The sequence below is a fragment of the Myiozetetes cayanensis genome, unplaced genomic scaffold (assembly GCF_022539395.1).
Source record: "Myiozetetes cayanensis isolate MyiCay16 unplaced genomic scaffold, myiCay2020 scf2-11, whole genome shotgun sequence".
Classification (NCBI taxonomy): Eukaryota; Metazoa; Chordata; class Aves; order Passeriformes; family Tyrannidae; genus Myiozetetes; species Myiozetetes cayanensis.
In genome coordinates, this window is record NW_026087411.1 from 43,843,360 (window position 1) to 43,904,307 (window position 60,948).

A 60,948-nucleotide genomic window follows, 5' to 3' on the forward strand; every position below is an offset into this window, starting at 1 on the left:
CTGTGAGAAAGGGAGGTTGAGTCATGAAATGTGAAGGGTATTGTCATCTAAAAGAAGTTCCTTCCTGATTGTGTAGCCCCTAAGGACTATAAGGAAATGAAGAGGAGACTTAACTAGTACCCTGATATGGATTTGGGATTCCCAAACCAGTATTGGTAGTTCTCAAGGGACTCCAGTGTGTAGTCAAGGCCTTCTGTGCTGTTTATGTGCACAATATAAAGACAGTGATTGTCCCCTTGACCATTATCACATCCCACCTATCAGAATTTATTTTCATCTCCATTAAAAAGAGCCATCATCTCCACCCCCCTCAGCATTTGTGTTGTCTCCAAGACACTGAGTTCCAACAATGAAATTACTGAGTGTCCCCTGGACCACTCCTGCTACAAATGGAGAATGGTTGAGAAGGGCATCTGTTCTCTGGCTTATCTCAGGGCTAGGTAGCATTTCTATAGCCTTTCTGCTCCCTTGGGGTGCAGTTTAGAAAAAAAGAAGATGCAGGACAACATGGAGACTATGCAATGTGCGTGAAGAGGTTTGGCTTTTCCAGGTTGTCTTTGAAGGACAAAACAGACAGCAGGAAAAAATTACTTCAAAGTAGAGAACAAATTCCTAACATCATCTAAATGAAACGGGCTTCTCCTCATTTTTGCTGTGAGGATATGGCTTTTAAAACAGGTTAATCCAAGAAGTAACCAAGTGAAAAGAGAGTACTATCGCTGGTGATACTCTTTGTATCCTATTTTTGCCTCTCTGACTCCAAACAGCTTCCTGCCAGCTGGGGGAGATGTGTCAGCTGATGCTGGCCCATGACTCATGGGGACTCAGCTTGCAGTGGGCTGGGTAAGACCCTAGTGGCTTCACTAGGTTAAAATTCTTCCATTACAGGAGAAGAAAAGAGCTGGAACACATTCCTGACCAAGGCATAGCACCACCCTTCCCCTGCCTGAAATGCCACAGGAGACAAACCCAGGAGAAAGATAAACCCTGAGCATCCCTGGGCAGAGGATCCTCCTTGGGACCATTCATCATAGCGGATAGGTCTTTCTTGTGTGCAACATGAATAGCAAGCACTGGAAAAGGACTGACATGAGTATTGGGCAGATGGTGATGCTCAAGGCTCACAGAGATCCTTCCCAATCTCTGAGGAGCTCTTCCCAGGCCCACTCTCTTGTAGTGTCAGCATACCTCAACAAAATAGAGGGCTGTGGAGAGCATCACGCAGACTGGAAGCAGCCACCACAGATCAATCACTTGGAGTTTGTCATAACCAATTGCACCAGACACTACCCTAGGAAGTCTCTTGGAAAAGGCTCTCTATTTTAAAAACTCGATTTAGGCATAACAAAACCTCAGCAATTCTCTATCTTACACCAGACTGGGTTAATCCTTGGGGAAAAATATTTTGTATATGAACAATATATAAATATTTTATATATGTCTTATGTGAGTAGTTGCCTACTTACCCAATTTGTGATGCTGTCCAGTTAGAAGGCCACTTTTTCCCCAGCACTGAAGACCCATATAATACTGAAAGATATCTGGTTGGCCTCAGGCAATAGAGGTGTTCAAGCCCCTTTTTTCTGCCAGAGTCCCTCAGCCTTAGACAACAAAAGAATATTTTAAAATTTTTTTGAACTTAAAAAAAAGAAGCAGTGGACAGCTAAAGGAGCATTTGCACACATGTGAATGTGTCAGCTAGCTAGCTTTGCCTCATTTTTTCCCACTTTCAGAAATTAAACTTCTGGGAAACATTGGTAGCTTTTATACCACATTTGAGTTAACAGAAAAAAGCCAACACACCCAACAGGGAGTTTGATAGCAGAATGATTATTGTGTGACTCATCCCTATAAGTATAATAACTGAGAGTTTATAAAGTATGCACTTGGGCTCTGGGCTGCCCACCTACACTCGATTTCCTCGGACTGGAATGTCCTTTGGCAGCTTTGCAGCTAACCAATACCCCAGAGTCTGAGGAAAACAGTACAACCTTGTACGGTATTATTGGTCTAAAGTCTGTGGGCTCATATTCCAACCAGCCAGCACAAGGTTACTCATAAAACACAACCACACCTTGTGAGAGACAAGAATTCATAGGGCCATGATCGGAAAATATGTGCTCAGATAGTAGAGAGATGAATACATTTAAACTCCGAGATAGGTATCACAGCAAAAGGCATCTGCAATTTTTAACTTTCAACCACAACCTTCTGGCTCACAATCCAAGCAGTAGGCTAGCTAGAGAGGAGCCTGGCGGGCCACACTGTATGAGGTGACATAGAAGTGTTGATGGAAATACTGCTCCTTAATTCATCTACCCCTCTGCATTACTGGAGTGCAGTGCCCTAATGCACACCCACCACTCCTACATCATGCTCCCCAGTGGAGTTTTGACCACTCTTGCAGAAATCCCTTGGTGGGCAGTCAGCACATTTCTTGTGAGAGCAAGCGGAGGCTGCTGTAGCAGTATTGTCCTCCACTTCTGGCATCTTTCTTTAGCTGGATGTGTATAAGCCATCCTGGAGATTAGACTTGTGCTTAGCCTGCTTGTGGCCCTCCTGAGATCAGAGATAGCCCTCACAGTCATTCAAAATAAGCATACCTGTATGCAGTTCTCAGTCATCTTTGGTGTTCATTGAGATTCATCTCATACCTTTTAAGCAATGCAGTCCTCCTACATGCAACTTTTCCTGGAGTCTCTTCTAAGGGAACCGAGCCTGTCCTCTCTGAAGGCACAGGCTTCTCTTCTTGTTCTGCCAATCTGGTGTTGTCCTTAGCCTGTCCCAGTCACAATATAGCCATTAATCCTAAAAGCTTCCATTTGTTTTTTCACCTCTTACGTATTGAGAGGAAGGGGATATTCTGCTTGACTTGCTGCACAGCCAAGGTCTTTATCAAAAACAATTCCATACTTACTGTCCCTAACCCTAAGAAGTCATAGCAGTTTTCCCCAGTCATGACACCCATCCCGTGTTTTGTTAGAACAGTGGATCCAAAACAGAAATAGTCTTTACTTCAGTGGCAGTTGGACTGGCCTAAACTAAGTAGCAACTAGTAAAATCCCAAGTAATAGCATTTCAGAAAGGACACACCAAAAAATCAGCATGAAAAATGCCAAACTACAGACATTGTAAAGAGAGAAAAATCAATTTGTGGGAGAGCACTACAGCAGAGGACTTTAGTACTGGATAGTCTGGAGCAGCAGGCCTGTAACACCCAACTGGCACGCTCAGTGACTTATTTGATGTTAAGGAAAAACAAAGGTTCACTTCTAATTTTGGGCACACTGACTGATTCTACATTTAGATAGACATTGGGCCTCTCACTTGTCTCTTAGACATCAAAAACCCAAACTCTGTTATTTGTTTTGTTTTAAAAAAGAATTAATAAAATTCCAGCACTGTTTTTTTTCCCCAGGGTACTCAGAATTAAAAACGTCTGTCTGGAAAACTGCAAACAGGCAGTGTGATAGGAATCTGCAGGCTTGACCTTGCTGCTAACCTACTCTGCAAGCATCTCCTCTCTTCTTCTCCCCTTTCACCTCTGTAGATGGGCAGAGAAAAGAACGGCATTTCCCTGAGTTTGTAGAGCAGCTGAGCAGTTGTGTTTTTTTTTCCTGAACACTTGTGGTCTCTAGGCTAAAGATTAGCACAACTTCAACCCCACCCCAAACTAAGCAAAATCCTCTAACCCCTTCTAACCATCTTCTTGTCACAGAGCAGAGCCTTCTGCCAAAGCTGCAGGTGTCAGAAAGGAACCTGTACTGTTAAGAGAATAGGATTAAGACACATCTCTGCTCCCAGTGTGATAGCCTGCTCGGAAGCAGCCCTTGCTTAGCAGGATAGATCATTCCTTCCTGGTGTCCTATTTCCATAGCCATACCCTCTTCAAAACTCCTTTGATAGTGTAAACTCAACACGGATATGGGTAAATAAACACTGAGCTGCCGGGTCCACCCATTTACTTCAACACCTTAGGCTGCAGCTTCAGCCCATTAGGTGCCTTCTGAGCAGAGAAGAAGCTGATACTTTTGCCTTGCAGCATTCATTAAAGCAACAGGTAAAGGGCCAGACATATGTCAGCAACGCAAACAATTGGGTGGTCCTGATCCAAAATCCTCTGAAAGCAACGGAAAGACTCCTACTGACTTCAAAAAGGCCCTGCCTCAACAGCAAAGTGAAATGTTACAGAGAATGCTGTACATCTTAGTTTATTTCCTTTATCGAACTGAGTTCCGCCTTTTCTACAAATGCTGGCAAACCTTCCTGTGCAGCCAGCATTCTTTTTTTTTTTTTCCCCTTATCTCTTCCCTCCCAGCTTTGAAAAAAGGCTGATATCACCTGATTATTTTTCAGTGCTGCAGCTTAGTTGTGACTGCCATTTGCTCCCACAAAGCAAACCAGAGAGCACTGCACTCCTCGGGCACCCTCGATGACAGCTATGCAGTGGGAATGAGCAGGCCACAAGCTGCACAGTGAGGAAGGTGTGCTCCTGGCACTCCACACTCACCACTTCACCTGCTTCACCAGCATTGAAATTGTTTGTCCCCTGTGAGGCTGGAGGGCAGCCTTGCTCCTGGGAATGCAGCTCACTTGCTTCTCAACATCTGCACAAACTTTGTGTTACTTCGGTTTTGTATAAAAATCAGGCTTTCTGTTTAGGTTTTTAACAGTGCTTTGTATTTTGGGACTACAAAGCCCTATATCAGGGCTCTTCACACAATATTACTTGCTTTACTAAAGGAAAAATTCCAGAGCTCTCACATCTCAGCCTTATTTTTTTCCCTTTCCTAGATGACTGAAAACTTGACAAATTCAGGGACGTCCTTGACATCTGCACATGAGCCAAAGGAATGGAGCTTCAATGCTCAGGAGCAAAGACTGCTGCAGTGAGGAACTGAACAGATCACCCTCTCCCATTCCAAACTCTGTGAACAGTGAGCTTAGTCAGTCAATGGGCTGCCCATTATCTCCTGAGTTTCAGTCAATGCTAACATAATGCTAGTGCTTTAAAACACAGAAAGTAGCAATAATAGACTATCATATCAGTGTTCTGCTTCCCTGCAGCTAACCAGACATGTTCCACAACAAGCAGTATAATCTTTCATGGGGATTATATTACCCAAAGACATTAAAGGCTAGGGAAAAAATAATTAAAAAATACCCAATCCCCAAACCACAAACCAGTCCTTAAAAAAACCCTGCTTCTATTATATAGGAGTTGTTTTCCCAGTTCACATTAAAGAAGCCCCAACAAACCAACCAAACCAAAGAGAAAATAAGAAAACATTATCTTTTTCAAACAAAGAACAGCACCAAATTATTGTCATGTATGTGTGGCACATGGTTATATGCATATATCTACAAAAGCTGCATGTGTTCCAGCATCACAGGACAGCTAATTTAGTAACAGGACATAGGCTGCTGGGCAAACTACGGCAAATGCTGCAGCATGAAGGGCAGCCCATCTGACTGGCAGTGATGTAAAAGGCCAAACAGTTCCAGTTCTCAGAAACCTTTTCCCTGCTGGAAGGCTCTAAATAAAAGAGGAACTATCATCTTTGGTGAGAAGATTGTGTATTGTGATAAACAGATAATCTAAGTACAGAAGTATTATGTCTGATTTGTGCAAACTTGTGGTTGAGAAGTTATAAACTATATCAACATATTCAATTACTGGAAACACCACTTCCTGCAACCTTTGCAGTCTGTAAGGAGATCTCCCAATTTCAGTTGTACTTTTGTTAATCACTGCGCTAATTTTTCCACTTAAAAGGGAAGAATAGAATTTGTACAGAGCAGGAAGTTCAAAAAGTCTCTTAATCTGAGGTGTTAAAATATTTGGCCATCTTAGTGATCTTTAAACTGATAACAAATACAGAATGAAAACAGGCATCTTAAAAATAAAAAAAAACCTTGATAAGCACAACTAATAAGAACATTTCAAGTTTTCAGCCATTCTGTAAAAATGCTGATTAAGTCAAAGCCCAAGTATTTCATCAATATACATTGATTTTGATGAAGAATGTAACAGAAGGTCTTGAGGAGGACTCTAGCTATTTCTTCAGAAACAGCCTAAAGTGAAGACCTTATCTTTTCCATTGAAAAGCTGTGAACTTATTCCAAAGCAGAATGGAAGCAGAATTTGGCACTTCGAAAATCATTCCAAAGAATTCAGTTCTTCTTTGGAGGCTGTCTCCTAGTATCCAAGAACACCTTCAGGGTATATTATTACCAGGAACTCATTCAGGATACCTGCAGATACACTCATACGTATCACAAAGGGTAGGCCTAATGAAAGGACCCAAATGGACATCCCTCAAGACTACTTTATAAAGAACCCCATTATACATCTGGCCAACAATTGCAGTGCCATGGGTAAAATGTACCTAACAGTAGTGTAAAAGTAAGAACTGAATGGACTGCAAGCTGACACCTCAGTACAGTCAATTCTCCAAAAGATACTGCAGAACCAGGAAAATCAGCTATCATGGTGAGACTTTTTACAAGGCCAGCAGGGATATAATGGCAAATACTGTCCCTTGGCAGGGTGTCATCCAAAGCAACCTCAGGCACAAAAGCTTATGCTGGCTACTAAGCCACCTGGTGTGAGAAGGCACAATGTTCTCCAAGGAACCCAGACAGGAGAAACTAGAGGCACAGGACATAGAAATATCAACATCAAGGAGGATGAGAGTAGCTATGAAGCAGGGTACCTTGAAGCCTATTTTTATCTTGATCTCCTTGTACCTGAAAGTAACCCTGTCAAGCACCTTGGCCATCACTCCTGGGAGTTTGGCATTTCTGAGTGCTGATGTGACCATTTCTGCCATGAGTCTTCTGTACTGCATGAGCCTTTGATCCAGCTCCACCTCTCTCATCTCAGACTGTCAGGATCCTATCCTTCCTATCCCAGCACTTTACTAGCATTCACAGCACTCACACAAGTGAGACAGCAAAGGCAAAGGATGAGTGGTTATGACAAAGACTTTGTGATCAGGAAAGTCCTAGGCCTCTTTCCTCTCTCATATCATTTGCACCATCTGTAACTCCAGTAATTTAGGTCAAGTTACTCCGGCATGACAACCATGACTGGCAGTAGTAGAGACTTTTGGTTTAAATCCGAAGAGAAACACTAATTGCCCTTGTCTACTTTGAATTTATCTTCTTCAGACTTCTCACATTATAACTCCAGCACTGTCAAGAAGGAAGTGTAGTGTACATAGGACACTGACTGCATCTTTACAACCACGCACCGCTTCAAATAAGTGTATGGGCAGAGGTGGTTGGACAGCTAATAGTTGGTACTCTATTGCACTTCCACTATTGATGGCTTTAGAATAGAGGTTAGGATTTGTGCTTCAGATCACTAAGTCCTGGGGAAAAGAACAACACTGCCCATGGATGGTCACTGATAACTTCTGAAGGAAGGAAAAGTCAGAGGTGTGCAGTCAATTAGTACAGTGCAATGAGCTCCAGTGGTTAGACTCCTCATACTTTCATTGAAGAAGAACTGTCAGAATGCAGTCTAGGGAGATAGCTGGAGTTGCTAATCCATGCTTAGTAAGGGTGTTTGAAGTTTAAAAGCATTGGGTTGGTCTTAAAGGCCTGTACTGCAGTCACTGCTGTTATGCTGATCTTGAGACTTTCTGCAATAGTGACTAGGGATGGGCAAGCTATAGGGAAGTGAATTATGTAAAAAACCCCAACAGATTTCTCTCAGCCATGTCCAAGAAAAGACAAGTTAGCAGAAGGAGTCCTCTTGTTCCTGAGTCAACTCTGAATTTGAACATGCTTCTAAATGACACTGATGGCCCATGGTCAAGAGGGACTTTCCCTCTAGCAGGGACTCACTGGGTTGGATGCTTCCCACCCTCCCAATGTTTTGGACAAGAAACACTCAGCCAAGACATGTCATGCAGGAGCTCCACCTCTTTAGTGTCCAGGGCTGTTTCATTAGCCTTGCTGTGTCTGACACACTCGTACATGTTAAAGAAAAGTAGTGGAGATAAACTGGATCGTTTGTAAATAACACACCCTTTAGCATACAAAGAAAAATTTAAAATACTGCTAGAATGATTGTAAGAGCAGTAAAGCTATCTCTGGGCATTTATCAATGTAACTCCTTGCTGGGTACGAACCACAGCAGACAGACTTGGGTTCGAAGCATCTGTACCGTTTCTCCCCAACAACCAATGGCATTGGAGCAAGTGGCCATGCAAACTTCCCAGTACTTCTCCCTATGCAAGTAGTTTGGAATCCTCAATCTCTTATCTATTCATTCTTTAGTCCTTCCTTCCAGTACTCTACCATCTGCTGTTAGCACGGTGCTGCCCACTTGACATTGAGTCTGCTTGGGGCCCTCTAATGTTCACAGATAGCAAGATGCCATTTGAACACTGTTCAGGTAACTCTACCCATTTTTCAGTGATCATATTAGACCAGCTCGCCCCACACGCACAGCCAGAGTGCTGGAGTGCCATTCATCTAGAATTGCCTTCATGGCTCTCCTCATGGGGATATCTTTGAGACATGCGGAAAGAAGAAAGGGTTGTGCTTTCCCCAGAACTGCAAGAGGGCAAAGGTAGTCTTTGAGGAACAGATCATTTACTGGAATGAAATGTTTCATCCAACACATATTTGGGAAATAAAGCTATAACTAAATAGAGAAAAATCAACAATTAGTCAGTGTTTCTCATTCCATAACTGTTTTTCTCAATATTCTGAGATTTATCAGAATTTATCAGATCTTCTGACAAGTAAGCAAGTATAGAGAGATATTCTTGTATGGATAGCGAGTATCTCACTCTCTTCTGCTATCCTGTCCTTCTCACCCCAGACTGTCCCCCACCAAGCAAACCTCCAGGGAACCAGCCTGCCACAACGCAGCATCTGAGTGCTCACACTTTCCTGTCCTGTCATTCCTGTGCACTGCCTGTAGGTAATAAGAACAATTGATAATATTTTGGTTACTTCAGGTGAGGCAAGGCAGGACACTGGGAATGAGGAGATAACCAGGAAGCAGGATAGTTATGCACATTGCATCTTCCTAGGAGCACTTCACACCTATGCAGTGAAATCCCACAGAAGCAGATGCAAAGAGCAGATTCCTTCCAACCTATGACTCTTCACATGAGCAGCTACAGAGCCTGCCTTGTCCTGAAGCACAATTCAAATTATTTGCTAGAATAACTTGTTTGGTGCTGTGAAATCGTAACATGATCTTCTTCCAGTCATGACTGAGGGTCAGGATGACCCTTTTCAGGGGCTCCAGTCGACTGCAGTGTGCCATCACCGATCATTACGCAAATACTTTCTAATATGGATGAGTGCTTGATGGGCCTTTATGTAAGGTACTCTGATACACAGAAAGAGACAGTCGGAATTAGTCTGTCTTGTCAATGACTCCGTATGATAAGCCTGATTTTCACTCTGATACTCATAGAAAGGACTTCCATTATTGAACTCTTTACAGCCTTAAAATTTGGGGATGAAAAGGCAGAGACAATAGTAGCCCATTAAACTTTAGCCCTTAATGACCTCAGTAGTAGATTTCTTTATGAAGCAGACACTTGCTACAGATTTATTTAAAAAAAAAAAAAGCCAAGCAAAAAAAAAAGCCAAGCAAAGCCAGAGAAATGTTAGAAACAAAACCACAAGGCCTGATTTAGGAAACAGTTTGGGACACAAGACAAACTGAGAAGCTCCATTTTCAGTTGATCTCTGGGACAAAAAAGAAAGGCTTTAAAAATACATTACTGCAGTACTTCAAATGAGAGCCATAACATGGAACATGTCTGGAGCTATATGGTGGTTGTGAGCTAGCCCCATCAGGCAGCTAAGCGCAACCAAGATGCTCATTACATCACCCTGGGTCCAGTAGGAATAGGAAGAGAATGGGAAGAGTAAAAGCTAGAAAACTCATGGGCTGAGATAACAACAGTTTAAAAGGAAACAAAGAAAAGCAAAACCAAGAAAAAACAAGTGAAGCAAAAAAAACCCCCCATAACTACTTTTTAACAGCTGACAGATGCTGAGCCACTCCCTGAGCAAGAGCAGCCCTAGGAAAATTTCCCCCCAACTTTTATTGCTGGACGTGGCACCATATGGTACAGAATATCCCCTTCATCACTTAGGATCAGCTGTCCCAGTTGTGTCTTCTCCCAGCTTTTTGTGTACACCCAGTCCACTTGCTGGCAGAGCAGGAGAGAAACAGAAAAGGCCTTGATGTTAAGCACTGCTCAGCAGTAACTAAAACATCCCTGTGCTATCAACGTTGTTTTCATGACAAATCCAAAGCAACCTCATATGAGCTATGATTGATCTCTGAATCTGAAAAAAATTAACTTTATTTCAGCTAAAACCAGTGCAATGGCTTTGATGGGGTAATGCAGGGTTGGCAGCATCTTTTACACCTCATTAAAAACTAACCTTCCCTCACTTCAGAAAATGCTGGGCTAGGAGAGGAGGAAATGAATTGACTTTCTGGATGTTTATCTCTTTTGCTTCTGATATTTGTATTTGGAGCTGCTGGTGATATGCTTGAATGGCTGCTGAAAGGTATGACAGAGTGTCTCTGATTACAGGAACATTATCAGTTGAGACACTGCCATCAAACACTGCACAGTGATTGCCTGCATCCGGATGCCCTTCTAAGACTGTGTTTTCTCTCTCTCTCTCTCCCTCTTTCAGTCATTTACCTTTTGGGCTGATTTCAGCATCACTGTTCCTCCTTTCTCCTCCCTGAAAGGCTATTTTGGAATGTATGGCTGATCGCTGTCAGCTGTAATTCTTCAAAAATGTAAATGTGCTTCAGAGAAGAGGAAATATGGTATCTGTGACTCATCCATACTTCAGGCAAATTCTCTAGTTCAAGGGAAAATGAAAAGACGAGTCTTAAAAAAAAAAAAGGTAGGAGACCGGAATAAGTTAAACAGGAAGAGATATTGAATACAGTCAACAGGCTTCAGAAGCAGCAAACATCTGATATAAAAGAAGGCAACAATAGGCTGAGAAATTAATTATTCTAGATGTATTGTTTATCCTGCACACAAGTGGAACAGCAGACCTCAACTTACAGAAAAGTACAGCCTATTTTGGTTTGCATGAGGACAGGCACTCTTCTGACACTCACACAGGGAGAAGCACCTGGCCCCCACACAACTCCATTAGCGGCCGGTGGAGGCAGGGCTTTAGCACCTGGCACTCTACCAGAAACCCTCTCGCTTGGAAACAATTGTGTGATGCTGTGGTATTTCCTTTCTGCTTCTCTGGTGTCCCTTGTGTTGAGTCACCGACGTCAGACACGATAGCTTTAAAGGGCCACAAGTTGTGTGCGTGCAGAACAATTGTGACAAACCCTTGTTATCCTTCTGCTGCTTCCCATGAGCAAGGCTTGCAGTCCTACAAAATAGTGCCGCTGAGTCAACGCCCACCTTGCAGTGACAGCTCACACAGGTCACTCCCTATTCCTGGCCATCCTGAGGACAACAGCTCATGCAGCCCATTCATCCTGTGCTTCTGGGCATCTGCTGTTGGCATGGGGTTGGTTGCACTGCTGATTTATACAGTATTTAGTACTGTGTTTCATGAAAGACACCAATAATTGTTAAAGTCAGGGTTTGGGTGCACAATTCTATCTGCCAGAGTAGAAACAGAAGCTCAGGTAATACAGAAGAACTTGCACCAGGCTCTGTTGTCATGAACAAGAGTGAAGGCATTCTAATCCCAAAGCAATACAGTACTTCATGTTTCGTGTCCCAACACAAACACTTGCAAACCCCATTTTAACATCTCTGCAATGACCTAATGCACAGCAGTTGCTGGTGGACTGGAAGTGTTTCCATGGCAGACTGGCTTTGCAACAAAAAAGCATAACAGGTGGTTGCCTAGAGCAGCAAAATATTAGGAGCTGCACAATGTTAGTGCAGGGTGCGAACAGTCAGGTCCGGAAAGGCCGTGTGTTCTCCAGTCATGCTGCTGATCAGAGTTTTGGATGCTCCACTTGGACACACCTCTCCTCAGCCCAAAAGGTGCAGTGCCAGTGATGAGCTCTCACAGCAAGCATATAGTGAATAAATACACAGAAGGATGCATATCACTGAGCATTAACAGGTTTAAGGGGAAGCTATTGCTTTAATGCAAGTAATAGGTTTTCCAGGCAACTAAAAAGGGACTATCCCTAGGGTATCTTGCTACTGTCCCTTTCACTGAATGCTCAGGTAGAAGACTACTGTATTATTCAAATAAAACTGATATCCTGAAAACAAAAATTCAAGCCATGCTGTTCATATATGTATTTTCATGCAAATTTTCATGTTTTGATTAATGTTCATTTTGCTTATTTAAGGTACAGGATAGTCCGATCATCCAGTTCAAATCTTCTGAAATTAGTGCCCAGACCTGTTTTTTCAATATAAATGCATCACCAACTTAAAATTTATTTTTATTTTTCCCTGGGAGAAGCACAAACATAATCTCCCATTGCCACATATTATACAGACGAGCTTCCTAAGTTTGTAGCATTCAGAGGAGGGCTGACACACTGATAATGAGGGAGGAGGCTTCCCTAGGAAACCCCTGCTTGGTCACAGTGCCATTCATACCACTGCTTGTAACACACCAAGCAGCACCCTTCCTACTGAGTCACTGCTCTGATCTGGCATGGGGAGTTAGTTTCAGTGCCCAGGGTGCCCTCACTGACTCCCTGTGCAGCCTTGCCTCAGGGGCAGACTGGCAAAAATAATTTGCAACTTGGTCCAAAGCCAGGGAAGGCAGTTGTACGGCTGTCAGATGAAGGTGGATGTAGCTCCATTTATTCATGAGCTACTTCTTTTTTTCCTATTTTTAAATCTCTTCTCTGTGAGTACCTGGTGATGCCTGCAGGTCCTGTCAGCAGGGCTGCCAGGAAAGTGTGGCTGAGGGCTAGGGGTGCAAAGGAGGAGTGGGGTGCTGGGGCCAGAGCTGGCAGCCCTGGAGACCTCCCTGAAAATGTTCCCAAAGTATAACAAACAGGGAAGTAGCCTGCAAATGCTGTTTCCAGAGGAGAAGGTAACAGCTATCAAGGAAGGACATGCTAATCATGATGAGGAAAAAAGAGAACAAATCCAGACAGCTGCTGTCTCACAGGCATAGGCTTCACTGACCATGTCTGTTCCTGAGGGATAGATTTGCTGGCAGCTTTATGTAAGCACTGCACAGGGTGGTGTGCCTGGGCTAGGCAGAGAGCAAGGTGCAATGGCAGCAATTTTCAGAGGGTGCTGGGAAAAGTCATCCTTCTCTCAGCAATCACCAGAGTACCTCAGTCTCTAATTTTCACTGCCTATCTTTCCTCAAGAACCTTCTGTGGGAAAAGTGAAGGCAGTGTCATGGTTTAACCCCAGCTGGCAACAGGACAGGCAGCTGGAAGGAAAACTGGATGCTGCCCTTCAGTTTGCATAGTGATAGCTGCCTTTCCACCTACAGGCACTGCTGTTTCTCCCTTTTCTCCCATGTCTTCCTGAGCCCTTGCATGTAGCCCTTAATTGAACCAAGTATTTGGTGATAGAGGAAAGCCTGAAGAGGGGACCAGGGGAACTCAAAGAAAGTAAGGATAAAAGCTGTGCTACCCAGCCGTGATTTTTTCTTCTGTCCTAGTTTCACCTGGGATAGAGTTAATTTTAATCCTAGTAGCTGATGCAGTGCTGTGTTTTGGGTTCAGAATGAGAAAAATGTTGGTAAAACACTGATGTTTTAGTTGTTGCTGAGTACTGCTTATTCTAGGTCAAGGACTTTTCAGTTTCCCATGCTCTGCCAGCCAGCAGGTGCACAGAAAGCTAGGAGAGAGCATCACTCCGAACTGTCCACAGGGATATTCCATACCATAGAATGTCTTGCCCAATATATAAACTGGGGGGGAGTTGGCTGGGAGGGACCGATCACGGCTCAGGGACAGGCTGGGCATTGGTCTGCAGGTGGTGAGAAATTGTATTGTGCAGCACTTGTTTATCTTGGATTTTTATTTCTCCCTCTCTTTTTGTTGTCTCCCTTTTCATTGCAATTGTTATTCTTCTTTCTGTATTATTATTATTATTACATTTTATTTAAATTATTATGCTGTTCTTATCTTGAACAATGGGGTTTTGGGTTGGGTTTTTTTTTTTTTTTCTGATTCTCTTCCCCATCCCACCAGGGTGGAAGGCAGGGACTGAGTGGCTGTGTGTTACTTGGTTGCTGGCTGGAGTTAAACCATGCCACCTCAATGCATATTTTATAAACTCAGTGCTGGGTAAGCAGTAACAAAAGTAAATCAGGTATTACTAGGAAAAAAACAGAGAAGAAAACAGAAAAGAAGTCCCATCATTATGTTAACACAATTTTGGGGCCCAAAGTACCTTTTTGTACTTTTGGGGGGCCAAAAGACCCGAAGTATTGGAAGATGAGGTCAGCTAAGGGTTACTACATCAGACTTTGGAAATTAACCTGAAAAAAACTCAATATCAGAGGAGAGGAGCATTGAATGCTCTTGTTCCAACCTTATTCCTTCCCATGTAGCTGCCTGTGGCACAGTCAGAAAACAAATCATGGGGCAGAGGGACCCAGGGCCTGAACCAGGACAGCTCTTCCCCTGTCCTTACTGTGGTGCATCAGTCATAGGCAATGATATTTGGGCAATAACCTAATGACAGGCACTTGCCAGAGGTACACGGGGACAGGCATTTCTGTCAGTGTAAACTGGGATAAAACATCACATTCTTTTAATTCACACAGGCAGAAGTGGTGGAGCAGGTTATGCAGGATTCTGCTCTCACCCTTGGAAATGTGCTGACACTCATGAATTCCTCTGCTACGAAACCTGAAATGAGCCTGGAGGTGGAAGGCATCAGCAGATTATACCCAGAGGGTTTCTGAATTACTTGTTCTGTTTCATTCCTACTTTTTCCTGTTTGGTAAATTCATTCCAGTTCTAAAAGGTCAGAAAGCCATGCAATGTTATGTTTGACTAATTGACCACATAACTTTGTGTTCAGGCACCCCAATTGTTTGGACACGGTCAGGAGTGTCAGGCTGATTTTTGTTAACTGGAACGTGATGTCCAGAACTGGTGGGCTTCCAGCATTGATACTTTTAGCACTCCAAGTAGCTGGGGAGAGTCAGCGTAGCCAGGCTGCTCTGAAGTAGAAACATCTTTGTTTCTAGGTTGCACTGGTGGCAGTTGGGTCTGGTTTATTAAAAACAAGTATTTAGAGTCAAAGGTGGTTCCAAAAAACTTGGTTCCAAAAAGTTCTTCCTTATACTTCTTGCAGGGGCCAAGTTTTCCTCATTTAGCTACAGGATACTCCCTCCTCCGTCTGCCTGCTCAGGCAAAAACAGACCTGGATGCCTCCAGGAACGGAGATTGCATGTGGAGGCCTCTTGCCTTTATGCCCTTCCTGATCCCTGCTCCCACAACAAATCAGTACTCCTCTCACATTGCACCTCCATGTTCCTGCTTTTTCCTCCATACTCATTGATAGCAAGGATGGGTTCTAAAAATACTCATGTCACCAGAATACTTTCTGGAGAGGTTGGTTTGGTTTATGTGTTTATCTGGAAAAAGAAGTGGTATGCTGATAGAGGCTTTTTTTGACTCTTTCTCTGTCATGTTATTTGGTATTTTTATGAAGTCCCAGTTTCTAGAATTATGTGCAAGGATCTCAGCTCTCATTTTAAAAACACAGTGAGCTGTTATCCTCATAACTATAAAAAGTGAAGCTCACATCTCCAAAACCAAGTGGCAAATGACATCTTATACTTCTCATTCTTGAAATCTTACTGCCTTGAAGACAAAATGATGATATTAGCAGCTATAGCAAGGGTTCTGATTATAATTTTGTATATATAGAACCAGTATTGCCATCTTCGTGATTTCATGAACACAGAGAATGGAGGACACTGAAAAATCATTTCAGACAGCCTGGGGGCCAAAGCAGTACAGTCTTTCCTCCAGCTTATCAGCTGCTAGAATAGCATCTTCCTGCAAGAATGTGCATTCCTGAATGAATAACATACACTGAAACTAAATATTTTAGTTTGCATTTTGAACAACAATCAGAATGCATGTTTTGTCCTTAGGAGAAAGTAAACCTCCTAGAAAATTAACAAGAAAAACACTTTTACTGAAAAGCTGACACAGGACTAAGCAGGACATCTTGGGTTACTGAATTCAGTCTGACAGGTGCCATTTGTCACTTTGGTAAATTGATACTGTTATTTTTTAAATTACCTGGGTTTCTCCCTAGTCGCTTTCTCTGAAAAACACCCCAGAATGTTTTTCCTCTAATGATTTGACAGCTTGCTTATATGCAACCTCTATTTAACTGTGGCTACTTCATAGTTATTTGATCTTGCACCACCTTTGTCCTTTAACCTACATAAATCTTTTTCTGCAGTGTGTTTATTTGTAGATAGCAAACACATGACTTCTCAGCCCTTTTTTCCCCCTTGTGTTTGTCTCTTCCTATCTAACCCTCTCTTCCCTCCCCTCATTCCTTCCCTCTCCCCTCCCCCCATCTTGCCTTTTTAATTCAGTGTGGTTGACTGGTATTGCATGAGATGTCTCCAAAGGAGAGGTTTGGATTTTCGCCTGTGTTGACATCAGCTGAATTCAGGACATTGAAACTGTGGAGGTTTTAGAAAGGAAAAAAAAATTAATCCCAGTTCACAACAGTCAGATATTTGATAGCTCAGCAAAGCAGTCAAGCAAGGTAAAAGAGAAGATATCATTTAAGATTTCAAATCTTCCATCCGTAAAAGGATGCCAGGAATCTTTAAAAACCTGAGCCCCACCCAACAGTCAATGAAGTTATGGATTATCGACCATAGTCTTTGCAAACCGGGCTAGCACCTGATTTTACACAGTACCTTTCAAAGCTACAGAGTCTTTAAGTACTTTAAATAGTATCACTTCCCAGATGGCTGCATTTAGTAGATTACACCTATAATTAGCAATAAGAGGCTAGGGAATACTTCCCGTAGGGCCTATCTCCTCAAAAGGACTTTACCCAAGTATGCTGAGATGTGCCTAATATACCTCTGTGGAACTGTCTGTGAGAAACAGACTCAATTAACCCTTCTTTCTGCAGAGACTCAGGCTTGTTTCACTCACCTCCTGCGAGAAGGGTGCTCAGCCTGCTAGTTTATGAGCTATATGATCTATCTCTGCCATGCATCAGACTGGGGAAATGTGACTGGTTTTGTAAACCAGTGATGCAGAGATTAACTCTGTGGGGGAAAAGGTAGACTGGATACTGGATCCTGTGTTTTATCCTATGTACTGGTTGATATGAAATAGCAAAACATGGAACAGGGACCAGCTCTAGGTCTCCTCTCCTAAGCACTGTAAGAGCAATACCAGGGGTGCAAACTTGCAAAGCTGTGATCTTCTGTGAATCTGCTTCTAATTACCCAGAAGTTAAAAAGGGTTCATAATATGCTGTTTCTCCTGTCCTATGTTTTCCTGTCAAATATAAGAGGAGAGGACTGTTTACTCTTAGAATCATTTTGGACAGACTAGCAAAAAGTACTCCTACACAATCACCAGAATACAGGCAATTTGTACAATCTCATTAATGTGCTTTGGCTTTCAATGGATGCCAGATCAGGCAGAAAAAAACCCAGACCCCGCAGATTAGTTACATACAGGCAATAATGCTCAGCTATAGTAAATCAGCCTAGACTCACTGACCTTAGTGAAAGTACACTGGTTCACATTGGTACAGATGTGACCTTTGAGACTGACCCAAACCTAGATTATTCTCCTCTTATTACAAACTTACTGAAATCTCCTAGATTTCTCTCTGAAAACAGTGCTTCTGCATGGACAATAACAGCTCGTCAGCCAGCAGCTTTTAAGAGGAACAGAGAGGAGGCATCACATATAACTCTGTGTGTTTGGTGGTATACAACCCACTTAATTCAAACTCACTGGATTTACTGAGTTGAATAGCACAAATACCCAAAATGTGTGTGCAGGTCTGTGCAAAATGATGTTCTGGGCTATCAGTAAACACTGACATTGGGGAGAATCTGAGTAAGCATATGAGAAAGATTACAGACTGTAATTCCCAGAAGGATTTAATATGTTATAATATGTGGGATGAAGAAATCATTTGTATTTTATTTGCTTATAAATCAACTTTAAATGTCTGCTTGAATAGGAAATTTAGGTAAAGTAAACCTTGACTGCTGATGAACACAATTATTTGTAGAGCCTTCACCAGTCTTTTGTGGGTAACCAAGGATGAGTAGAAGCCATACAACAATTCTTACCTGTAGCACTGGGGGTTAAACACTCCTTTGACAGTTGAAGTTCTCCATTTGGAGAAAAACAACAAATTTGTTTACCTTGTTCTAGTGATGACTTTCTTGTGAATCAGTAAAGGTCCAAGGTGCGCAGGACTGCCCAATGCAATGGATACATAGATATGTGCCTGTTCTTACAGAGCAGAAGTTTGTGTGAGGATGTATTTGAGATGGCATTGATGGTGCTATGCTGAGCCATTGCTGCCCAGCTTCAAGGCTCAGACCCTGTCAGATTCCCTTTGGTCCAAAGTGCCCTTCTCCCCAGAGGTAAGCTGGGTCCTCAGTGCCTGGAAATGATCAGTGCAGAACAGGGCACTATTGTAGTTCCTTTCATGCCACTGAATCTTGGGAATTCCTTCTCACCAGCTCCCTGCAACTCTCCTGGAGAGTGGCTGTGTGGTGCAAATACATGACAACACATGAAAGAATATGTGGTGAAGTGAACAAGAAAAGAAATGGAAAACTTTGATTTGCCAAGGAAGAAAAGATTTGCTGTTAGAAAAAACACATCCATCTTCTGAAGGTTGTATTGCAAGACTGCTTTTCAAAGATTCATCTCAACTTAGACAGACTAAACTGCATGTTCTTAAACAGACCTGGTGTTTTCTGAAATTTGGTAGTAAAATTTGTTACAAAATATTTGTTGAAGGGAAAATGGAAATGAGTAGCAGCCACCATGAATTTGTTAAGAAAAAAATATTATGTCACACCAATAGAATTTCCTTCCTATTATCTGTGACAGGAATAGCTAGAGGAGAATCAGTAGGAGTCACTTATTTTTATTTTGTTATATTCCCATCCCTGGTTCACATGACATTTTCATAAGCCAGCTAGAGTGTTGATGAAACTAGTGCAAGTTGTGTGCAAGCTCACAGAGAACTACCCACAGTGACTGCTTACCCTGATTCACAGCTGGAGTGGAAAGACATACTGAGTGAGGTTTTGTTGGTATCTGTTCTGGATCTACTCTTACTTACTGATTTTACTCATGATCTGGAGGCCTGAATAGAGAAGGAACTGACTACACTGCAGAAGGCATGACACTGGAAGAGACCACAAGTAAGACATAATTAGAACTCAAGATGATTTTACATGCATCATTCAAAATTTTATAGACAGGGGTGTCATCTGCAGCTCATACCTTGCTGTTCTGTCTGTTATTTGTGAGGCTTCAATAATTGGTTCCCACAGAAGGAAGAATGACTCAAGTTATATATATTCAAAGAAGTTTATGATAGGTAAGGTCTGACATAGACTGCCAAGGAAGGTCCATGCTAAGTCTTGAACATTTTCAAGGAGAGATTAGAAGAATGATGAACTAGAGGAGCTCTTTAAGTTGCATGCCGCATTTCTTTTTCAACTTTTCCCCTTGGTACCCACATTCTCTCTCCTGGGAAATAACAGAATCGAAAAATGTTATTTGATTGCCTCATTTCTAAATAAAGTGTAGTTTTAGTAGCCACACACAAACGAAGCGGCATTTCATGTTACCAAATTGCCAAATATCTGCCTTGGTTTTTAAACTCTATAGATCATCTATATTATATAAAAATTAGGTCTGGCCCCAGTTTACAAAGGGTTTTCTGTATTACTTGTCAAAAAGCTAGTAAGTGCATATAAACACAAAATGTCATGACACACCCTACACATTACTTACTCCCAAACCGCCAGCCATTTAAAGCTGCACTGGTCCTTATGGATCTTCACGCCAGCTTTGCAGCTTTTAACATGATGTCTGGCTTCTTCACAAATTAACTGCCAATGCACTTCTAAGGGAGACTTTGAGCCTTTGGAAGGCAGTGGAAGGCAGCTTTTTATTTCTTCCCCCTCTCTCCCCTCATTTTATATGCTTTGTGATACTAAATAGGTCTTCACAGAAACTTCTTAGGGAAAGCAGAAGGTCAGAGGCAGAACTCCCTTTGGTAATTTGCCATGCCTGGTTTTTGCTAAACATGGTCAGATGCTGAAGAAGCAGGTTTCCAGGTTCAAGTTGACAGATTAACTATATCTGCTACATTCAGCTTCTCTCTTTATCAACTTGTGGCTCAGAAACTGGAGAGGGAAAGATGATATGATAAGCAGGGTAAAAGAAAGATCAGTCGTGACAAAGGTGAGACCAGCAACCTCTGAATAGATAGGAAAGAATCCCTGAGGAGAATTAGTATGCTGAGCAAGTCCAGGGAAGTTACCAAGGCAAGGTGTCAAACAAGTTTAATACCTGAGATTTGATCTGATGGAAGGAGTTCAACCAGACAGAAAGAGCACACCTGATAGCAAGTCAAACAGTGCCTCTGAATTCCTAAAGGAAATTTATAAAATCCTGTAGCATTTAGAGCATCAGAATGCTCCACTCAAGAAAAAAGGGTTCTGGAGGCAACTCTATAAGAATAGTATATAAACCCCACAAAAACTAACAATAGGATTTCTAGCTCTGTATCTGGACAAGAATCCTCAGTCCTCTAAAGAGCATGCTTTTTTAACACAGTGATTTGCACTAGGCCATTACTTGTAAAATGATTGAAGATATGAACCCAAAAAGGAAGACTCAGGCACAAATACATGACTATAACCCTAATTTTGCACTACAGTTATCCTAACAAGGTGAGGCCAATTTGTGATACTTACTGTGTAAGGCTACATAGGGTACTTAAGCAGTCTGTGGAACAACAGGCTCTCTTCATAAGCATCTAGTGTGTGAACGTGATGATCACTTGTGGGTCTGGCAAATATCTCAGCAGAGGGGCTTCCTGCCTGAATAGGATTCATCAGCAGAACTATCCACAGGAAACTCCCACTGTCCTGTATTATTTCATTGGAGAGAAGTGTTGCAGTAGTTCTTGGTAAGGAACACTTACTTCAGTCCGGGTTATGTTCTTCCAGGCCTCATGGCTGATCAGATTTAGTGCTGGTGGCAAGGCTGCTTGGAGTTGGAGGCTGGTGTAGCTGACATCCAGTGGTATCTTCCATTCAACATTAATACAGTTCTTTAGCTTCTTTCCAAAAGAACCAACTTACTTCTTTCAGATCTGCTGCAAATATACAATACAATGCAGTTTGATTTTTGCTTGTCTCAGATATACATACATTTTCAGCAGTCTCTCAATTATAAAAGTCAGTTTCACAGTCAGTAAATGGTTCATTTATTGATTCTCATCTACTAAATCCAAGCAGCTCCACAAACAACAATATACTGATGAAGTACCGCGGGCTAAAAGAAATTGCTCACATTTGCAGTGAGAAAAAGCATAAAGCTACAAACTGACAGTCTCTCCCCAGTACTGAAGCTATAATTTCAAATGTCAAAAACCTTTGACATGCCTCATAGATTACATCTTTAGGAGACCTGTGCTTCTGTTTAAAAGCTGAAATGGAAGGACTGTTAACATATTTTGAGTTGTAATTTCAGCAACCTCTTTAGGCTGCAATATTTAATCTATTTCTCATGCTGCCAGAGAAGCTGATCTCAATTGAAATTCTGCACCTACACCCAAAAGGTAAATAGAAAGGAGAAGGATTTCGAAGTATAATTAATCAAAAGCCCATATCAGCACCTTGTTTTATAAAGGATAAAAGAATGCTTGCAACCCAAAACACAGGTTTGAGCTCTACTCATTGCAAAACCAAGCATCGAATGCTTTTGGCCCCTGGGATTAAGGTCCTGGTGATTCTCCAAGAGCAATGCCAAGTACAAGAAACAGATGACTCCTTCTGGCTGTGTTTTCATCTCTGCAGAGGGATTCTGCACAACAGACAGCTAGGTTATAGCCTGCACCATTACGTACCAAACCATGTCTCATTACAGTTCCAGTTCAAGTGAAAAGCTACTATGAATAGCTAGATTCATACTGAAATCCCACTTGTTTTTACTATTGCTCTTCATTGTAGGGTGGCCTTCTGGAGAAATAGCCCATAGACACTGCACCACCTAAGTTCCATCCTGGTCAAAGGCACCACAGCTGTTCCCAGACTAAAACATAGATTAAAACAGCCTCAAGACTCAGCAAAGGTTCAACTTCAAGGAGGTGAAAGCATCAGAGAGAATTGGGAATATTAACGAACAAAACCAGAATAATTCATTGTGAAACTCAAAATGAATTGTCATTCTTTACAGGTTTTTGTAACATTCATTTTGTATGTTTACGGAAAGCCTTTTCATGCATGTTCTGCTCTTTTAATAAAAGGCTGTGAAAGTTTATCTATCTTCATTAAAATATTTAAAGACTATATGAAGATTCTGATAGTTTAAGCATTTGGTAATCAGAAAAACAGTCCACTAGTTTGTCTGCTTTTCTCTATCTGCTCCAGTAAACTCCCTGTTTCTCCTTCTCGATATGGTGTGGTTTTAGTCCTAATTTCCTCCTCCCTTGCAGAGCCAAGATCTCACAATAAAAAGACACTGGTATTTTCTGTAGTATACTCTTGATTTCGTTCTATTTGTCTGTTTAAGAAAAGCACTTACAGTCACTTAAAAAGTTATCTCTGGAGGAGAATGTTTAAGATAAAACTTAATTAAGCCAGTATTTAATATTGAATAATTAAAACTACGGTACCTCCAGAGGTCTGGAATGGAGGAATCCATTCTTAGCATAATTTTTGTAATTTCTGACAGTTAACCATAATGATTTTTTTTTTTAAAGTAGCTACAGACATATTTAGTCTACTCTGATCTGTTTGTTGGCCTTAGGGAGTCCAGCAAACAGAATGGAAATATGTTTTCTCACAGAGATCCTATTGAAATTAGCAGTCTGTTAGGAACTAGATATTGCTTCTAGATTTCCCACTGGCTGATCTGAAAATTTCACCTCCACATTTCTCCGGAATTGTCCTACAATGCTCGGAACTCCTTAGCCTCCTGCTTCTGAAGCTGACTTCACCAACTTTAACTCTCTCATGTGGGAAAGCCAAGGGCATCCATCCACTGGAGTAAAAAGGACTGCAGGAATTGTTGCCAAAGTAGGCAGTCTTCCAGTGATTGCAGTGGATCCTGGAACAGGCTCCGTGAGTGACTTTTAATAGGGGAAAAAAAAGGATGACTTTCCAGGTGCAATTCGGGCTGAAACGCTCTATGCAGTAGCTATTCCTGTGGTACTGTTAAATCACTAAGGAGCTGGTGATAATAGGACTTCACTTTTCACCTCCAAGTCCTCACCATGTGCCCATCATACTGTGTTGTGGGTGACTGATAGGCCCTGTCCTCATGAAGTTATGGAACAGTTTTTGTTAAATGGATTGAGTTACTCTGGCTAACAATCTGGGTACTTCTCTGGAGGCAGGAGCAGTTTGGTGGAATATTGACATTTCACAATAAGTGAATATGCAAGCAAACCTGCAAACAAAATCATAGTTACTATTATTTCAGATGATAAGCAAGAGGTGGAGTTGTATGTGTCCTGTCTTCCTAGATACTGTCTGCTGATGAATTTCCCAACAAGGACAGGTAAGGAGTTTTGCAACCCTCTTGAGTGTACTGGGGCAGTTTCTGTAAAGGTCAGTGCAAGATAAAAAGCACACAGCTTCTTCAGAGCAGCAACCACCAAGAAGTTCCCCAGCTGGACTCCAGTACGTGTTTCCAAGCAGTTCTGTCTTATTTCAAATTACAGGAAGCCACTGGAAAAGGTAATTTGAATTTGATTTGTAATTTGATTTGTTTGAATGCAAGGATATGCAGACTAATGGGCCTGAAATTGGAGGGAGAAGGCAGAGCTGCGGACAGGGGAAAAGAGTCAGGGTCAGCTGGTAGAGAAACAGTGTCCTGGCTGGCTACATGATTTACTGATACTGAGGCAAGAGAAGGTACAAATGAAAGCTGGAAGGCACTGGAGATGAGGACACCCACATTCCAGGATGTCTGCATCAATATGCAGTGCTGCTCTCTGGGATCAAGCCCCATTCTCCTTTTCTTTATATTTCTACAGGCTGATAAACTCATCGTGAATCTTTACGTGATAGCCTTTAAAAAACAGGGGCTTTCTGTCTGACCATTATAGACCTTCTATTGTGCTAGCTTGATAGTGGACACTAGTAACATAAGCAGCCATCTCTGAACCAAAAAGGAAAGGTGAAAATGTACATGATTTGGATTGCTGACAGAGTCCCATCCTCCCAGCCACATCGTGGGTGTATGCAAGGAATTTGTGATGCGTGGTCATGTGAACAACCAGTATGAAGTCAAGCAGTTTCCAGTAAAAGGCTCCTAAGACTTCAGAGCCACTTCCATACAAAAGTCTATTGTTCATATGCAGGATCCACCTCCCTACCCATTCATTATAAAAGCACAGATCACAACAGTGGCATGTTTATCTTAGCAGGGTGTTAAGTTTTACCAACTGAGTCACAGTTGCTGGTTTAGGATTAGAAATGGGATTACCGTAGCTATTCCAAAACATCAAAAATACAGAGCAAGGCACATGTATAATTTCAGTGCTCAGGCAACAGTTTTAAGAAGGAAAAATATGATTGGGCTGAGTCTGAACCAGATGGAAGAACTTTATTATTAAGAGAAAGAATGCAAGACAACTCCGTTGGAGAAACAGGGGATGGTTCCCAGGCAGCTGTCAGCCTGAAGAGGCCAATCTCCTAGCTGTCCTCTGCAGGGATGTTGGTTGGCTACTACACAGGGCAGGGGCTTACCTTCAGCATGCGTTCATGTCTACCTAGTCTTGAATTAGTATCTGTGAACACTCTCACATGCACTGAAAGCTCCAGCCAAAAGTGATGCAAATCTCAGGAGGGGAGTAACATCTATAAGAAGCCCAACACTTTAAGGAACTGTTTCTCCAGCTCATAAAAATTTACGAGTGAGTCTGGACTGGCATCACATTGTCCTATCATAAATTGAGTCCTGTCTGTATTACAGAGGCAATGTTGGTTATTTGGACAGCTGCATTCAGCAGAGCAGACAAGTGTCCTGCAGGGAAAGTCTCCTGCATGGTTCTACTGATAAAAAAGTCACAATTTCACTCAAGCTTGAACCCTCTCTGGGTTTTTTCCATTTGGTCCCCTTTCTACCATGAGCTGGCTTCCGGCCCAGAAGACCAGGTGTCTCTCCTCCTTCTCTTTAAGGAATAGGTAGTGGAGCTGGAGGAAAAGGGTGTCATGAGAAATTAAGAGCAGTGCTAAGGGAGGAGAGAGAGAAACCTTACAGCCAGTAAGGCTAAAAGTAGGGTAACGGTCTGCGAGATGGGAACACAACCAGCAGATTTCAGGTCACCCCCTTAAGAATCAAAAAGTCTTCTGGCGCTCAGGAGATGAGGTGAGAAGGGAGAAACAGAGATACAGGCAGGGTGATGGCTCAGGAACAGCAAAGCAGGAAGGAAGGAAGGAAGAACGGCATACATCAAGGACATAAAGGAAGATTGAGATAGCTTGGTGCCTCCCGAGAAAGACAGAGGACATCAGCAGGTGGAATTCAGACAGAAGTGGCAAACTGATGTCTATGAAGCTAGCATGTAGAGGGAATCCTGGGAGAACAGATGAAAGGACAATATCTGTAGATGCATTGCATGGTGGAAAAGAAGTATTTGAAAGGACAATGAGAAATACAGGAAATTTGGAAATGAAACCTGAAATACTGGAGGCGATTGACATGTTTAAACCTTTAGAGACAAACAGGACCAACTCACAATTCTAGAGCCTTTGGCCCAATAAAGATTGCTTTCCTCCAAATTTGTGGGCAAAATGAGTTCACTGACTGGCAACTCCCTTCCAACACCCTTCCTGGGAGCAAACAGCTTTTACTGCTTGATCTGTTCAGCTCAGTGTTATGGATCTCACATCCCAGTTGTGATCGTCTCTCAACATGTAACAGCCTGTATTTTCCAATGTCCCTGTCAGAATGGTTGGGCTTTGCAAGACACGTGTCACATTTAGTCATTCCTGCTTCATTAGTCATTCCAAAATAGGCAGGGCACAAATGCAGGTGAAGGAGGAGGAGAAGAAGAGAGCAACCTGGCCAGGCTTTCAGAGCAAGAAGGAAAGTGCTGTACAGGCAGTCATCCTTTCTACAGATAGATTCAAGGCATACTGTATACCACCAAGGAACTAACCAATTAAAAGCCTCCTAAGACAGAAAATCCTCTGATGAGTATTCTGGGTGTTGTGGTTTTGTCCTGTAGTTAAAATAATTGCCTAAACAATGTATTTAACCAGAATAGAGTGTATAGGGAAAAGATAATTATGAAGAACAAAACTTCCCAAAGATTAGCCTCTGGTGCTATAATCTTTTGAGCAAAGGTTGCTCTCATTTACACTGAGAAAATAAACACTGGAAAAGGAATGTAATTGGCTGTGGGAGGGAGTCATCAGTTTAAACAGCCTCTTCTATCTCCTATATTTGTGATGGTGCTCTGTGAGACTGTTTTAGTTTGGTGGCTGCAGTCTTCTGTAAGAAAGCTAAGCCTCAAATGTGTTTCACAGTTCCTGAGGATCTCTCACTTAATCTTAGTTAGACTGGCAGAAAGAATGAAAGAGGTGTCAAGCGTGATACACAGCAGGCCTGCTGGAGCCTCGGCTGCCTGGTACCAAAGGAAAAGATCCTTGGCCTTATCAGATTTCCTTGGTGAAGGACTCTGCACATTCCTAAGGAGGGGCTTGGGACCAGTCGGTTGGATAACCCCTGGGCAAGGGATGTGGAACAGGCTGAAATGCCTTTGATCAGTGGAAAGAGGAGAAGAAAAACCTACATACAGAAAAAGCATCATCTCCCATATGCTCTCCAATATTGCACTGCTGAGAGGATGTGACTGAATTAGGAGTTAAGAATTCCTTCAGAACAGAAGTGCTGATCAGTTAACCTGTCCAACACTGCATTTTAAAAATAGTGTCCAGTTATTTTTTTTTTTTAAAGCTTTGTTGTTATTACAGCTAGTGTCAAGAAAGAGAACTGAAATGAAGGCTTTTATAACTGAGTGCTCTTTACACTATTCCAGGTTATTGCCTTTGCTGGAGCAGATGATAATTACTCTTTTGTTTAGAATAAGCATTATTCTTACATATTCTCAAGCATTTTTCTAGTTGTTTTAAACTTATGATTGCAAATCCATAGAATTTTGCAGACTTTTTCTAAGGGATCTGAAACAGAAATAAGCATGTTAACACAAGGTGCAAATTTCTTGTGAAATGTTTTCGCCTGGAAATTGCAAGGGTCCATAAACCTAAAAAGATGGGGGAAAGTACCACCAGTTTAAGTGCCTTGTAGAGGCTTACAAACACTGCCAAACAAGAGCATCATTGTGATCTAATTCAAAACGTTTGCATACTGAGTATAGTAGCCTGTAAAATAAAAAGCCACTATCTAGACTTGCAACATAGAAGAAACATTAACAATAGAGTATTAAAAGATTATGTTTTCTGCGTTATTTCATTCAAGATTATAAGATAAAAGAAGAAAATGAAAAGGCACATACTGCAATTTTCTCCAAAGCAGAAACTAGCTGTGACCTCTTTTGTATTTAGTGAATTAATGCATTAAGACTTCCTCCCCTCACCCTCAAATGTCCCCTTGGGAAGCAAAATTGTGCCATCTAGTGGGATTTGGACCAAGTTTTAGCTGTGCATTCCCGATGGACTCTATGGACACCCTACAGACCATCTCCACTTGAATCTGTTTACATTATACCACGGACTTTCTTGGATTCCACTTTGATCCAAAGCTCAAATCCCTCCTCTGCCACACCTACAGGAAGGGTCTTGTTTACCCTGCCAGGTTTAGGGCCAGAGAAGTAGAGGGGAAGTTGTTTTTTCATTTATCTGCTCAATCCACTTTCTTCTTGGCTTCTGAGTTGATGAGAAAGATGGAGAAAAATTATTTTCTTGACTATGACTTGGTAAATTTCAAAGCTGGAAGCCGTGGGATTCCCCATGAACAAAGACTCTCTCACCTGTGAAGCAGCCAGCAGCCTTGGTTTTCTGTGCTGCACAGCTACAGAGCTGGTGTATGCTGACAGCACTGTAACACAATCTCATTTCCAAGTACACTTTTGCAACCTTAGTTAAGCAATAGACCTAACACAGATTTCAGTATAATGGTTTAATCTTTGCCCTTTATGGATTGGTATATCTTTCTTCCAGAAAGCAATTTCACTGCTTGCATTTTTTTATTTCTGTGCTGCTCATAGCAGAGAGCCATATAATGTACAACTGCAATGCTCAAATAGGTCCAAGTGTTGTAAGTGCCTTATATACCTATCTAATAAAACATGATAAATGTCCTTCAGGGGCGACTGCTATTGCCTGAGTCACGACAGGTGAATGAGTAACAACTCCATAAGCCATTTTCAGTACAAATAAAAGTAAAGTTCACTGGCCAGTCTTCAAATAATTAACAACTCTTTCCTCTACAAACACAGAAAGAAGTGACCTTTTCCAACAAGACATAAGCTGTTTTTCTCCAACTCAAATCATCCCCTGCAATAACTGGATCAGCTCTACCCACCAGCAGACCTTTTGTCTTCTATGAATCAGCATGGAAAGGAATCTTAAGAATGTTTTGGTCATTTCTTTCGGATTTTTATTCCTCTTTACTGCTTACGGAGGACTCCAGAGTCTACAGGTAAGTGGGGATCTCCCACTGGTTAGCAGGACAGTTGGCCTGGAAGGGCATCAGAACAGCTGGCAGTAGGAAACACATCCGTCTTCCCACGGTCTCTGTGAGCAAGACATGCACGATATTTTTTATCAGGTGGGTTAGGACATTAACCTGCTGCAGATTAGTATTCCTCACCCAGATCCATTGTATTTACTAAATATTTTATTCTAGTATTTCTCAAATAGCTTGAATACTTGTGGCATAATACTTCTTTAGATTCATAAAGTTGTTTGAATAAAAACAAAATTTACCTGAGATTTTTCTTAAAAGAAGATACTTGCAAAATGAAAAACAAATTCAGTTTCCGGAAAGGGTTTTTTATATATTTCCATATTGCTGTGGTTTTATAAAATTGTTATTGTTACTGCACAACAATGTAAAATAATAAAAAATTATGCCCAAACCATTAAATAATTTAAGTATAAAATAATACAGTAATTCCTGGGACCGTGATATAACATAATAGTAAAGGATATTATTTTAAATCAAAGGCAGTTGTGGTTTGTAGTGTCATTAGCACCCTAAGACATAGTAGCAGAGATGACTTTCTAGAATGACTTGAATACTATAGGATACTATTAGAGCACATTTGTTTAACCAAAATAAAAAACCAAGGGTTACTCTTGCTGTCTATGAATACTTTAAAGTAGATAAACACAATGAGAAACTTCTCAGACCAGGAGACTCTGCTGGCCTCATGACTAATAAATGGATATAAACTATTCATAAGCAACTTTGCAGGATATTAACATATGACCATGGTCAATTGGATTGGATTTTCCCACTGGAGTGGGAATCTGTATACCTTAAGGGTGGAACTTGACACATAACATGATGCACTTGTTTGCAATAACAAGAGGTTGATCTCATTTCAGGAAGAGGTCCCTGCTAGTTCTTCTCCACTCCTTGAACATCTTCTCATTACTACATTGTCAGATTCTGAGTTCAGAGGAGTTATGCAAAACTATCCCCAAAACTGGATGGAGATATTATGAGTTGGGGAGACTAATGAAACAGGGGAAGATATAAACCCAAGAAGCTGCAAGTCAGTCCCACCATCTGAAATGATGCACACTCAGGTTAAATGTTGGAACATTAAAAAATTAAAATGTTCATTATTCATTTCAATATTCTACTACCCAGATCCCCCAGAGGAACCCCAGACAATAAGAATTAAGCTAATCATGTGGTCTGGGAGGCCTGGCTTCTAATTTTTGGAAGCTGCAGTTGGCAAAACCAGGCCCATGATGTGTCAGAAATAAGACCTCTGAGATCAGGAAGCCTCTCTGCCAGTTTACAAAACAACCATTCCAATTCTCAGATACTCTGACACTGCTCGTCAGAGAAGCTCCTGACCTCACATCCCTGGTGCCTGTTTCTCACCAAGGTTGCTGCACAACTGCATGGTCAGACTGCACAGCCACTGCAGGGCTTGAAAGTCTTCTGTTAAGTGCCAACAGCCTCGCTCTCCTCTAGCTCTCTGCAGTGCCAACCCATCAGCTACCCAGTCCCTCTTCCAAAATCATACTGGATTACATCAGCTTTTAAATAAAACAAATAGGAAAAAGTTGATAAGCAGTATAGAACTGTAGAATGGTTTGTGTTGGAAGGGACCTCATAGATAACCTAGTTCCAACTCTCCTGCCTTGGCAGGGATACCTTCCACTAGACCAGGTTGCTTAAAGCCCCCTCCAAACTGGCCTTGAACACTTCCAAGGATGGGGTCTCCACAAATTCTCTGGGCAACCTGTTCTAGTGCCTCAGCAATCTCATAATAAAGAATTTCTTCCTAATATCTAACCTAAATCTCTCCTCTTTTAGTTTAAATCTGTTGCCCCTTGTCCTATTACTTCTGAAAAGTCACTCTCCCACTTTTCTATAAGTCCCCTTTAAGTACTGTAAGGCTGTAAAGAGGTCTTCCTGGAGTCTTCCCTTCTGCCTGAACAATCCCAACTGTCTCAGCCTGTCTAGGGGAGGTGCTCCATCCCTCTGATCATGTTCATTGCTCTTCTCTGCACCCTCCTCAGCAGGTCCTTCCTGTGCTGCGGACCCCAGAACTAGATGCAGTAGTCCAGGTGGGGTCTTGCAAGAGCAAAGTAGAGGGGCAGAATCATTTTCTTCAGCCTGCTGGTCACAGTTATTTTGATGCAGCCCAGGATGTGATTTGCCTTCTGGGCTGCGAGCACATGCTGTTGCTCATGTCCAGCTTTTCATCCACAAGAATCCTCAAGTCCTTCTCTGCAGGGCTAGTCTCAATGAGTTCTTCTCCCAGTCTGTACTTAAGACTAGGATTGCCCGAACACAGGTGCACCTTGCACTTGGACTATGAACCTCATTAGGTTCACACGGGCCCACTTTTCAAGTTTTTCCAGGTCTCCCAACTGGATCTTTTCATTTCAACTTTCACAGTATCAGGAGGAGAACTACTTTGAGCATAAAACTATAACACCTGGTTAGATCAGTTATTCCTCCCTTGTCAAAATGTGGTTGAATCAATTACTCCAAATACAAAGGGCTGCTGTGAGCGTATTAGGACCTTGGTCTCTGAGGAATTTAAAAATTATCAGACCTGTAGTTTAAAGCAAAGGATCTTCTACTGTTGCTAAGTCAACCCTTGCAGTGCAGATCTGAGGATATTCCTGCCTACCTGAGGACAACGAAATGGTGAAGGGCCTTGAGGGAAAGCCGTATGAGAAGCGTCTGAGGTCACTTGGTCTGTTCAACCTGGAGAAGAGGAGACTGAGGGGAAACCTCATTGCAGTTACAACTTCCTCATCAGGGAAAGAGGAGGGGCAAGCACTGATCTCTTCTCTGTGGTGACCAGTGAAAGGACCTGAGGGAATGGCCTAAAGTTGTGTCAGGGGAGGTTTAGGTTGGATATTGGAAAGAGGTTCTTCACCCAGAGGGTGTTTGGGAACTGGAACAGGCTCCCCAGGAAAGTGGTCACAGCACCAAGCCTGACAGAATTCAAGAAGCATTTGGATGATACTCTCAGGCACATGGTGTGACTGTTGGGGATGGTCCTGTGGAGAGCAAATGGCTGGACTGAATGATCCTTGTGGGTCCTTTCCAACTCAGGATATTCTGTGATTCTGTGAACAAAAGAACAAGTGAAAGCCAAGAAAAGAAACTATCCTTCACTTAACTTGCTTTCAAAGAGAATCTCAAACAAATTACAACAAATAATCTAAGGTCTGACTTACTGAAGCTTTGAATCTGAGCAATCCTTGCCTGTTTTTGTGTCATATTTTCATAACTGTTCTATCATTGTGAGGAAAACCATAAATCCATAATCAGGCTCTTTGGGGAAGGGAGACAGTAATACCCAGCCCCAGATGCTATGTCTCTCCACTTCTACCTGAAGCCACTCTCTGTACATCATAATAATATGTACCTGTGATAAAATTTGTCTCAATCACTGTTTTTGTCCCTGCAGAGCAGTCTCAACTCAGAAGAAGGCCTGGGTGTTGCTTCCCTAAGCGTTCTCTACGCTGCGCTCATCTTATCATCCATGTTCCTCCCTCCAATCATCATTAAGAAGCTGGGCTGCAAGTGGACCATTGCAATCTCTATGTGCTGCTACATTGCATTCTCCTTGGGGAACTTCTATGCTAGCTGGTACAATTTAAATACTTTAACTCTGTCTATCGTGTTTGAACAAAATAAGTATTCTTTTTCTTCTCAATTCCTACTCTACCTCTGTGTTGCAGATTAGAAAGTTGGAAGCAAAAGTGCTACCTGCAAGAAACAGAGATAAATCAGTAGCAGGTGAAGCAGAGAGGTAAAAATGTGCAAAAAGTCAGAATGAATGCATCTGTTCACCCACCAGAAGTTACTTCTCTAACTCATGTTTGTAGCAGACATTCACCTTGGGGAAAAAAAAATCAGAAGTTTCATTAAAAAGCCAAATTACTTTTAGAACTGTTTTTGAAAACATTGTAAGAAAGGCTATCTTCCAGCCAATAGTCCTGGAAGAAGAGGACCACAGGAAGAGGCTAGCTCCTGCCTTGCCTTTTCAGTGGTGGATGAACTCTTCAGAGACAGGGATTGCAGCTCTTTGGAGGAAAGTTGTTGTGATCCATCTTCTGAAGTGCAGGTCCAATTTAATAATAGTTACAAGAAGATAAGGTACATGAGCACAGACCTAGCCAACCTAGCTTAGGCCTAGTCCCCAACAGAGCTGGGAGTGCTTGCACATCCCAAATTTCGTAAGACTGGCCTTTTCTGGATTCCATGTAAGAGATTTATTGTGTCATACAAAGGATAAATCTATTTCTTTGATGTCTATTTTTGCCTCTGGATCTTTGGACAAATGTTTATTATGCTAATGGACAACAACTATGCTAAATAAAATGTTCTTTGGCAGGTACACCCTAATCCCTACATCTGTGATCCTGGGCTTAGGAGGAGCACCGCTCTGGTCTGCCAAATGCACTTACCTCACCATTGCTGGCACTTCATATGCTGAGAAAGCAGGAAAAAATGCAAAAGACATTATCAACCAATACTTTGGGGTCTTCTTTCTGGTATTTCAGTCCTCCGGCATCTGGGGAAATCTTATCTCATCCTTGATATTTAGCCAATCTTCCACCAATGGTAAAATATATTTTAATATTTTGGCACTTCTTTCTATAAACTTCAGCTAGTTCTAGATAGATAAAAGGTAAATTTCTGCAGCTGTGCTTCCAGAGGCAGTGGAAATAGGCACTTCAAATGTGAGTTACTCATCTGAAGATAGATGTATGAAATAGATGGGCTGCTTTGCTTTCTGTAAGTGTCTATTTTCTATCAACTTTTCATCAGCCATAAAAAGAGTTCAGACAAATAGCTCAAAAATAGATTTCTATTGAATTCTGATTTAATTCCACCCCTGTGTTGTAAAGCGTAGATAGGCTGCTGGCAGTGACAGTTCTTCACATCTGACTTCTATTTAAAGTGGATTAAAACAAAAGGCAAAACATGAAGCAACCTTTTTGCAAAGTTTGAAGTATTGGATTAGTTTGCTGTTAAACATTCAGTAGTAGTCAAGCTGATGCTGGTGCTTGCTGAAAATGACTGTTCTACAGAACTGTCAAGAAGAAATAGCAGTAGCTGTTGGCAGGACTCTGTGTGCCCGGGCTCCTCTGCTGTATTTCAGGCTTAGACAGCAGATGCCAATGTAGCTTGAAGAAATCACTCAACAGCAGTGCCCTCATTTCCCATGCATGTAATTGGTGTCAGCTTTAAATGGGCAGTTGTGGAGACAAATTAATACTTGGATGCCACCTTAGAGATTCAAAATGCTACCGTATATTATGATTGCAGTCTCCTGTGCATTCCTTATCCTGTCAAAGTCACAACAGGGACTTTGCATATACAATCTACTATCAGTAGCAGGAAGTTACCTCTCTTCTCTGGCTCAGTTAAGCAGCATGTCCTCTGAAGAGTATTCAAATAGGTACTAGTTTAAAAACTAAATGTCAGGGACCTGGCATTCATCTTTGAATCCTTGGGTCAGGGACCAAGGATTCAAGGGGAATTCATCCTTGAATCCTTGGGTTTATGGCAAAGTAGTTGTCACAAGGTGTGATACTTTTGGAGAATCAGGCTTCCTTTAAGCACAAATAACTACAGATAAAACACCATTAGAGCAGAATGCTAACAGACTGCTTTCAAAGCGCAGTGGAGCCCTGCTGACTTGATCACTGAGCCACATGATATCTCAGGAGGGACTGTCTGTTCTGATTTCACTTGCAGGGCAGAGGCTGTGGTGCAGCTGTGGGGTCTGCACAGACTGCAACCATTTTACTCTCCTCTGCCTCACAGCACACATCATTTTAATAAGAGGACTAAACCATTAGTTTTTTTGTCTTGTAAAGCCCTTCCTAGTTTTACATCTGATTCTAAATTCTAGATTCTAAATTCTAAATTCTAAAAAAAAAAAATCATTTACTTATTTTTTTATCAATTATATAGAATTTCAGAAAATGCAGTGTTCCTGGGAGATGTGCTGTGAACAGCTCACAAAGCCAAAGGCCTTGTATATCTTCACAACAGTGATGAGCAGCTATACCATAAGCTTCTCTGCTGTGCTTTCTCAGTGAGACTCAGCTTTAACCTACAGGGAGCTTCTTTGCAGAGGTCAGGGAGTAAGCATCTCCAGTCTCTCACATATTTTTCTCTTCTCTGACAGTGCAACAAAGGTATCCATCCATACTGTTCATGGACTTAAAATGTATAATTTCACCGAGCAGTCAGAAAGATACAGCATTTATCTGCAGAATCATAATGCATAGAGTTCAGACATGTACCTATACTTGACAAATCGCCTGCATCACTGCATTGAGACGCAGCAAGGCAAAGTTACACCATGAAGCAATACTACAACAGAAAACAGTACTCCGTGTAAATTACAAGAGTCATCCTTTCTCTCTCACCAATATTGCAGCCTTAATTCCAGAGAAACAGTGCAAACCCTGCCTTGCACCTTCCATATCACTAACTCTATGTGCATCTTCAGATGATGCATGAACAGATGAAAAGCTTGTTTTACATGCTTCCACAGTTCCCTCGTGTGACTCACCTTTTGCATATGTTAATTTTGCTGAGGGTCTGATTGTCCAATTTTTCCTGAAGGTCTATAGGACTAGCCAGTGGCTATAATAAGGTAATGGTTTTCTTTACGTTATTAAATTTTATATGATGATAAACCTAAAGTTGTTTATGAAGCTAGTTAAACAGTTGATTCACATTGCAGAAGCTTTTATTGCAAGCAATGAGGAAAACCACACTAAACGTAGTTACACAATAATCTTAATTGAAAAATTGCAGATCAACTCTTATTTAAGGAATCAGCCAAGGTACCAGTGTATTGCCCTTTATTGTGCTTGGACCAATGACAAATTCTGCAGTGAAAGCATTAAAACAATTGTATGGCTTTTTCATCATCCTTCTCCACTACACAGCTTATTCAGGCTTACACTTTGGGTTAGTATTTATTCTTTATCAAGAGGGTAGTGGAGGAAATAGACATGGTGTCACAGTGACACAGTGTGTGTGAGCACATGCGTGTGTTTGGCTTTGTTGTACACCCAGCACAACCCTAGTAAGATTGAACAAAGCAAAGGTTTTACTCCAAACCCTGCCAAACTGATCTATTTTAAGGTATGTTCTCAGAAAATTATAAAGCCAGTAATAAAATGATAAAGCCAGAAAAAGGAGGTTTCTTGGAAGACTGCATTACTGGGTAGTCATAATTTGAATTTATAAAACAAAAAGATGTCTTGAAATGGTTTCTGTTCCTATAACATATACAGAAATTATCTGGAGAGGGATAATGTGCAATGGCTATAAGAATGTTGTGCATCAGTTCAGTGGCAGTGTAAACTAAGGGACCCCATGTCTCATGGGATGTTATGATTAACACATAGAGAGATGCGCTGGAACTTTAAATAATGCAAATTGAGCTTGGATTCAGATTTCAACCTTTAATTTTAGCCCTTATCTCGGTGTAACCATCAATTCAGTATTCAGTCTGAAGCTACCACTTCTGATAAAACAAATATTTGGGTGTTAAACTGGGATTCTGAAGTTAATCATCTCTAATCAGGAAGGATTTGAAACCAGAACCAATCACTGAGCACTGGATTCCCATCTCCTATATCCTTATGTATACTGGGCAGTTGTCTGTCTCTTCACTGACCTGCCTTTCTTTTTCTTGTTCTTACTGAATTAGGGGAAATCACAGAAGAAGACCTGGCATGCTGTGGAGCATACAACTGCCTGACTGATACCACTAACACCACTGAGTCAGCAAAACCCTCCAACTCCTTAATCTACACACTGCTAGGGGTTTACACTGGTAAGTAATACACACAATCTTTAATCAATATCACTGATGAGGAATCTAGTACTTCTGAAATCTAGCATGACGTTGCAGATTAAGTTTCTGACTTTTTCCTTCAATCCAATTTGCTAAAAGGAGGTAAGACATATGAGACCTGTAAACAACTCCTTCCTAGTTTCAAATGCTTTATGCCAGAGCTGTATCATTTTTTATCCAAAGGAGCAAGACATTCTTTACACTTTTTACCTGAAATAAAGCTGAAGCCCAATGTGGTAACCCCATTGTTTCCCCAAAGTCAGTTTTCTCTACAGACTACACTTAAAAGTATGCCCACATTGCAATTACAGGATTACAGCAGCTTATCCAGTTATGCATGAGATGATTTTAAATTCACTATTTTCAGGACCATTAATAGTGATCTAGTTATTGATAGCACAGGGCAAATTTATATGCATGCAGAGGTCCAAGATGGTAAGAGCAGCCCAGATAGCAGTATTTGAACTCACCAACTTCTAGTCATGTGGGGATGCCTACCAGAACTGACTGGTGCCTTACCACATGTAAAGAAGTTTTAGCACAAGAACTACACTGTATTTAGAGGTGGACCTGAACCACAGTTCCCAGAATAAGCAATCATTTGAGGGAAGGTTTTTGGATCCCTGCTGACGCTTTACAACTGCAGTCAACTCTTAGTTGCAATGCTTGAATACCTTAGTGTATTCAAGTGTATAAAGGCAAAGTTGAAGAGAAGCACTAGGCAAATTGGCATTTGCTAATTTGCTCCCATTTACTAACTACAGCTGCTAAAGACCTCCCTTGCATAAGGCTAGAAAAGAATCAAAGACAGGGAAGGTTGATGCTATCAAAAATTGGAAAGACAAATAGATGTGCCAAGATTCATTGAGTGAGGAAATTTCAAAAAGTATCCAGTTTAAAACAAGTTATCCTCTGGATAAAAGAAAGTATTTGGCAAGGCAATATGCCACCTTGGCTCCATTAAAATATCTTTGCAGTCTCTGAACATAGATATATTCTCTGTACTGAGACAGATGCATGGAATTTATTATATGCTCCAACAGAGTGTATGTCATCTAGACAGAGCCAGCTCTCACAGGACAAGGGCATTGCAGAAAACTCTTCATATGTCCCCAGACTCCATTCCTAATTGGTGAGAAAATGTAAAGAATATCGCCCCATTTCCCTTCCAGAGTGTACTGGAGCTGATGGTTTTCTGCTTAAGGCAAGTTTGTCTCACAAGCTTAAATTTAAATTTGATGACTAACATATACAGTGCTCCCTTAGGCTTTGCTCATGTAAAATGAATGCAACCCTGCTGTCTACTGACCCCACGTCAGTAGGGTTTCATTTTTCTTTTAAACTCTTAATAAAAGATATGTCTTTTCCCACCTCAAGGGAAAGCAAATAGCTAAATATTTCATCCACAGACCTTTTTAAATGTGTCCTCTATTTGGTGGCTTAATAAATATTTTGCCCAGCTTGGTTGGAGATAATACTGCTGTAGTCTTTGTTGTTGAGTTTTCTCAAGAATTGTGAACGTTTCTACTTCTCTTCATACCAACCACTCTTAAGCTTTGCCATTATCTCCTCTAATTGTTCTTGATTCATTTGACATAATTGCTGGAAAATTTTTCCTGAAAATGTGGATGTCCTGCTCTCACCCATTTAAGTCCTGCAATTTGCCCATATGTACTAATAAACACCCTGGCAGAACCAACAATTACTTATATCGTGAAGAGGCTCAGCCTCTGTGGGGAACCAGGACACTGGAGAATACAATTTCATTCTAGGAGACATGGAATAAAAATAATAAACAATAAAAAAATGAGGCAGTTAATTGTAAATCTGCTGATGCATTTGGACATTAAAAGTTCACAGAAGAGACAATAGCCATGCACATAACATAGGGGCACATTAAACAGGCAGCGTGGATGGGAAGAGGTGCATGGTTCTCCTCTTACTCTACTTGTTTCCATGGATGGAATTCTAGCCAGCATAAGTAAGAGAGGAAACATGATCATGCCCTGCATTCATAATGAAGCAATCAGTTGGGAATCATGTATATTATGAGACAAGTTTATCTTCTCAGTAGCATGAAAAAAATTGTATTGATTCACTACACAAGAGGCAAATCCAGACTGACACATGCATGACCATTTTATGATTAACTACCCTATGTATTCTTTCATATGGTGCTTCTGCTAGGAAGTTAGCTAAACTCTTCAAGTTAACTAAAGTTGCTCGCCATCATCATCAAAACAGCACATATTCCATACTCAAAACATTGTTCTGAGCTCAAAAAAAAAAAAAAAAAAAAAAAGGAAAAGAAAAAGCACAACATATACTGAGTTCCAAAATAGCGTTTATTTTTCTTTCCAAGCATTTGAAAAAAGATCCGCCCAGCCATGAAAACCTTGGCACTGGAAGTGAATATTCCTCTCTCGTGTTGATTTAAAGCCTTTTGATAGCTCCCTCGGGAGCTGTTCCTGGCCAGCTCCCCATCCCCGCGCCCCTGGATTGCCCTGGAAGGGTGAGCCATCACCCTCTGCGGGTGCAGCTGGCCCGGCGGCTGTCACAACAGGACAGTCACAGTTAAGCTGAGGGGATTTGTGAGGTGTGCAGCTGTATGCAGAAGATGTGAATGTAGATCAGGCCTTCTTGTTTATACAGAAATGGCCTTTACACTGAAGCGGAATCAGAGGCATCTGCCAAAATATCCCACAGAGAGCTAAGCACTAAGTCAGAACAATAACAGCAGCAAGCAACTTCCCATCATTCTTCCAGCATTCCTCAGTTTTTCACGAACTTTTTGTTTTGTTTTGTTTTTTTTGCAGCTAGTGGTGTGCTAGCTGTGTTGCTGATTATTATATTTCTGGACCAGATCAAATCTGATCAAGCAGAGACTGAGAAAGAAAAACTAGAAACACCATCCTTTTGGTCTACGTTCCTAGCAACTTTCAAGCATCTTAAAGATAAAAGGCAGTGTCTTCTAATCCCTCTGACAATGTACAGTGGGTTTGAACAGGGATTTCTTTCTGGTGACTACACAAAGGTGTGGATGAGAATACAAATCTATTTCTGTCTGACTTTTTTTTGTGCCTTTGTGTCTTACTATTGCATCTGATCTATATTTATGTGCTAAATGAATATGTTTTCAGTGGTGATTTGTGGATTGCTAAATTACTGCTTACTTCTACTTGAATGAACTCTGAGTGACATCTTCAAACAGTAGAGGCCAGCAGTAAATATGTCCCTTGGAACAGCCTCAAAAAGAGCGTGGTAGAGAGCTTAACTCACCAGTGGAGGCCACAGCAGAAAGCTACAGGTTCAAACTCTTCAGCTTGCTGTAAATAACAAACTGGGAGAAAAGCCAGAAGCCAGCAAAGCTTTTATATCTTCTTTCCTTCTGGTTTCCCTAGAGTTTGTATAAGTGCAAGTCAGCACACATACCACGTATTTTATTTTGACAACCTTTACAGTAAGAGGGCAAGTCCTCAACATGGCTGGCTGAAAGCCCTCACCAGTCGCTAGTGCAACAGGTCCAAACCCTGATGGATTGAAACGATTAAAACTGCCTCTGCTCCTTTAGTTTCTCTACAAACCAAGACACGCAGCAGGTGTGTCCTCCATGCATTTGTTGGAAAAAAAAAGACAAAGAAAGGGGGCAATCTTCCTGAGCTGTTTCTTTGATGCTTAAGCTTTCATACCTTGCATCGAAGCAGATGGAAGAGTACATTTGCTGCTGTGTTGTAATGGATTGAAAGGGATACTCCATGGCCACCTCCACTGGTCACGTGCTCTTATAGGTTAGATCCTCTTCATTTCTTGGGAGCTGCTCTGTAATGGCCATAGTTTCAACTGTCAATTTTCACCTCTTGGGTTATGAAGGGAATGGTAAAAAATTTCTAATGCTACTTCCAGGAGTTTTATTTGTACAGCAAGCAGTGCTGTGATTTGTTCTGCTCGTTATTGCTCTGTTTGCATGGCATCAGTCTGACTGGGACCTGGGTTAGGAGTATTGCTGCTAAAGACCAACTATGTCAATACACCAGGGACTTGTCAGCAAACTCTCCAGCTCTGCTCCTTTGATCTTCTCCATGCTATTTACCAAATACTCAGGCTAAGACCTTTGAACCTTAGCTGTGCATGTCCATGAAAGAAAATGTAGCACCACCGTCTCTTCTCTTCTCTTCCAGGCATACGTGACCTGTGCCCTAGGAATACAGTACGTTGGCTATGTGATGATCTGCTTTGCAGCTGTAAATTCCCTTTGCTCTCTGCTCTTCGGAAAGATCTCTCAGTTCACGGGTAGAAAACTTCTATTTGCATTGGGTATGTGAAGGTTTCTTGAATGAATGATCACCTCATGTAATAGATCAAAACTAGTGCTCCACCCCTTGCACCCTATGCACAGAGGGATAACTTGCTGTCAGCTATCAATTAAAACCAAAGCCAGTCTGGAGGCAAACTTCACAAACTTTATTCATGAGAAGAGAGGCAGCACAGTTCACAGTTAAGCACTGAATTGAAGTCTTTGCCTCGCACCACTTTGCTGGTCATGTAAGTTCACCCTGCTTTTGAGGGTACCATCTACTAGGAGATGCCCTATAGCCTTCATCCTTTATAGCTCTAATGCAGCCAGTGATAAATGATCTTAATGCAGATGTTCAGACTTGCACTATAACAGTGAAGGATTTCTCCACTGGGCTGAAAAATCCTCACCTTTATGGAGTGAAAGAAAATCACTGTTAATCTGAGTCTCAGGGAATGGTGAATTTGGGAATTTGAGCAGAATTTCAGGAAAATTTTTAAAGGTTGGCCTGGTGTCATTTCTACTGCTTGTTCTAGCAGGGAGAAAATAAAGTCATATGCCAGAGTGTCAGGCTAGAATAACTTAAGGGCTAGTAAGGGACAGTAATTTTCATTTTGCTGTGGGAAGAAATTTGCATATTTAAGAAAGATCAAAAGCCACCAGACCCTCTAGATATCCTTAACTGTTTCCCCTGGCCTGAATGGAAATCTTGTTTAAAGACTAGGCAAGGAAAGCAGAAGGATGTTTGCACTCCCTTCCCACGTTCCTCACATGGTGAGTGAAAGTCTTTCAGTAGCCCCTTCTCCTACTCAGTGGCAGTTCGTGTCCTTTGGTTTAACAGCCCTGTCAGTGCTGAGCATCTCTCAGCTCAGGAGACTGCTCAGAATTATGAATTGAAGATCCCAAAGGCCTGCATTTTCTTATATTTCATGTGATATCAACTCAGCACAAATTCCATGAACCAGAAAGATTTTAAGACTGCCTTGTACTCTAGTTGGGAGAAGAATAAACAACTTATTATCTATCACTATCTGTCCTATATGTAATTGCATCTATATGTCTCTTCTTTCTTTCTAAATCAACAGCCACAGTTACGAACACCGCCTGTATAATAGCACTACTGCTGTGGAAACCTCATCCTAAGCAGTTCGCTGTGTTTTTTGTATTCCCTGCTCTTTGGGGCCTGTCTGATGCTGTCTGGCAAACACAAACTAATGGTAAGTCCCAGTGACAATGAAATATATTCTCTGGAGATATAAGAATCTACATGTTTGCATCTATGAAACAATGTGTGCATAAAAATTATAATGGCATTAAGGCAGCATCGAAAAGAAATGTGTTGAGTCATGGGAAAGTAGAAGAAATAAGAGCACATTGGGAATAAGTAAGAAAAATACACATGAAACCAATTTTTCCAAGATGAAGAAAGAAGAATACTGCAGTAGATGATAACAGATATTCAGAATAATATTCTGGAGGAGTATAAGTATTTCAAAGAAAGTTAGAAACTTAGAAGAATGATGCATTTAGTCTGTCTTTTAAAATAAAGGAGAGCACTCTGGATGAAAAATCAACTTAAAGCTCAGCAACAAAAGAAGAAGAAAATTGGCTGTTAGGAATTACTAGAAAAAAAATGGAAGGAGAAAACTACAGAAAGAAACATTATACAACCAAGTAAATCCATACAGTTCTGACTTACTTCATTTCAAAAATCATAATCCAATGTGATAAGGCATAAGAAGGCAATAAAAAGGAACTGAGTCATGTGAGACTTGCACTTGAAGGAAGCCTAACAAGCTAGAGCTCTTTAGCCTGGACAAGTGAAAAGTACAGAAACCAGCTGATAAGGTCATTAAGAATATGGAGAAGGTGATTAGAAATTCACTGATTCTCTCAAAAACAGAACTAGTTTCACCAGATAAAGTTATGGTGCAGAAACCTTTGTAGAAATTAAACCAAATACTATTTTTCACACAATGTATGATCAAAGTATGGAATTCATTGCCAAAAAATATGTTTTTCAGCTGAAATTACATCACTTCAGGGGAAAATGTTCTTTGGGGCTATCAAAGGCTGGTGGTCCAGAGAAAATCTCCAATTCAGAGTGTTCTACTTCTTTGATTGCAAGAGTCAGGAAGACTTTTGGGGGGAAATATCACTGTATACTTGCCTTGTTTCTTACACTTTTAACTCAGGAGCCTGTTATTGAAAGTACACCATTGGACTTCTAATATCATGCATTAAGTTTATCCTTACAGTCTTTTCTATTCTGCTTTTTGACACAGTGCAATTAATTATTATGTAGTGACAGTTCAGATAATGAGCTGATGCAAACTGACTTCTGTGAGGGATTGTTTAAAGTTATTCCTTAATGAAAACTAAAGGGAGTTCTCTTACAGACCCTAAAGCCAGACTCTCAAGTCCTGGAGAGGGCAAGAAAGAGCTATAGTCTGTGATGACTTGAAGTAAAGTCTGCTCATGACTGTCAGTCATAATCTTTTTAAATCAATGCCATAGCCTGGGTCAGTAAGACAGTTAAATGGTCTCCCATCTGCTCCCTTATTTTGCCTCTTATTTCATCAATATTGTTTTCCTCTGTCTCAAATTCATATTTGGCAGATGCCATAGGAATATGAATGGAGCAGAACTAGCTCCTCTGGGCACACATCAAGTTATTTGTCTTGGCCTCCCTCCCTTTGGTCCCTTTGCTTGTTTCAGGAGCTTAGATGATTTCACCCACTAGATGAGAGACTGTCAGGAGAGAGCCAAAGAGAAAACACAGCAGTCCATTGCCTGGCAATGACAGTGCTCTCCTTTCAAGCACATGTGGAGTCCCTGCCCCTACACACAAGGAAGCAAACAGCCAGCATCCTTCTCTGCCTCTGCAGCAGCTCCAGCTCATATCCCCTAGAGGAGAGCTTGCACTTACATCAAGGGACGCCCTCTCATCATCTCACATCCTAACCCAGAGCCTTGCACCTTAGGGAAAAATTTTAAATCAGTGCACTCATTACTCAGGTTCATAGAAGGACAACATCAGTGAGGATTTGCTCTCTCTGAAGTAAAATTGTTCATTCATTTCCTGCTTCTTCAGCCACTTTCTGACTGCTCACTAAGCTTCTTCTCAACAATCCTGTGAGCCATATCCTAGTCTTCTACTGGGATAAAGGACCAGCCCTTTGTTCTGCTTCTGTCTTTTCCAGAAAGTCTTGCCCTCAGACAACGGGCTTCTTTCAGAATCACAGAAGGGTTAGGGTTGAAAGGGACCCCTGGACATCAGCTGGTCCAACCCCATTGCTCAAGGAGGGCCACCCAGGCACAGCCACTTACTTAGGACCATGTCCAGACAGCTTTTGGTTATTTCCAGGGAGGGAGACTCCACACCCTCTCTGGACAGTCTGTGCCAGTGCTCATCCTCAAAGTAAAATATTTTTCCTGACTTTCAGAGGAAACCTCTGGTATTTCAGTTTGTGCCCATCGCCTCTCGTCCGTTTTTCTTGGGCACCACTGAAAAGAGCTGGGCTCCATCATTTTTGTACCCTCTCTTCAAGGATTTACACACATTTGAGATGTCCTCAGTAAAGACATCTTCTCAGTAAGTTCCCTGCACGTGGATGTACCTGAGGCTCTCATTAGGAAAAAAAGGGGTAGGTACAGATGACCTAAGTATTAGAGAAGGTGTCTGGGAAGTGGCTGTAGTTCCCAAACACCCAGATGAGGCGTAGGCAGTTTCATGGTTACTTAATGGTGAGTGAGCTCTGCAGTTATGTGACAAAATATATGCTGTATTACTGCACTGTAACAGGTCATGTCCATTCCCAGATTCCTGCAGGATACTTGTGAAAATTTCACCTGTGTTTTAGCTTGGAAAAAACCCCAAATGTTCCTTTTCCTAGAATAACGTCTTTTTTTTTTTTTTTCTGTACCTTATTCAGCTGTTTCACAGCTCCCAGTTATAAAATTATACAAAGTTTGCTTTGTCACGTTGTCACAGTGAAATACTGAGTGATGACATGAAAACTTAATAGAGAGGTGCAGTGCCATTAACTCACAATGCTGCATCCCAGAACAGGATCTTTTGTTTAACGTACCCACTTGGGACTAAATGTCTTCTCCCCTTCATCAGTTTTATTCAGATATGCATCACATGAGAAATTCCCAGCATCAAAGACTATAAGACCTCTAAAACAGCATTGGTGACTAGGGTCTACGGTATTTCCTTTGGTAAGCTCCCATGACTGCTGCTAGGGCTTCAGTAGATTAATGAGTGAATACATACAATGGCGCTGTGCCACATTCTTAAGGCGTTCTGTGGTAATCGAAGATGCCTCACTTTGTGCTGCTGTGAGTAGCTAATACTCGAGTACCCCCTAGAGGATATGTAGGGTCACGATGGATGAATCACTTTATCTTATAAAGGCTTCCTAACATGTTTTTGTTAGGAAAAACATGTGTGGACACTCTCATCTATTTCAAACAAAAGCTGCTTCATTTCAGAGCATGTAGTGCCCTTTCTTGTTTAACTTGAGCATAGATGCTCTTATTACCCGCTGACAATAATTGCACTTGTGGTGTAACAATTGTGTGGCACAGAGCTATCAGGTAGACTACAGTAAAATCAAGTTCTTTACAGGCCGATGTGCACCTTCAGAAATTATATGAATGAGTCTAAAGAGTTTATAAACCCGGGCTTAAATAATTTCCAGCTATCCTGTCATGTATGTGTGCCTACTGCTACCAGGGGAAGGAGTAAGAAAACGGGCAGTGGTAAACAAGTAGGATAATTGCTATGTAAAAATGCAGACTTAGCAGCCTCTCTACTCAACCAGCCCAGCAGGGCCTGGTGAAGCTTCAGCCAGGCAATTTGCATCACACTGCACTTGACAGTGTTTGTGATGAGGACAAATATTTAGGTTTGAAGCAAAACCACCAGTGTGCTCCTATGTAACTGCTAGCCAATACTGCATGTGCATCCTGAAAATGAGGACTTCCCGGCCAAGTCAGCCCTTCCTATAGCTGAACCTTGGTCTAGATCCTCACTCAATTCTCCCATTGTTTTGGTTGAAAAAGAAGGCTTCAAAATACCAAGGGAAAACATGTGCCAGATGAAAGCTAGAATCTTAACACATGGAACTGTTATGGCATCAGAAACCTTCCTATATTAAACTCTCCTCGCTAATCCCTTTCCAGAAGATAACACTGGGCATATCAGGAAAGTTTTATGAACAACTTGTACTTTTTCATTTATTAGGCAAAACTATGAAGGATTATCATATAATTCATACTACACTCCACTCAGCCAGTTTAATGAACTAAGTACATCTTGAGATGCACTCACCCAGATTTTCCACCATGTGTAAATTGAAACAGTTCAGTAAATGTCCTCTTGAAATCATCAGAATTCAGTGGGTTTTTACATACAGATGAAGTCTCCCCCTGCTTAACAAAACTGAAGTTTGTTAAAACTGGAATTGAGGCTACTCAGACTTTCAGAGAACTTTGTACTCCTCTGTGCCTTTTGGCTGAATGTACATATTTCAAACAGATACGGTGTTAGAGAAGTGGATGAGAAGAGTCAAGGTTCATGATATTCCTCTCTTCCCTCCCTGCACACCACAGCTGAGTCAGAAGAAATGCCCCCTTCTTTATCACAACAGATGCTAGTTCAGCACCCAGAGGAAAGTAAGCTCTCTCCCCTTTCCTGTCTGTTCCACTAGTCAGACCTGGAGGCTGGGAATCCCTCCTTGACTCCCAGTTGTGGATGTGCAACTGACTGAACTCAGTGGGACCTTCCCAGTGAACACAACTGTATTAGAATGATATGTTTAACTAAGTCTCTATGTCAAGCAAGTTTTCCAGTTGCTGCCCAAGGGTTCTGTATGCATCAAGGATATTCTATTTGCCAAACCATCCAGGAGCTGAAAATTTGAAAACCTGGCTATCTCAGAGATGCAAATCTTCCCTGCATACTAAATTCGAGCCCAGTTGTAGCACTTTCCTTAACTTTCTAAGTGTTTTGTGTTAGTTTATTTATCTCAACTTGGCACATATGAATAGCAGACATTACCACCATTGGCAACACTGTGTGAGCCTCACCTGGGGGCTTGCTGAGGCTGGGTTCTCATGAAAACTAGGGACATGCATTTTACACAAACAGTCTCTGCATGTTCTCAGGCAGGTGAAAGAAATAGTTTGAAGAATAGGTCAACAGTGCACGTAGGGTACAATCAAGTTCTTCCCGAAACTGGTGAAGTATGGAAGCAACTTGGTCCCTGAAGACCATGTTGTCCCTAGTCAAAACTGCTTGTTCTGTGAAAGCCTGCAAGGACTTGGTATGACCTTCTCAATAGTTATAAATGGAGACCCTACAATGTCAAAAGCCATTTCTGGACATCTCCTCTTTCTCCTTACTTACTTGTTCATCAGTGCAAGAACCTTAATTTTCATGGCTGATATTTTGAAAAATAAACTTTCTGGCATCTCACTTCAATAGAGCCCATCCTTTCTTCCTTCTTCATATTTTCATTCCCTTTCATCTGATATTCTCTATTTTGTCTGGTTGGTTCTATTATTTCACTTATCATAATTCCCAGAGGCACAAAAATTTTTTAAGACAAAGCTTCTATTTTCCTTTCTCTGACATGTATGAGGGAGGGTCTGTCTTCCCCATTGCAATCTATTTATTCCCTTTGCAGAAAATACTTGGTTGCAGGCTTAATCTTCATAAGCCATGTCCTTTATTCCTTCCTTCCAGGTCTCTATGGCATTTTATTTGAGAAACACAAGGAGGCTGCCTTTGCAAATTACCGTCTATGGGAATCACTTGGATTTGTCATCGCCTTTGGTTATAGCACCAAATTGCAAGTTTACATCAAACTGTACATTTTATTGTCTATACTTGTGTTGTCTATGGCGACATATGGAGCAGTTGAATGCCTTGAGGCTAAGAGCTCACCTGGGACACCTACTGCTACGAAGAAGGAAAATGGAGGACCACTCACCCAGGAAACACGCATGTGATCCAACAGGGTCAGAGTGATGGAGGAAAAGCAAACAAACTGACCAGTTCCTACGTCTCCAAGGACATTCCAATATGTACTACCTCCAGAAAGATGGTAATGGAACAGATTTTATATAATACAGATTTAATATAATACAAATGTCTTAGAAGTAAAAATCTCTTTTAAAGTCTCAGTTTTATAAGGGAAGATTATCTGACTTCACCCTTTCATGCAAATGAATAACTAAATGTTGTATATTTTTTTTATTAATAAAGTCTTAATAAATGTAAACAAGACTCCTAACGTCCTCATATTTTTATTTCTGTGGATAAGACCTTGTACCATAGCTTTACAATCAAACCTAAAATACTCACAAGTGGAATGAGAAGATAAGAGCAACTGGTGTTGCTCAGCTGATTGCTGACAACAGACATCTGTTCTTATAAAGATTTATGTTGTTATTATGATGCATTCTTTAACACCTGCTGTAAATAACAACTTATAAACTGTCTATATCTACACTTCATATCTTCATACCTCATAATCCACTGACCACTGAGTCCACCAGATTGTCTCGGGTCAGCAGACAGCTGTGTTTCTGTCCATGTAATCCCTCTATCCCAGACCTCTTTCTCTTTCAGTTTTCCTGTCTCCAATTTTTCTGTCACCAGTTACAGCAACTTCATCCTAAAAGAGATGCCTTCCACATGGCCAAATACTTCTGTCGTTATGACCTTCCCCACTTTACCATCCATCTTTCCCAGACAGAGTTGTTTTCAAGATGAGCAGCCAGGGCAGGTTACTTAGGGAACTGATCCATGACAAGGGTGCAGGTAACAGTGGAAGTCACAGAGTGGTAAAAGAAAAGGAGGATGGGTCTACACTGTAATAACTCCTTGAGACCTATATGCATCCAGCAGTGGCTCAGATGAGGATTTCCCTCATCTCATTTCAACTTCTCTTTAGTTTTATCCATATTTTTCCAGATTTGGATTTTGGGGGTTTTATTGCAAAGAGAAAAGTGCTACAGTGCAATTACTTGGCAATGTTCCTGTATCTTAATGAGAGAGAACTGTACAGACATGATCATTACTGGTAATGACACTACAATCAGATTCTTTGTGTGAGGCAGACAGCAAAAAAGGAATTGGAGACAAATGCTGTTCATCTCCAAGATTAGTGCTGCCTCTGCAAATGAACTACAAGGCTGGTTAAGTTGCTGCCTGCCATGTAGCTAACACTTGAAGCTACTTCCTCTCAGTTATTACCACAACAGGAGGATGAGGCACCATACGGTGTGACAACAATGATGCAATTTATGTGGAAAAAAAATCCCTGAACTGTTAGGTCTTTTGAACAGCAGTAAACTTCATGCTACTTTACTATATCTCTTATATTTCTTATTCTCAAGCATCTGGACTCTCCTCCAGACTTTACATTGATTCATGAATTTCCAAATGATGAGCTTCTTTTCCAGGTCTCATACAATGAAGTAAAGTTCATTATGTCCTACAGAAAAGGAGGTGACAGGTGGGCTGCCTCACAGATCCACCTTTCTCTTGCGCATTTGCCCTGTCAGCTCAAAGTCATGCTGTTAATCTCTCTGTTGGAAATTTAAATGGCAAAACTACAGTGGCTGCAGAATCCTGACAGCCTCCCAGCTGCCCAGCACTTACAGATGGATTTTCTAGGCTACTGCTGATTCTCACCCTGCACTGCTTCCATCTCATACAGAAACACAGCATTATGTTTAACACATCTCTGAATTCTTCTCTGATTTTTTCTTTTACAAAGCAATGTTCAAAGGCTACTGAAGCAAAAAAAGATTTGAGATCAACATCAGTGAAAATCTAATCTGTGTGAATGTAATAATTTTTTATATGTAATAACCCAGCACAGAAGTCAGGATCCTGCTACATGGGATGCTCTACAACCTCAGAACAAAAAGACAATCCATCTCTCAGAGAGACTATACAGCTTGATAAGTTTCTCTCTTTACTCCTGCACTGGGTCTGTCTGGGTTGGAGTTAATTTTCTTCACAGCAGTCCACATGGTGCTGTGTTTTGGATTTCAGTAACTAAAACAGTGTTGATAACACACGTGTGTTTTGGCTGTTGCTGAGTAGTGTTTGCAGAGCAGCAATAAAAGCTTAGGGCAAATGAGGAGGAAGTGAGGACATTCTTGGTTATGGCTTTTGACTTCCCAAGCAATCACTACGCCCACTGAGGTCCTGTTTTCCAGGAAGTGGCTGGACACCTGTCTGCCAAAGGGAAGAAGTGCATGAATTCCTGTTTTGTTCTGCTTGTACACAGAGTTTTGCTTCTCCTTTTAAATTGCCTGTCTCTCAAAGCAGGAGTTCTATCACTTTTGGGCTTCTGATTCTCTCCCCCATCCTGTTAGTGGGGGAAGTGAGTGAGCAACTTGGAGGATGCTTCATTGGTGGCCAGGATCTCCTTAATTGTTTGGTTCTCTGTGTGCCCAGGATTTGCCTGTAAAATTCAGCAATGCCATATGAACAAACAGGTCCTTACACCACATATTCCAACTGAAACCATAAGGAGCTACCAAGGAGCAGAAAAGGTACTCTGACCTTGGAGAGGATCTCAGTGTCACTGACATTGAATCAGCACAGGAGATAGGACATTGCAGCCTGTGGTTTTGGGAGCTTTCTCTCTTGATTTTGTCACAGGACTTCACTGTAGTCATTTCCCAAACTGTAATAGAAGAGGAAAAACAACTCTTCCATTGCATACGGAGCACGAGGAAAAACTCTGTTACCTTGGCAACGCGCGCCACAGCTACATGTGGCAATGCAATGAAATGCTTACTCCTGGGACAGGATGAGTATAAAGGTGCCCATCAGTCTTGGACATGACCTAAATGAAAAGTGTCATTTAGTATGGACAGTACAGAGTTACAAAATTTATGCAGTTTTGTTTACTGTAAAGGCAATAGGGATTTTGCTGCATAGTATATATAAAAAAATCTTTGGCAGAGGTTGAGCGAAGAACACCTCTTAATTGAAATGCAAGAAAAAAAAGGATGGTTGAAGTTTCTGTGACATGAGGCCTTTGCCCTTTCATGTCCAAGGAAGACTCCACAAGCCCTGTTTCAGTCCAGCAGGCAGAGCACAGCACAGGTCTGTCTGTGCTGAGACCTGAAATAGCAGCAGGGTGCAGGTAGACTCACCCTTCTCCACTCCATGTTTCACCAGCTAGCTTCCTATCTCTGTGTCACCTGGTGTCACAGACAAAAGCATCCTGCTCTCCTAAGGGCCAAGGCCAGATTGGATGGGGCACTGAGCAACCTGGGCTAGTGGGAGTGTCCCTGCCCATGGCAAGGGGATTGGAACTAGATGATTTTTAGGGTCCCTTCATAGAACCACTCTGATTCTATGATTGTAAGGTCTCTGCTTCTGAGTGCTACATTAATTTAGACAAGTGCCTAATCCCAGAGTTATTGTTTTATAATTGAACTTCAAGAGCTTCTATTTATATGTGATATGACTTTCTTAAAATCAGATAGGTGTTCTTTGTTAGTTAAAGTGTTTTCTCTTTTTTTGCACTTAATTACCAGGGAATTTGAAGCAGACATTTGTTATATCTAGGTCTGGTTAGCCAATTTCCTGTAACCTGGCATTCCCTGAATGCCAGAGGTTTAATTTCATTCCCTGAGTGCCAGATGTTCATTAATAGAAGATGATATGAACAAACCACCAAAGAAAGCTTCATTGTTCAGACATTACTAACAGCTTAATTTATGATTACCTAGTGAAGACTGTGATGGCACAGCTTACCACACAATGCTTTCATTTTCAACAGTTCCTTTCACGGAAACACTGCTAATAATAATGTTGAGCAGTGCAGAAAAGACAAAGCTAACTGAAATCTGTAAGGTGATTCATCCAAATGCTTACCATAGCTGCTTCCAATTATATAATTTTTTTCCTAATTTAATAATCTTTGCCCCAGGATTCGAACCAGCTACTGTAAAGCTTGTTTCCTTTTGTATGGTTATTTTTTTGGTGTGTTTGATTTTTTGGTTTTATTTTGTTGTTGGTTGGTTGGTTGGTGTTTGTTTTTCAATTTTTTCTTAGCTTGTGACACAGTGCTGTTTAATAAGCAGACAGGGCAAAGAATTCACAGGAAAGAAAGTGGAAGCAAAGATAACAATCTTTTCTTGGGACCATCATGTTAGATTTCTGGGCAACCCCAACTTTCTGGGGCTGAAAAGAATGACTCAACACAAGAGACACAGCAAGATTACTCTTACAGATGTCCTATTACACCAAGACCCCACTTCAGTAACTACTGCCCATGTTTCTCTCCTGTTCCCTATAAACCCCTCACCCAAGGAAAGCTCCCTCTAAGGAAAATTCAACTGCAGTCTGTCTCTCTGCAATTTAAATCTTGCTCCCTCCCTTCCAACTAGATTAAACCTGAGATGGAAGAGTACTGCAAGTCTGACTGTAAGACATCACTAAATATGTCAATATACATATTACTATTGGAATATAGAATTACATGTTACTTTGCCATATGGAAAGTCATTATATACAGATATTCAAATTTTGGCCACAGCCTCAGCCATTAATGATACCTAAAGTCCCTTTCCAATAGGAGCCTTATGCCTCACACCTTGGACCAAAGCTTGCTTAAAAGCCCTTCGTTTTTAAGCAAGAATTCCCTCACTACAGGATATAAGATGGTCCAGGGCTATTTTTAACCCACGTACTACAGTCCTATGGTAAAGTAGTCTTATACTCTTAACCCCACTGCCCTGCTTCCCAGCCTTCCAGAAATACTTCCTGGCCTGTTCTCTAAAACCCTCCTTCCATTAAGCCCCAGTTGAAACTCTCCTGGGTTTGCTGTCTGCATTGTAACACACTTATTACAAACTTCACAGTGCTGCTTGTAGAAGAGCTCTGTGAGTGCTCTGTGGTTACCCCTCAGAGCCCGTCAGCAGCAGAATGCATTGGACAGCCAGGACATAAGTACATCCCATAAGAGATCCACAAATGTCAGAGTGGAGAGAGAAACATGGTTTTTCATCCTGCAATTTTTTTTTTTTTTAACATTCAACTAAGTAATGGGAATCCTGAACTGTTTTGTGATTTGCAAAACTTTTCAATTATGTTAGTTTATATTTTGATAATGGTAAAGCGTGTCATTTCACATTTGGGCTTCTAGTTTTAAAATTAAATTGGTATTTAGAAAATGTCTTTCTGAACCATTGTCTCCTAAAAAATGAAACTAGTATATTCTGACAATTTCAAAACAAGAAAATTCAAATTAAATAAAAAGCTGGCAGAAGATTACTTTTGTTCTCTGGAAAAATGCTTTCAATTTCAACAAATCATAATTTTTCCACAGAAAAGTGTCCGTCACTAACTCAACTGACATTGTATTGCGTACTTCCAGGTGTGACTTTTTCCCTTGATTTCTGTAGTTGTTTGGAAGGCAGAGACTACTTATTCTGAAGTCTAAAACTCAACCTGAAAAGAAAAAGCAAGGGTGTCACTACAATAATAGGATGTGAAGGAGTCTTGTCTAGCATATGTATATTTTTTTACTTGCTACTTTTTGAGAGAAACTGGAGGTTGGTATGTTAATGCTTTGTAAGAATGGTCCTCAGCTCAAACACTTTTCTCTCATCTAAGACACCCTGCCCCAAACACGAAGTCTAATCCTCAGGGACAATTAGACTGCAGGGTTTTAGCTCTGTAGGTTTCCAGGAAAATAAAACTGAGGGAAAGAGCAAGCTTTCAAATCTCCAGGTCCATGGGACTTTTTTTGCTCTATGCCACCAGCCAGCTAGATAGGTCTTCAGTTTGAGTCTTGTATATATTGAAATAGATGGATAGGATGAGCACACTTCGTGAGTTGTCTATATTGCTATCAGAATTTCTATGCTCAATATAACTCAAAATACATTTTTTATTTATAAAAATAGGTGGGGTCCATCATCTACTGCCAACATAGACAGCGGGAAATAGTATTTCTTTCAGAATCTACATACATTTCTATGGAACATTATTTTCTTGAGAGGAAAGTGATGAGACACGAACGTGCCCTGCTTTTCAGGAACTGAGGAGGAGCTTACTGGAGGAATAGAAGAAGATTATCAGTGAGTTAAATCAGCATGTCAGAGGAGGAAAAGAGTATTGGAATCAATAGGTATTTTCCTGCTGTTGGTTTCTCATTGGGCTTTCTAATCTTAACCAAGAGAGTTTGCTCAGAGCAGGGTAACATACTAAGTTAGCATAATGTGCCAGTAATGCAGCAGTACAAAGTAAGTTAGACTAGGCAAAGTTACAGCAATTGGGCTAAAGAGAGTTGTAAAAAAAAAAAAGAACCACAAAAAACCCACACACCAAAAAATAACAAACAAACAAAACGCCAAACAAAAACAAACAAACAAGCGCAAGCAAATAGGGAAAAGTCATAAAATCATAAAATGGCTTGGCTTGGAAGGAGTCTTGAAGTAGAGATGGAAATGATAGCATGTGACTATGATACAAGAGATATTTGAAGGTACTGGTGTTCTGTCTCCATGAGAATGTCTCTGCAATAGTCAGTGAGACTTTACTGGAGTGTAGCTGAACTCAATTTGACAGAAAAAAAAAAAGCAAGATGACTCAGAGTGGAACCTGTACTGTTGGAACTCCCCTTTCCACATGACAGACCACCACAGCATTAAACCATGGCAGAGATTTAATCAGTGCCCAGAAGCTGTTCAGATCACCAGAACAGACTGCCTGGCAAAGCATCTAAAATGTGTGAAAAGAGCATAAGTTCTGTATGAATTTAGCCCAGTGGCATTCATCATGCCCAGTGACTATGTTAAATTTAGAGCAGAATACAGCAAGGAGAGAAGTAGGCAGAAGAACATAGCTATTGGATTTGCAAGCCTGTGGATCTCTCCTGTGGAAGAGGCGTACTCATTTTCCAAGACATTATAAACTTAATGTATGACTGTACAGTTATTGTGCAGAAGTACATTAACAACTCCTTGCTCACTTCAGGGTATAAATTGGAACTGCACCTTTATATATGTGTGATCAGTTTTTGCCTCCTCATCATTTACAATTATGAAGAAATTCTGGTGAGGTTCTGCTATTGAAAAGTTTGACTTTGGTTCTCTGCACAATGTCTATTCCCAGAAACACCAGCATCAACAAATACAGATTTTCATATAAAAATACAAAGAAGGGATTATCTGTGACTGCAAATGGATATTCAATGAATGTCATTCTTACATTGAATATTTGGGGTTGATGACATGGTCCTCTGGCAGATGATCAATAACACAGTGATTCTTACCCTGCTTGCTGTGACCCCCTTACCAGTGGATTTTCAATTGCTTTGAGCTCTTTGGTTTTGACACCTTGGTTTTTGACAAATTCAAGCCACAACTTTTAGAAATCAACTACATCCAGCATTGTTTTTCAGCTGTTCCATTGATGACACTGTGAGAAGAAAACTTTTTCACAATTTCTTTTCACAAAAACTTTTTCAAGCATTGCTGAACTGCTGAACTCCAAGTAGATTGACATTTTCAGGCAAAACGCAGCAGCTGGAATAAAGGCTGGCAGAAGGTGTGTGCTCTGGAGCACAGCTGGTGAGAATGCCTGGCTTACTCACTTGTGAAAGAGTGGCTAAATTTATTTCTGCTTCTTTTCTACAACCTGCCCTGCATACTGTGAGAGGATCAATTCGTAAGGTAGCTGTCCTGACCAAGAAAAATGCCAGAGCACTTTCAAGTAAAACACCGATTTCCCAGATGCAGGTAAAGAATACCATACCAAAAATAACCTCCCAAGCAAAAGCTGAAGCTAAAAATAAACAAATCCCAGGAGGCTGGGCATTCTCCACCCAAATCTGCCCAGCTCAGCAGCTGGTTACCTACACCTGACTTCTGCAACTACAAGTTAACACACGCACATATTTCCTCTCTGATAAAGACCCAAGGCCTATGCCCCTGGCTGTCTGAATGGAAGTAGCTCTATTCAGAAGTCACAGCCTATTCTAAATTTAAATAAAAATTGAGGCTAAATACTGGCTGTAGCATATTTTTGCTAATGCCAGAAAAACCTGTGGAAAGGCAAGAAGTGGGGTTTCCCAAATGTGTTTCATCTCCCTGTAGGATTCACGAAAATTTGTTCATTATAAATCCTCTAGGACAAAAGACATAGTGAAATAGGTATGTGCGTTGCTACAGTTAAAGCACAATATGAAGTCACACTTGATTTGGATTATTTGTGTTCCTGCAACTATGAATCCTTGATGATAGAGTCAATGCTTCTGGTTAACTAATGTGAGTGGAAGGTGGAGGAGAGGGAACGTGAGAATGGTCTGTGAAAAACAAAGTGGTACGTGTCATAACTTGTCTGTGAAGGACTCCCAGTTCTAACACACCTGACAGAGATTGTCATTCATGTAGGTGCTTTTCTGCCTCCTCCTTTTCAAACCCAATGTGTGCCCCTTATTTCAGTAATCCCTTTGCTATTTATATTATAAAATATCACCTGAAAAGCATGCCTTGCTAAAATGATGGTCAGACATGGTTTGGCAGAAGTGCTGTGAAATCTTCAGTAGTTTCACCCTTGATTTCACCAAAAGGTTTGCCATCGATTTGCCAGAAAGTGGAACCAGGCCCATGCTTATATATCATTACAACCGCCCTGAAAGCTGGTGCTAACAAGGTGAATGTACATATTAGCACAGTGAATACATGTCAGCAAGGTCTTTGCACACATGCATTGCTGCATGCACAGTTTTAGAGACTGGCTTGCACATAATATTCCCTATGTGTTACACACGTGCAGCACCACAGGCCAAATTATTCCGCAATCAAAACGCCTTCTGTGAGTAGACTGAAGCAAGGAGTAAGGAGCATAGTAACAAAATTGTTCCTTATTTGATTTACAATTACAAGGATCACATATCTACAGAATTCTGTGATTCTGTGACACACAAGTTATTGAATAGTAAACAGTGATTTAGGGCTAAAGGCTGCAAACAAAGAGTGTTTTCTGAATTACTACAGAAACAAAAAGAATGTCAGCATTCTAACTGGAGAACAGGGACCTTTTGTTAAAGGAATTAGTGGGAATAAAAACAATGTTCCTTTACAAAACATTGGTAACATATTTAGTTTCCCAGCCAAACTGAAAACATTACCCCCATTCACTTTTTTATGATGTATAATTGAGAAAAAAATCAGAAATACGTTTGTTTTGTTCAGTGTAAGGAAGCATAAACTGAAATTCTTAGTGAAACACATGGAAAAGAATGATATCTTGGATTTATTTTGGTTAGAGTTTCCTTTAACAAAACAAATAAAATACGCTATTTCAGCAGTGAAAAGCTGAAAAGGAGAGTTACACAGCAGTAAAGAGAAAACAATGCAATTTTATCATTACAACAGTCAATATCAAACTGCGTAGATGTTCACAGCATCATAATTAAATTGATAAATTGAAGTATGTGTATGACCAACATCAGCAGTGCTTCTTGCTCTTTCTTTCAAAAATACTGTGTAATTTGAATGATGATTTTTTAATAGTCTGAGTCCCTGAAAACTAAATAGAAGAAAGAGCAATTATATAATGTTGCAATTATTTTGTGCTTAGGTGTGAGAAAAGGCTAAAGCAGCATGCTCTGAAAATGTATTTGTTGTTACAGGAATTTGGAGGGCATAAGGAGATAATTGGACATCTCAGTCAATGGGCAGGTAATGAACTGAGCTCTCCAAGAGAAATGTTTCAGTGATTTAAAAAAATTCACTTCCCTGGAAGTGTTCAAGGCCAGGCTGGATCGGGCTTTGAGCAACCTGCTCTAGTCAGCATAAGGCAGCACTGAACTGTATATCTGAGGCTCTTATGCCATGGTCCATAATTGTAGTCACTTTCACAAGCAAATTGCAGAAAAACAAGGGAAAGTGTGATCAGTATCATGAAACAAAGACTTCAATGAGCAGTACTGTGGGCATTTATTTTAATGTTGCATACACAAAGAGCGCATGACCACATCTCATTCAAGTCTCACTCAAGAGACATTACATTCACATAAGGTTATTCCAATCTAAGCTAGTCACTCAGCCACAGTAATTTTCAGCCTTACGGATCCATCCAGTCCTTTTCACAAGTTAAATCTTCCTAACAGTTCTGACCTGCCAAGAAAATGGGTTGAGCTACACACGTACAGTGCAGCCCTTTGCGGGGAGGAATTACTTCTTATCTAGGATGAGATTACCCTCCTCATCTTTGATTTGAACTCGTCCAGTGGAGTACTTGGTTTCCCGTCTGCCATTGCAGTACACAGTTTTCACAGTGCCATCTGGGTACTCCCGCCTCCTGAATTGTGCAGTGTGAATCTCCTTCTGGCCATTACGGAATATCACTAATTTATCTCCATTCCTGAAAGAAGTGACAATGAATGAAGTGATGAGAAGGCACCGTCTGTAATTAACCTATCGCACTGAGCTGTCTAATGTGACTCAATGAAAGTGGAAAATAATGTCAGAATTAACACAGGATGGCATTCGAGATCTTATCTTACAAAAAGATTTCAATACATAGTATAATAGATAAGGGAGATCTGTGTTTTACATGACTTCATTCAGGGATCTCAAGGCTTTTTGCAGGCAGAAAATCTGTTTTAACAACAGGAACTTTTCTAAGCTCTGAAGAGACATGCATAAGAGATTCCTGTTGTTGTACTTCTCATTTTGTGTGGAGGAATAGAGAGACAATACATGAAATGCCTTGCCTAAGATTAGAAAGGGAGCCAAATGGGTAGGAATACTGCTCAGGAGCCCTCATCCTGAGTCCTTTAGCACCCATATTTTTAACACAGACAACTGGTGATCTTCCAGCAACTCTGGCCAGTGCAAAGTTACAAGGAACGAAATGAGGAATATTTCACAGTTATTTTGCCAGTGACCAATGGTCACCTATCACTCAAGGTGGAATCAAACAGTTTTCAGTGCTACATTGTAGCAAAACTCTTGCTGTCTTCAAAATTCTTTCTCCCTTCATCTGGAAATTTCCCAGCTATGCAAAATCCAGCCACAGTTCTAAATGTCAGTATCATTGTACCTGTGTCCAATGCCTGGATCCTGTCATTTATGCAAGACTTACTTTTCTACTTTTACTACTGTGCCATCTGGGAAAAAGGTCTCCTTCAGGCCGTCACTATAGAGGCATTTCACTGTGTGATCTGGGTACACAATTTCTTGTGTGCCATCGGGATAATGTTTTTCTGTGGAAAAGAAGATGTAAAAAATTTTTCTAGTATTTATTCATGTTTCTTTACACAGAGCTAAGACAGGATTTTTTTTTTTATATTGCAGTGAGGATGGAAATTATATGCACAGTACGGCTAAAGAAATTAAAGAATCACATAATCAGATAATCAAAATTAGAAGAGCTACATTTACATTCCATTATTATATTTGCTTTGTAGGAGAAAACTGAGCAGTGAAGTGATGGAATATCCTGGAAATGAAATGCAAAGACAATATGAAATGGCAAGAAAATACTTAATCTGTTGGAGTCAGAACGCAGACCACACTTTCATAATAGAAATAAATCTGCACATACCATTCACGCTTATGAGCTCTTGCATACCTATCTGATTATTAGGGAACTGCAGCACCTCCAGGCCATCTGGATAAGCAGTGTGGGTTGTCTGTGCATCTGCATAATAATAAATCTGGAAGGAGAGTGAAGTGTTAGCAGGACTTGTTCACAATATTTGCATAAGCAGATTCAACCATAACAATGTGCTTAAAAGTAAGTCATCTTTAAAAAGTCATTTCAAGGTTGTTTTCTGCATCTGCCATCCATAAAAGTAGCTATGTTCACATTGCTGTTCCTTCCTCTCATTCACTCTCCTCCTCATGGCTGTGTCTAGATGATGCTGCTTTCATCTCTGTAGCATACAGAAAAAGAGTGTGTACATGAAAGTCATCCTCCCACCTCTTTGCTTTGAATCTCATCCATGAACTATTAATTTAAAATAGCCCTACTGGCCTACAAGACCTCACTTATTTCCACTCTAGCTCACATTACCATTAATTATTTATATTTATATAATGCCATGAGGAATTATCTACTCTACAAATGGATAAAAACAAGTCCTTCCTTCATATGGCTGCTTCTGCCCCTTGCCTTTGTTCAGTCTCCTGCTTGGCCAACCACACATTTTTTTCCTTCTTTGACTGTTACCTTCATGCCTTTCTGCTTTTGTCCTTGTAAATGAAGTTTCGCTGCTCAGAGTTGTTAAACCAACACCCTTTCTTATCAATTTCTCTCAGAAATGGTGGATCAAGACAAATGATAGGACCTTGTTGGAAAATCAATTAATCATTTTATTTTCCATCAAGAAAAAAAAAGGTTACACACCACTGTCTGATCTGGCATGATCTTCTTTACATCTCCATTGGAAAAGCTAATTGTTGTTGTCCTTTTATCAACACTAATCTCCTTTTTAGTACCATTGCGGAAAGTGAGGATTCGGCGTCCATCGGTAAGCACCTCTTCTACCTTCAAACACATAGAGCATCTAATTGAAGTCAAAGGAAATGAGCAGCATTGCACTACCTTCAATTAAAATTCATAGAATGAAGCAAGTCATTCTATGCCCTTGTATTTCGGAAGTTATCACTGCAGAACAGGCCTTCTTTTTTTTTTTTTTTTCATTTTTGTGTAAAAGAGGCCAAAAGAAATTTTTTTCTCACAAGATGAACTTACTTGTATCACATATCACAAATAAATTCTCACCCTATCACCTTGCTTTTCTTTTAAGGGAGGTAAAGTGCACAGCCCTATGGCAATAGGGAAGCCAGTCAGGTTTTTCCTTGATCAACTTCAGTGAATTA

The 60,948-nt window shown here is 41.0% G+C and overlaps 2 protein-coding genes across 2 annotated transcripts; both read left to right on the forward strand.

Moving 5' to 3' along the window:
• Nucleotides 1-28,558: 28,558 nt before the first annotated feature.
• UNC93A (unc-93 homolog A) lies at nucleotides 28,559-48,289 on the forward strand. The gene is made up of 8 exons (XM_050315639.1): nucleotides 28,559-28,870; nucleotides 32,343-32,524; nucleotides 33,273-33,502; nucleotides 36,621-36,746; nucleotides 39,584-39,801; nucleotides 40,946-41,081; nucleotides 42,147-42,278; nucleotides 47,816-48,289. The coding sequence occupies exons 1-8, from the start codon at nucleotides 28,784-28,786 to the stop codon at nucleotides 48,079-48,081; spliced, it is 1,377 nt and encodes a 458-aa protein (XP_050171596.1). The 5' UTR covers nucleotides 28,559-28,783; the 3' UTR covers nucleotides 48,082-48,289.
• Nucleotides 48,290-54,739: 6,450 nt separating this feature from the next.
• TTLL2 (tubulin tyrosine ligase like 2) lies at nucleotides 54,740-55,599 on the forward strand. The gene is given in 8 exon segments (XM_050315695.1): nucleotides 54,740-54,952; nucleotides 54,955-55,176; nucleotides 55,178-55,224; nucleotides 55,226-55,263; nucleotides 55,266-55,331; nucleotides 55,334-55,416; nucleotides 55,418-55,493; nucleotides 55,496-55,599. Coding segments are annotated over 8 exon segments (849 nt in total).
• Nucleotides 55,600-60,948: the final 5,349 nt, after the last annotated feature.

Excerpts from the sequence above, each read along its gene's own strand:
- UNC93A (XM_050315639.1), top strand. The coding sequence starts at position 28,784 with ATGGAAAGGAATCTTAAGAATGTTTTGGTCATTTCTTTCGGATTTTTA. Across the intron at positions 36,747-39,583 it reads ACTGCTAGGGGTTTACACTG|CTAGTGGTGTGCTAGCTGTG; the intron begins GTAAGTAATACA and ends TTTTTTTTGCAG. Across the intron at positions 41,082-42,146 it reads AAAACTTCTATTTGCATTGG|CCACAGTTACGAACACCGCC; the intron begins GTATGTGAAGGT and ends CTAAATCAACAG.